The following is a 72,089-nucleotide window of genomic DNA, read 5'->3' as shown; positions in this document are numbered from 1 at the left end:
ACTACTGATACTCTATCTATACATTGTGAAGTGAGTTATGAAATGGGATGAGAAATATGGAAAATGAGCCCTCGATTTATAGCAAAATTTGGGCAAGCACTATCGTGTCAATATACAAAAAAACAATCATGCTATTAGATATGATCCATCTGAATTGTTTATGATCTGGTAAATTCTGTTGGCTTGGGCTTGAGATTCTAAAAGCACAGTCCTTTCAAGAGTCATGTCGGCCCACCCATGCTAATCTTCAAGAACGACAACGGCATCTTCAAATTGTGTGGACTCAACCATACAAGTGTAAAAACACGGTCATGTGACAGATAAAACATGTTAGCATATCCCTGCTTGTGTGAAGGCACGGTCTTGCTTTTTCATTGATCGTGTTGGTCCACTCATTCTTCTTGGTGTGCATGGTGGTGCACTAGTGCTTTCTTGAAATCTTGTCGGCCCAATCGTGCTTGTGGGTGGTCACGGATGTTCCACCTTGATTGATCCATGTTTGATGTAGCTGTTGGTGCATAATGTCAGTAGTTCATAGTCTAGTGTCTGTAATCGAGTCTGTAATGTTTAATTATGTTTTGTATGTTTAAGCGAAGTTACTGACAAGTTCGCTTAACAGGCGAACTTGTTAGTCAAGCGAAGTTATGGACAACTTCGCCTGAACATGCCAGGCGAAGTTGTCGTGTATTTATATACCTAGCTTACGGCTTGGTTAGGTTAATCGTGAAGTTGTTTGTTTCAGTAGTTCGAGTTCATTTGTAACGTGAGGACGAGAGTCTGTAACAGTGATATTACATCACGTGTTTGAGTTATAATATATAACGTGTGTTTGTTTCGTGTGTTCGTGTGATTCGTGTTCTATACTCGTAACGATCTACGCAGGGATTCTGCACCTGAGTTGATCGAGATATCTCGTGCGATCCGTTCAGGGAACCTACAATTGGAAAACCTTGGATGGTCAAGAAGTATAAACCCAATGGTGGAGAGAAAGATAAGACGAAAAAAAGAGTACTCCACTAAACCCGTACGTCCCACCATATGTGAGACGAACGGGCGGTAATAAAGCCTCGACATCTAAAACACCGGTTGATAAAAAGGTTGAGCATAGGTGTTGTTTTAGGTGTAATCAATTAGGGCACCTAGTTGCAGATTGCCCTCTGAAGCAGCGATTCAGAGGTGTAAGGCCTACTAAAACTAAGAATAAGCCTAATAGTAATTATCATGCTGCTAAAAATGAAAACCATTTAAAATTCAAAAATGTGACTAATTCAGGTTTTCATATAAACAAATCTCAGTTTTACACTGCTAATAACCAAACCACAAGCTATAATTCTTTCAATTCACAAAGGTTTGGAAGGCCTCACAATCAATCTTCAAGGAGGTATCCTAATAGGACTTACAGGAATTATCGAGATACTAACTTTGGAAAGCCAAAGTTTGGGATGTATAGATCCAAGACCAATTGGTCTTGGGTCCCTAAATTCTAATCTTTTGCTTTATTGTGCAGGAACAGTTGAACAGGGCTGCCAACAATCTTTGGGTTGTAGATAGCGGCTGTTCCCGGCACATGACGGGTAACAAATACTTGTTACACGATTTGAAACCTGTTCAAGGAGGGAGAGTGAGCTTTGCCGGTGAAAGTGGAGGCAAGATTACAGGAATGGGAACGGTGTCGAACGGAAAGATGACATTGGAGAAAGTTAACTTTGTAGAAGAATTAAAGCACAATCTGCTGAGTGTGTCGCAGATCTGTGATAAGGAGTACACCGTTCATTTTACAAAGAATGAGGCGATTGTGTTGCAACCTGGTTTTCAGATACCAGAGGAGTGGATTGTGATGAAGGCTCCACGTGAAAGGAATACATATATTATGGATATGAGGTCGACTGAAATGGCCACGGAAGAATCATGCCTTATGACAAAAGCGAGCGAATCGGAGTCCGAATTGTGGCATAGGAGAATGGGGCACATTCATCTTCGGAAGATGAACAACATTGTCAAGAATGGACTTGTGCTAGGCGTTCCCTTGAAGAATTTCAATTTTGAAGATAAATGTATAGCGTGCAAGAAGGGAAAGCAGCACAAGAAATCCCATCACACCAAGAAGGTCAATTCTATTGTCAGTACTCTAGAGTTGCTTCACATGGATCTCTTTGGTCCCGTGAATGCAAAAAGTCTAGGAGGTACTTCTTATTGCTTGGTGATCACTGATGACTACTCACGATATTCGTGGGTATATTTCCTGAAATCAAAAGACGAAACGGCTCAGATGGTGAAGAATTTGATTACCAAAGTTGAGAACGTTATGGATAAAAGGGTTAAGTTCATCAGGAGTGACAATGGAACGGAGTTCAAGAATTTTGAGATGGAGATCTTCTGTCTTCAGAAAGGGATTGAACACCAATACAGCGCTCCGTATACACCGCAACAGAATGGAGTGGCTGAAAGGAAGAACAGAACATTAATTGAAGGAGCCAGAACAATGCTGGCTGATTCGAAGCTTCCTGTGGTGTTTTGGGCTGAAGCTGTTGCTACAGCCTGTTATGTTCTGAATAGAGTCTTAACTGTTAAAAGACTTGGTAAAACGTGTTATGAGCTTATGCATGGGAGAAAGCCCAACTTGAGTGGTCTTGAATTATTCGGGTCCCCTTGTTCGATTTTAAAGACAAATTCTAAATTTGGTGAAGTAGCCGATGAAGGAATCTTAGTCGGTTATGTTGTTGGGACTCCCAACAGACGTGTCTTTAATACATCGACCAGCAAGGTTGAGGTGGTGTGTAACACCGATATCACAAGTTACCAACCGCCAAAACCAAGCAACGGACCTGCTGAGTTTTTCGACTATGTTAAACTTTTTAAGTCTTTTAACATACCGTATTTGGATATTGCTGAAGAAGAAGAGAGAGTTGCTACGAAGATGATCCTTGATGAGGAAGAAAACCTATTGCAAAGACAGTTGATCGATAAATGTCAACCTTCCTCATCAAATGCTGTCGATACCCCTGCTGCCTCGACTGAAGAAGAATTTTTCAATCCATTTCACTCTCAGCATGAAACAACCATTGACGAGCTCTCTTCTAACTTGGAAGACAATTTGCATGTTGGTTCTGTTCCGACCACGAGAATTCATAAAGATCACCCTTTGGAGAATGTGATTGGTGATGTGTCCTCCGGTGTACAAACAAGACGTAGCTTGAATGAGCACACCTGTGTTTACACAAGCATCAAGGAGACAGGGATAATCAACGAATGCTTGTACACCTGTTTTATCAGCCAGATTGAACCGAAGAATTATCAAATGGCTCTCAAGGACAGCTCGTGGGTCGAAGCTATGCAAGAAGAGTTGGCTCAATTCAAGAAAATGGAAGTTTGGACTTTGGTTGAAAAATCGAAGCATGTGCATGCGATAGGCACAAAATAGGTGTTTAAGTGCATGAGAGATGAGAAAGGGATTATCATAAGAAACAAGGCGAGGCTAGTCGTTAAAGGTTTTAATCAACAAGAGGGGATTGATTATAATGAAGTGTTCGCTCCTGTCGCAAGGTTGGAAGCCATTAGATTGTTTTTGGCGTTCGCTGCTTATAAGAAGATGAAGGTATTTCAGTTGGATGTGAAGAGTGCGTTTCAGAATGGGTAAGTTGATGAGGTAGTGTATGTTGAGCAACCTCCGGGTTTTCCTGACCCAGATTTTCCTGATCACGTGTACAAGTTAAGCAAGGCATTGTATGGACTACATCAGGCACCTCGTGCCTGGTATTCAACTTTATCAGATTACTTGCTTGAAAATGGGTTTGAAAGAGGGAAGATTGATAGCACGTTGTTCGTTAAGAGAGAAGGAAGCGAATTCCTGCTGGTGCAAGTCTACGTGGATGACATTATTTTTGCTGCATCAAAAGTCTCCATGTGTCAGGAGTTTGAGTATGTCATGAAGAAAAGATTTGAAATGAGTGCTATGGGTGAACTAACTTTCTTTTTAGGATTGCAGGTTGATCAGAAGAAGGATGGGATGTTCATTCATCAGACCAAGTATGTCCATGATGTGCTCAAACGCTTCAAGATGGAGGACAGCACTCCATTCGACACTCCAATCTGCGTCAATCACAAATTGGGTGCTGAGTCAGACGGTGATGCAGATGTGGACCCAACTCAATATCGGGCTATTATAGGTTCTTTAATGTACTTAACTGCTTCTAGGCCTGATATAATGTTTGCTGTTTGTCTTTGTGCACGCTTTCAGGCAAACCCAAAAGAATCTCATCTGAAGGGTGTGAAGAGGATACTGAGGTACCTCAAGGGAAAACCGAAGCTGGGGTTGTGGTACCTGAAAGGAGGAGACTTGGAGCTAGTCGCTTACACAGATTCTGATTATGGAGGGTGCAATCAGAGTCGGAAGTCAACAACTGGAGGATGTCAGTTTCTTGGTGGCAGATTGGTGTCGTGGCAATGCAAGAAACAGACTTCGGTCGCAATTTCAACCTGTGAAGCAGAATACATGGCAGCATCCAACTGCTGCTCCCAGGTTCTTTGGATTCAACAACAGTTGCGCGACTATGGTCTGAATTTCTTACTTACTCCTATTTGCATTGATAACACGGCTGCTATCTCAGTAACTAACAATCCCGTGAAGCACAGTAAAACTAAACATATTGACATACGTCATCATTTTATACGGGATTGTGCTGAGAAGAAACTGATTGTGCTTGAAAAGGTGGATACGCTTGATAATTTCGCTGATCTTTATACTAAAGCGTTTGACAAAACAAGATTTCAAAACCTTATCGAGCTGAATGGGATGATCAATCCAGAGTAACCATGCTTTTCATGTTATATTTAAAAAAAAAAAAAAACGTCACTATCGCTTAAAAATATGCCGGTTGCCTCAGTTTGAAGGACTTGTCTTCGGATATGTTTTGGTCCTCATTTTCTACTTGTAGAATTTGAGGATAGCCATTAACCAAAGGACTGAAAGTGACCGGGGCGGTTTATGATGAGTTTTCATTCTTTCGCTTAAAATTAGTTGATCATACTTAGTTAGGAGGACACATACTTGTATGTGGTCGGTCCAGCTGATCCATTGGATCTTCGGGATAGCCGTTTACCTGAAGACTTTGTTTTGGTCGGGGCGATTAATGTTAAAATTTTTTTTGGGAAATGAAATTATTTTTCAAGTCTGCTACTTCGTAAGAAGTTCGTTTGCTATGTTTAACAGAAAATTGATCCAACCTTGGAAAATGATAAATATACTGATTCTGTGTGCTTAACTAGTGAAGTTATTAGGCTTAAAAGGCTTTAGGACAGTTATTGTATGTCATGGTAGCTTTTTATGGTGCGTAAAAGTAGATGTGATACAAACTAAATCTACTTGATTTTACGTGGAAACTCCTTACGAGTTTTACATGTCTCCATATATATCTTTCCGAATGATAGGCAGAAAAGCGATTACCCAGTCATACACGAGCCCGTACGTGTTCTGATTCCCGTAAAGATAGTGTGTGAAGAAACTGCAGTGATCCAGATTCGGGACTTGCAGTTGTTTACTACTCTGAAGTCTATGTAAATGTTTATCATAAAAAAAAAAAAATTAAATTAGGAGTTATTGAAACATTCTATAGCTGAAAATGTCAAGACTTCTCAATAATGGAGTAAGAAAAAGAACGGGAACCAGATGAAGAGTACTTACAAACTTAATCAGACACTATGAGTCGAGGTCAATTTGGGGTGACTTGGGGAAAGCCAAATACGCTTTGAGAATAGATAGGAGGCATCATAATCTCTGAGTTGTTGCCCACTTAAATTTTGAGGCATAATTGAACCTAACTCGTATCACGGAAACGATGAAAACCATCTTAAGTTATTTACCTGCTTACAACCTGTCTCTTTATGTCATAATACAGCTAAACACGGATCTATGTGACAGTCACGTAATTAGTATGATTCCTATTCGGATCTTTTCTAAAACGTAGTAGTCCCTATCGTGACTGAAATTTGATCCCTTATACTTTAATTTTTAAAAGTTTCTTGTACTTAGGTAGTTTTATAATTTTGTATCTGGTTACTTGGACTTGATCGTGTCATTTAATTCTTAAAGAGAAGTTTTAGAACTTAATTGCAAAATTTTCTAATTATAAGGTTTGATTTTGTAAAAATTGGCGAAGTTGTTAAACAGGCGAACTTGTGAATAACTTCGCCTAGGCGAAGTTAACCGTAACTTCGCTTGTATAATCTCTGACCCTATATAAGGATTTTCAAAGGTCATTCGTTCATTATTTTATATATCAGCGAACTTATTCTCGAATATCACAGCGAACTTAATTCGATTATCATCTGATTATCTTTTTTTCGATTTCAATCAGTATTCAAGGTGTGTTTGGGTTCTATATCTTATAATCGATGTTCAATGTTGTTAACCCTAGGTTGTTTCGACACCCAGTTAGCGACCTCGGACGTTCGAACCTTATACCCGATTTCAAAGCTTGTTTTTACGTGTTCATGAGCAAACTGATCGTCCGGATTGCCTTAATATCATGTGTTTTAGTCTCCTAAATCGTCAAAATTGACCGACACACCAGATTTTCGATGATTGAATCAACCTTACTGTCGCCGTTTCAGATTCAGGCGAACTTAAGGTTTAGGCGAAGTTATCCGTAACTTCGCCTAACTTCGCCTGACGCGATGTTGTGGTGAGGCGAAGTTATCATTAACTTCGCCTGGACCTTTTAATTTTTTAATTATTAGACGAACTTAAAGATGAAGCGAAGTTGTTCCCAACTTCGCCCCAACTTTAACTGATTGTGCTTGAAAAGGTGGATACGCTTGATAATTTCGCTGATTTATATACTAAAGCGTTTGACAAAACGAGATTTCAAAACCTTATTGAGCTGAATGGGATGATCAATCCCGAGTAACCTTGCTTTTCATGTTTACTAAAAAAAAAAAAAAAACGTCACTAACGCTTAAAATTATGTCGGTTACCTCAGTTTGAAGGACATGTCTTAGGATATGTTTGGTCCTCATTTTCTACTTGTAGATTTTGAGGATAGCCATTAACCAGATGACTGAAAGTGACCGGGGCGGTTTATGATGAGTTTTCATTCTTTCGCTTAAAATTAGTCGACCATACTTAGTTAGAATGACACATACTAGTATGTGGTCGGTCCAGCTGATCCATTGGATCTTCGGGATAGCCGTTTACCTGAAGACTTTGTTTTGGTCGGGGCGATTAATGTTAAAATTTTTTATATAGGGAAATGAAATTATTTTTCAAGTCTACTACTTCGTAAGAAGTTCGTTTGCTATGTTTAACAGAAAATTGATCCAACCTTGAAAAAGATAGATATACTGATTCTGTGTGCTTAACTAGTGAAGTTATTAGGCTTAAAAGGCTTTAGGACAGTTATTGTATGTCATGGTAGCTTTTTATGGTGCGTAAAAGTAGATGTGATACAAACTAAATTTACTCGATTTTACGTGGAAACTCCTTACGAGTTTTGCATGTCTTCATATATATCTTTCCGAATGATAGGCAGAAAAGCGATTACCCAGTCATACACGAACCCAGTCATATATATCATTCCGAGTTGTTTACTACTCTGAAGTCTATGTAAATGTTTATCATAAAAAAAAAAATTAAATTAGGAGTTATTGAAACATTCTATAGCTGAAAATGTCAAGACTTCTCAATCATGGAGTAAGAAAGAGAACGGGAAGCAGATGAAGAGTACTTACAAACTTAATCAGACACTATGGGTCGAGGTCAATTTGGGGTGACTTGGGGGAAGCCAAATACGCTTTGAGAATAGATAGGAGGCATCATAATTTCTGAGTTGTTGCCCACTTAAACTTTGAGGCATAATTGAACCTAACTCGTATCACGGAAACGATGAAAACCATCTTAAGTTATTTACCTGCTTACAACCTGTCTCTTTATGTCATAATACAGCTAAACACGGATCTATGTGACAGTCACGTAATTAGTATGATTCCTGTTCGGATCTTTTCTAAAACGTAGTAGTCCCTATCGAGACTGAAATTTGATCCCTTATACTTTAATTTTTAAAAGTTTCTTGTACTTAGGTAGTTTTATAATTTTGTATCTGGTTACTTGGACTTGATCGTGTCATTTAATTCTTAAAGGGAAATTTTTAAAAGTTAATTGAAAAATGTTCAAATTATAAGGTTTGATTTTGTAAATATAGGCGAGGTTGTTAAACAGGCGAACTTGTGAATAACTTCGCCTAGGCGAAGTTAACCGTAACTTCGCCTGTGTAACTCCGCCCCTATATAAAGAATTCTTAAGGTCATTCGTTCTGTATTTTCAATTTCAGCGAACTTATACTCTCCGTTTATTCAGCGAACTTATCGATCTTATCTTTCGATCTTCTTTGTTATCTTTCTTCGATTTCAATCAGTATTCAAGGTGTGTTTGGGTTCTTAAATATGATAATCGATTTTCATTGATGTTAATCTGAGGTCGTTTCGACCTGTTTCGTGACCTCGGTCGATCGACCTTTATTACCGATTTTCATAACTTGTTTTTACGTGTTCATAAACATTCTGATCGTCTACATATCCTTAAAATCTTGTGTTTTAGAGTCCTCAATCGTCAATCTAACCAAAACATCAGATTTTCCGGATTTTAATCGACCTTACTGTCGCCGATTCAGATTCAGGCGAACTTAAGGTTTGGGCGAAGTTATCCGTAACTTCGCCTGAGGCTTAACTTCGCCTGAGGCGATGTTGTGGTGAGGCGAAGTTAACATTAACTTCGCCTGGACCTTTTAACTTATTAGTTATCAGACGAACTTAAAGATGAAGCGAAGTTGTTCCCAACTTCGCCCCAACTTTAACTTCGCCTATACAGATTTTATCACAACTTCGCTCATGGTAACAAGCGAAGTTGTGTTATGCTTTAACGTTTATCTAACTTGATTCGTTTGTTGCAGATATGGCTGCAGTAGCAGGTGCTGGAGGTGCTGGAGGAGATGACGGAGATAATCAGAGGCAATTCTTCCCGGGTCACAATATGTTTATCACCTTAGACCCGGAAGCGAACGGAGTTGAAGATTACCGCGAGATAATCACTTTCCTCCTTCGCTCGAGGATATTCCATGCAATCACTACGACTCTGCCGATTTCCTTACCCAATATCGAGGATTTTTGGCAGACAGTGGAATACGATTGCCGCGTTGAGCCCCCGGTTATACGAGCAACCGTCAACAATCAAGAAGTTCAGTTCTCTTCTGAACAAATACGGGTGGCTTTACGTTTTGGAGAGGAGACTAGGGATGACCCTACAGAATTTGTTGCTCCGTTCCGCGATGGAGCATTTCTACGAATGGGCTATTCTGGTCCATTGGGCGATACACAACGGAGGAAGGGTTTCCTACTTGATCAGTGGCGCTTCCTCATGCACGTAATGATTGTCTGCATGTCTGGGAAGAAGGCGGGCACTGATGGTATGGGTGCGACCATGCAGTCAGCAATGACTGCTCTGACTTATAACAAACGTTATAGCTTTAGTCAGATGGTCTTTTACGAGATCGATAGACAGAGAAGAGCGATGGCTCGTGAAAGGTTCATCATGTATCCAAGATTCATTCAGATGATCTTGAATCATGTTGCTCCCACGTTGCCTCAACGACGTCCAATAAGATACGTGGAGAGTGTGAGCAAACGTATCTTCGCTCAATGCCGAACATCCAGCGCGAGGAGCAAGCCTGAACTGCGTCCAAGGCATACTCCACTCTTTGGGTACTTAATAAACCCGGGGTATGTGCCAGCTAGTGGGGATGAGTTCAGAGACCCGGCACCACAACAGGCAGGAGCATCTCAAGCTATACCTGCTGCTCCTGTTGTGTCACCGGAGGAGGAAATGGACCTTGATGCAGAATTCGGAGGTCAAGGATTCTTCGATATGGATCGGGTGGATCCAGAGGAGAACGTTCAGATCCCAGTTGAACGTGTCTCGACTGTGCGTATTACTAGAGCAGCTACGACGGTGGCTGACTCAGATCTTGATGATGTTATGGATGAGGGGAGAAGGATGTTGGTGACTCAAGAGAGAACATTTGGGAAGAGAAAGAGGACAGTTGATGATAGCGAGTCAGAAGAAGAAGAGGATATTCACAAGTTGATTAGACGTTCAAGACGGGAAAGGACAGGTGCAGGTATGGGAGCTGGAGAGACTTCAAGAGTTGTACGTTTCGCTCCGCCCGCACTGTCAGGTATGTCGATTGTTCCTACATCACTACAGGTCACAGGTTTAAGCGCCACGGATGTTCCCGTGGTGGCTACATCATCAGCTTTTGGCATCCCAATCACTACTATCCAGCTGACGACTCCGGAGATTGTGTCTTTACCACCTCCAACGCTTACTCCTTCAGAGGTGGTTGCACAATTTGTAGAGTCCACAGTCGTTGCAACTGCAGGGTTGTCAGTCACGATACCACCTGTGGTTACGTCCACAGCTGCTTCTGATGTCCCGGTTTCATTCGAAATCCCTGCTGAGTATACTCAAGACACATCTCACATGAGGTTTGATTTCGATGCAACCCTCTCAGACTCGGAGAGAATAGCTGCACTTGAGCGGGTCGTGGCAGAACAGTCAAGGGTGAATCTAGTCCAGACCCAGGCTATTCAACGCCTTGTAGCAGAAAATCAACTACAGTCGTCCCTCCTGGTTGAACATGGGAGAATTATAGATGCTATGAAGGAGTTCTTGGCATCTCAGGGGGAGACAAGCTGTAAAGGCGACGAGTTAAGGACAAAGAAGAGGAATGACAGAGACGATGATCCCAATGCATCGAAAGGTGCAGGTGGTGAGTTGCCAAGAACTACTCAAGCTCTTGGGACTTCCACAGCTCAGGGGGAGTCTGCAGGTGCGGCTGGCAGTTCTGGTGGTGATGAGGTGGTGATGGTTGATGATGAAGGAATGGGAGATGATGTGATTGATGCTTTGAAAGAATTAGATGATGATATGTTTAGTGATGATGTGTTGCTTGATGATGATGTGCTGCCAATTGAGGAGATTGAGAAGATTGGAGCTCAGATTGTGATTGAAGAAGATGTTGAAGAAGGTGAAATAGTTGAAGAGAATGTGGAGCATGACATTCCAGGTGTCGAGAAAGCAGATATGGGTAATGAGACAGTAATCGATGAGACTGAATGGGAAGAGCAGCCTAGGTGGAAGGAAGGCTATGCTCAGTGGTTCGTCAAAACGAAGAAACCAGCGGTCCCTACAATGTTTAAGAAGAGTTACAATATTAAAGGCTATGCTGAAGCGAAGAAAGGGATTATTTGCTGGATCTATGATGAGCAGTTGAAGCTCTTTGTGATTAAACGGTATGACGGCGTTCAGTATTTTAAAAGAATGTTAAGGTCGTTGAATACACTGCCGGAATGTGAAGTGAAAGACTTAGCCAGATTGGGGTTAATCAATCGAAATGACGATAATATGGCTAGAGTCATTGAGAAAATTGTATGGAGAGAGAGTATAAAAGAGAAGAAGTTTGAGCTGTTGAAACCGCAGAAGGGAAAACTTGTTGAAGACAAGGATAGAGGTTTGAGAGCTGATGGAAAACCTTGGATGGTCATGAAGTATAAACCGATCCGGTGTTTGAAAGAAGTACCGATGAAGCTTATGCCCAAGGATGTGCTTAAAGACCTAAAGTGGTGGTATGTGGATTGTGAGACAGCAGAGGCAGTGATGGAAGACGAGGATGAACAAGAGCTCCTAAGAGTTTACGATCCGATGCATTTGGTAAACTTATCGCAAGCTGATCTGCAGGTGCTCAATGAGAAGAAAATCTTTTATATTCCTGCTTGGAAGGACGAAGCGAGGAAGTATCAAAGAGTTGTGTCAGTTTGTGTTAGAGAAGGAGTGCATGTGTGAAGATACAAGATTGAAGATTACAAGACAAGTGCTTAAAGATCAAGATATGAAACTACTGCCAAGGGGGAGTCTGTTGGTGCATAATGTCAGTAGTTCATAATCTAGTGTCTGTAATCGAGTCTGTAATGTTTAATTATATTTGTATGTTTAAGCGAAGTTACTGACAAGTTCGCTTAACAGGCGAACTTGTTAGTCAAGCGAAGTTATGGACAACTTCGCCTGAACATGCCAGGCAAAGTTGTCATGTATTTATATACCTAGCTTACGGCTTGGTTAGGTTAATCGTGAAGTTGTTTGTTTCAGTAGTTCGAGTTCATTTGTAACGTGAGGACGAGAGTCTGTAACAGTGATATTACATCACGTGTTTGAGTTATAATATATAACGTGTGTTCGTTTCGTGTGTTCGTGTGATTCGTGTTCTATACTCGTAACGATCTACGCAGGGATTCCGCACCTGAGTTGATCGAGATATCTCGTGCGATCCGTTCAGGGAACCTACAGTGGCACGACCCATGCTTTAGTCTTCGGCCCAATATGGAGTGACACATCCGTCCCTAAGAGTGTGCACTGTCGTGCATGGCCATACTTGGTGGATTTCCTTATTTGTCTTCTAGTTATTGCTTTTTTTTTTCCTACCAAACGTCATTTTACTCATGCAAGTTTACAAAGAAATATCTTAAGCATCTAAATGTGTGAAACTTCGTTTTCCATCCAGTTTTTCTTCTTTTTCACACCAAATGTCATTTTACTCTTACAGATCCGTGAAGAATGGTATTAAGCATCTAATCGTGCGGAAATGCCATAAAATGGTAAAGAATGGAGAATATTATATGCTAAAAACATGCATAATTTGTATCATCTCAATTCGTTATGATATATTTTTATTAAAATTAATCATTATTAGTAATTCATTTATGAATCGTTATTAATTATTATTATCATTTTATAAATACTATTTTTAAGTTTTTAAATGATTTAACCAAATTGTTAAACCTAAGGGATTAAACTTATTAAATGAGTAAAGTTCTAAAAAGACTTAAAAAAGGAGGATCAAACCGGGCTAGGGGAAATACGAACCTAGGCCTTAGCCTTACCAAGCACTAACTAAATCACACCCGTGCTTTAGTCTATGACTCAGAAAATATGGAATGACACAATCGTCCCCAAAAGTGTGCATGTTGGCCATACTTGGTGGATTTCTTCATTTTTCTTCCAGGTTTTGCTTACCAAAGATCATTTTACTCTTGGTAATCATTAGGAAAAATTTTAAGCAAGTAATTCTACAAAGTTTCGTTTTTCGTCAAGTATTTGCTTCTTTTTAACCAAATGTGATTTTACTCCTACAAATTCGCAAAGAATGATATTAAGCATCTAATTGTGCCAAAATGCCATAAAATAGTAAATAATGGAGAATAATACATGTTAAGAATATGTATAATTTGGTGCGTTTCAATTAGTTATGTTAATTCTTCTTCTTCTTCTTCTTCTTCTCCTCCTCCTCCTCCTCCTCCTCCTCCTCATTATTATTATTATTATTATTATTATTATTATTATTATTATTATTATTATTATTATTATTATTATTATTAAATACTCTTTTAAAGTTTGAGAAGGATTTAAGCAAACTCTTAAAACCCACGGTACTAAGGTTACTAAATGTGCAAAGTTGTAAAAATACTAAAAAACGTGGGACTAACTAATTATACCAAACTAGTCCATCAACTTATTTATTTAACAAAATTTATTTTTCATATGTACATATGTAAACACCGTTGATAACAATGACACAAACATTCAAATTGCAATAGTAATAGGTAATATAATGTTGAGCAATTTGCGCTTTTCATCTATGTGGTTTGTTAAAAATTATTTATTTACTTCAATGGTTTAAAAATTTTGATTTGACGTCTGTGTGGTTTATGTACTCTATTCAACCTACTGGCTCAGTTTTGCTTGTGAAATAGGGAAGCTAGTCTATAACGAATCTAACAAAACTCTTATATGGTCATTTTCTATCCTCTCCGTAAATATAATCCCATATTAAAGATGTGCTAGTCTTCGGACAAATCACACTCACAGAAGCAGATTTATGAAACACGTAATAGCGGAGGGTTGGAAGTCCTCACCTCAATCATTGGACACAAATTGAAGAGTACCCATCAAGCAAGACTCATAAAACATAAATAACGTAACAAATAAATAAGAAAATGTAAATATAAGATACCTATTAAGCCTTAGAGATTATTGTTGAACCCTAAGTTGGACAATGGGCAAGAGGCAATCTCTTAAGAGTATATTTAACTGTCGATTCTTGTAGCGATTAATTAGTCAGGTAGTGTGGTCGCCAGACTGATAGAGGTCAGCATCGTATGGTGGTCAGACCGATACCAACGATTAAAATGAAGTAAAATGAAGAGGAGAGTGCGGTGGGGTGATGGCAATGTGAGACGGGGGGTGTGGTCCGCTTTTGAGAATTTTGTAAATTATATTTTTTATTAAAACTTTTAATATACCAATTATGATCGCTTTACCAACAAAAAAAAACGAACAAGTACATGAAGTTTAATGACTTGGAGCTAGTTACAATGAAAATAAAAGATCAAGAACTTAAATCGCAATTTTTAAACTGTTACACCGAAATAACAATTTTTAAGTAACCACGTAAAAAATGACAAATTACTATACAATGTAAATTTTATAAATGATGAATAGCCATGTAAGTACATTTTAAAGAGGGGCATTTTACCCACAAAGGCAATTTCATAACCCAATTATATATCTTACATCATTATTATAAGTTTATAATACCTACCACAACTATTAATATGCTTATTGTTTTTATCTCTAATTATTTCATTTCTAGGCTATGATGTTTCCCCTGTTTGGGGAATTGATTTTGTTCCCCACAAAGATAAATCGGTTAAGAGTCTTTCATTATTTTGTTTTACTTTATTGTTTCAAAATGATAATAGCATGCTTGTGAGTTTTTCATCATTAGTTGTTTGAATATTATGACATTTTTTTATATACTTTTGTCTCACCAACCTTTTCTTTTTACAATTATTTTAATTAACTTCAGATTTTTAATCATCATAGTTTCAGTACATAGTTCAAATATTTTTATAGTTCATACAATATTATAATTGATTTGAAGAGGTATATATGTTAAAATTTTTGGATATAAGAGTTTTATAAATTTTATTTTAGATAGTAAGTAGTACACTTGATGCATTCATTTAAAGTAATAAAAACTTTTCCAAGAAGTAAATATGTCTTTGTAACACTTAATAACTAGTATACATTATTCATTAATGCATATATAACTAACTACATTAAGTACATCAAATAATGCACATTTAATAATAATAAATTATTATATACATAATAATAACTCCTAAATATAATAAGGGCTTAAGTCAAGTCGGGTTAGAAGCTCTTACAACTCATAGCGAAGCGTAAACCATCCACTAGTAATTAATGAATGTATGAAAATGTCTTATTGCCGAGTTCGGAACTAATTGTATTGTGAGTAAAATATTGTGTGTTATCTTCTCAAAGAACAAATAAATAAGATTCGACCCAGTGTTTCAAAGTTTTTACAAGGAAGCATTTTTAGTAGATATTTATAAGAATATTAACCTTTTTAAAACGGAAAAAATACATCATAAAATAACATAGTTAGCAACCGGCAACACAGTTAATGAGCTTCAATTAATGACCTAAACCAGTGCTAAAGAAAAAATATTTTAAACACTTAAAGCTTCTGGGTTCGAGTGTCGAAAAGTAAAAGAAAATTTGCCTTTTAACAAAAAATTAATAACTTGAACAAAATATGAAGGAAATTAATTCTCAACACTAACAAAACTCAAATTCTCAAATTTCATATTAACTTCTCGGTAAAAATTTCCATCATTATAATTAACTTTAAAAGAAAATCCAATTATCTTGAATTAATAATTGTCTCCATATATTGAATTATTTTTATGATTGATACAAAGTTAAGTAAATTTACGAATCAACATCAAATCATTAATAAATATGAAAAGGGTAAGAGTCAAATGTGGGATCTTCCACATGCAAATAAATCAAATCATATCAAATCCAACCACATATGGAATTTCATGTGCAAACAATGGTAACTTATTTTTGCTTCTTTTTGAACAATTTTACACTTGATTTGATTTAGCAAAATTGTGAAATTTAATAAAGTTTTGATTTTGTTTCTATCATCACCACAAAATTGATCATTGTATGGCTAAATGCCTTAAATATGGTTTGTAAATTCAAGACATTTTATTACCAAAAACGCTTTGAGAAAAATAATAAAATAAAAAATATGACAAACACATTTCAGACTGGTCGTCCAAAGTCGATGGCATCAATAAGATATATATATATATATATTAAGGAGAGAAATGAAATTACCGTGAGAAATGAATATGAGCCGCTAGTTTTGTTTTAGGTTTTAAATACTTAAACATAAATAAAGAAAATATAAATGCATTATCTTTCTTCAATTAATATAACTACTAAACCATAATAGTTATTTATTTAATTAATACTAGACAAGTGCCCGCGCGATGCAGCGGGAAACATAGACTTTGTAATCACGCATCAAGTGTATGGGTATTCATTGTTTGGTTTGAAACCATTAAACCATTCAAACCGATCATTGGTTTGATTTCACGGTTGATTTTTTACTTTAGCTTTTGGCTAGTCGCTTTCTATTTTTGATGGTTTGGTTTCGGTTTTCGACGACAAAAAAACGTTACTAATAGTTTAGTTCATGGTTTAACTTGAAACCCATCAAAACCATACTGTAAACACCCCTACACAAAAAAAAATATCTTTTTTTAATTAAAAAAATTATAACAATATGATACTCAAATTAAAGAGAGAAATATGCTCGTTTTTATGGTAGAATTTTAAAAAAAATATATTAACGTATGAAAAAGTTATTAACGTTTAAAAATCATGGGAGGAAGTTTGGTTAAATTGAAAATATAATTAATGAGTAAAGATAAATGGTAATAATTGTAACTATACATCAAATTTACAAAAGTTTATTATAATTGAGGGAGAAAAAGTGTAATTATTTTAAAACAAATTAAGAAACACATGAACTTTCATTTTATAATGACATTTTTGTCCTTGTTTAAAGTTGTGCTTTGTGCCTTAAAACTTTTAAATCCCTTAATCCAAACGTCTTAGGGTGTGTTTGGGATTCTTTATTTAAATTCAAAAGGACTTTATGTGAAAAGCAATTATAAACTTATGACTTTTTGTAAAGGAGTTTATATAAAAGTGTTTGGATTAACTTATGTTAATAAGTTGTTTTTTAAGGAGTGTTTGGGAATAGTATACCCTTTAAGTTAATAAGTTAGAGAATCATAACTTTTCAAAACCCTCTTAGTTTGCCTTAGCCATAAGTTAAAAACCATAAGTCCTTATGGTTTGCCAAACACATTTTACACATTATTAACTTTTCAAAAAGTTTATAAGTTATAAGTTGGTGAAAATAAGGAATCCCAAACACCCCCTTAATTTACCCTTCATTGGTAGTATAGATAACAATATAAATTATTATAATTAAAAAATATTAAAAACTCATTTATTTTTATAACTTAGTTTTATCTCTTGAAATTATATCCTACACAAGTACAATTTATTCATACATTAAAATTTTTTTCTATCCAAAACCAATTTCTTCCAACTCAATATATTAATATCCGTCAACACGTACTTACATTGTGATGAATAATACAAAAAACTATTTTACATGTGTTTGCATTAAATATCAACAAAAAAGATACAACATACACAAAAACATATAACCTACACGTGTATATGACATACACACGAAAAACATATAACCTAAACCCAAAGTTGTAACATTCGTTACTTTTCAAACCCAAAAACCCGGACCCATTTTAAATTTTTGGTTTTGTTCTACTTAAATTTATATATTTTTATAATATTATTAATTAATCTCAATTTTCGTTTCTTGTATTTTATGTGATCATTTCTATGCAAATATATTTTTTACCACCCTTGTAGTATTGCATACTCATTTAATGCATTTATAATCAAGATAATTTATTCATGAACTTTTCCCATGCAAATCATTATAATAAATCTTGGATTATTATTATTACCATCTTTTTCATATTATGTTTTTTTTAATTAACTAATAAAAATAAAGCAATGAATGTTTTAATTAAATAAAATTTATTAAAAGAGTTAAACACTTTGAAAACCTTTTAAACTATTTTTAATTTGTGTTTTAATTATATTAAACATGATTTAATTTATTAAATTCTATAATCCATAACCACTCTAAAAAATTCACTATAAAAGGAGGACTAATCCTCCTTTTTCACAACTCAATACATTCTTTTTTTAAGTTTAAGACCACCAAGTAAGTTTTTTACAATTTCATGCATTTTATAGCTTTTGTTTTGATATTACCTTGAATGGTCATACTTGTTCATAAGTTGTTCTTCATGATCATGTTACTTTTATCATAAAAATATTATATTTATTATATTTTGGTTTTAAGAATCATTATGGTCATGGATATCCAAGATAAACACTTTGATTTTTCTAAATCTTGGATCAAACCTAGTTATTTTGCAAGAACAAGCATGAATATATATTTATCTAAATATTATGATCCGTTGATCAACATAACTTATAAACTTTCTTTTAAATAAGATGATTTATAAAAATTTCTTTTATTTAAAATATTTTTCAATAGATATAACATACTTCATATCTTTAAATTAATCACTGAGTAAATTAAATATTATTTATTTTATTTCAACATAACTAATATTTTTTATTTCTTTAAAAGAATTCATGCAAAACATTTAAGTTAATTAATTAGTAAATTAATTAATTATGTTACTAGAATAAAATAAAACATTTAATCATTAATTGTTATTAATATTGATATTTAATCTTATATTAACAAGTTAGAATTATTTATCTACAAATCATCTTCAACTAATAAACATCAAATGTATAAACTTTATTCATTTTTGTTAAACTCATTAAAAATCCCCAAGTCCCCATTTTCCATAAGTTAATGAAATAGATATTTCAATAATACATAATTTTTAAAACTAATATTATTTAACTTTTATAATCCCGATAGTTAGTCTTTAAATTTTGTATTTCCTTTTTATTTATAGTTTGTGAGGTTCGATCGTTTCAATTTCCTTAAACGCGCTTTTGGTTATTTTTTCAAGTTGTCTTCAATCTCAAAGGTGAGTTTCTCACACCCCATTTTTACCCTTTTTAACTATTTTGGGGGTAGCATTTATATCCTATCAATAATTCAATTTCGTTTATTCATTATTTACAAACTACAATTCGCTACATGGACTTGTGTGTTTATTTTCTTACTTGCTCAAAGATTAAGTGCTCATGGTTTCCTCATTAAGTATGATCATACGCCCCCCCTATGCACTCAGGACCTCGATGTTATGAGTGGAATAGGGACCCCCGATCCGAGTACGTTGGTTGTTACCAACGGAAAGGACACTTACTTGCGCTATTATCCGAGTACATTGGTGCACAATCCCAACTGGAAAGGACCTTACTTGCTCATTTACACTTGTTCATGGAATTGTAGATTTTTATGTACTTATATCAAAACTTGTGTGAACTCACCAACTATTCAATTAGTTGACTTTATTTTACATATATGCTACAGGTACTCTCATTAGAGGATGAAATGACGAAGATAATAGAAGTTAGGTTATTTAAATAATAAACAAGAAAATGTTTGTTTTGTTCAATTTCCATTGTGTTTGTTCATTTGAAATAACTTGTGTACTTGATGCTTTGGAATGAATTAATGATAATATTGTCACTTAATAGTGTCACATGTGTTTTGAGCAATCTGTACGTCACACTCAGGCGTTTCCGCTTTAGCCGGGGTGTTACAAAAGTTCATCATCAAAGATATACACACGCACACGAAAATATATAACCTACACACGAAATTGTATCTTACACAAATACAATTTATTCATACATTAAATTTCTTTTTATTCAAAACCAATTTCTTACTACTCAACATATCAATATCCATCAACACGTAATTACATTGTGATGAATAATACAAAAAAACTATCTTACACATGTTTGCATTTAATGTCAATAAAAAATATACAACCTACACAAAAAAAATATAACCTACACTTGTTCTAAGAGTAAAAAAACATATAACCTACATACGAAACACATATAACCTACGCACGTGTAGGATATGTGTATCTTTGTGTAGTTTATATAATTGTTGAAGTCGAATTACATATGTAACTTGTATGCTTTTTTGTATGTTGTACGTTTTTATTGCTTAAAACAAGTGTAGGTTACATTATTTGGTGTAAGTTGTATATTTATTATTAATATTTAATGGACACATTTGTATGATATTTTTTATTAATATTTATAACAATATTTTTATAGGCATATCAATTGAAAAAAAAAATATATGCTTTGATATTTATTGTTAAAAAACACGTTGATATATGCTAATAAATTGAGTGGAAATAAATTATGTAACATCCCGTTTTTCTCGTTTCGGTTAATAAAATAAAATATGAGTTATTATGAGTCAGGCTAGTGTGGGTTAAATAGATATGGGTAATGGACTTGGATTAAAAAGGAAGGAAGAAAAGACCATGGGCTTAAGCCCATGACCCATGATATATAAACCTTGATCAACCCATAATCCATTCATTCCACTCATTCCATACACCATCAAAAACACACACATAAGCTCTCTGTCATCTTTCTCTTCTCTCTAGCCGAAATAACCAAGAAAACCCGAGCATCGATCGGAGGAAATAACGTTATGATATTATATGGATCCAAATTCGCTAGATCTAGTCATGAAACGACGATCCAACACCCTAAACCATTAAAGTCACGAGATCCGGATGGAATCGGGTATAAACCGATCAAAAGATGAGCTTAGGGGTCACCCTAGCTCAGATCTGGATCGAACGTGACGAAAAAAACGGTGAAAACGGTGGAAAACGAGTGAGATCTCTCTTTTCCGGTGAGATCCCGGTTTTCCGGTGATGACGGCGCGTACGAGGTTAAAGGGAATGTCAGAGAATATTCTGACATTCTTTGAACTAACCCTAATTCGTTACAGAAGATTAACGAATGAGCCTTGATTCGTTATGCCCATTCGCTAAGGAAAAGTAACGAATAAGCCTTAATTCGTTATGCCCATTCGTTAAGGAAAAGTAACGAATAATCTTTAATTCGTTAAGGCCAGTTCGTTATATAGGCCAGTTCGTTATGAGGGTCAATTTGTTATAAAGATCCATTTGTTAAGAAGTAACGAATGAACCTCATTCATTAAGGAAATTGATAACGAATTAGACTTTGAAAGAACGACAGAAAGATCCATGGACTTAGGATAAAATGGATTGATTACAAAGAAGCCCTCGAACTTTACGAGTTAACAATAAAATAATAAATTAGAATTCTAAGGAAAAATGTGTTAAGACAATTAATGGACCCTGTGTTATGACAGTTAATGGACCCTAATGTGTTAAGACAGTTAATGGCTCTGCCCCTTGGACCCTGCTAGGGGCTGTCGCCCCTAGAACCCTGCTGCCAGGGGCGCTGCCCCCGGACCCCCATTCGTTGAGGGTAATAATTAAACTAGAAAGACGATATGTTTGGTGATAGTTATTGATACGTATAATTATTATACAGTTAGTGGTGCACAGCTAAAGAAGGGGATAACCATAAACGGTGAACGCAACCGCCTTGAGGTGAGTTTCTAGCCCCACTTCCTTGTTATGTTTTCGGGGCTGTGTGCATACTCGATGTGATAGTTAATACACTTACCTTAAGTGGTAAGTGTATGCCTGTGTATGATGATTGCTTGACGGTGCGTGAACGATCTTCGGATATTGCATGTACCATCAGGTGGTGGTTAAAGATATGATTGATAAGTATGATGTAAGATATGATGTATGTATGAATATATGATGTATGCATAATGTATGTATGTTATGTTGATGGTGCGTGAACGCTCTTCGGAGATTGCACGTATTGTCAAGGAAAGTATGTATGAACAGGTACGGTACAGTTGCATGAAACAAAGGGACCAGACCCTAATAATATATGTGAAGGTAGGGACCAGACCCTAATAATATCTGTGATGTTGGGGACCATACCCTTTATAATATCTGTGATGTTAGGGACCAGACCCTTATAATATCTGTGAGGTTACAGAGCGGAAGGCTCTTTAAATAGGACGGATAGTTATGTATGAAAAGTAAGTATGAATAATGTACACCCCTTCGGGCACGTGTGCAAGTATGTGAACAGATTGTATGTTGTATGATTAACTAGAACTCACTCAGCGTAGCTGACTTTTAGTATGCACGCAGGTGAGTAGATTGAGGCAGCTTGCATAAGAGGAAGCACATGGCATGAACTTGAAGAAGCTGGCATCTCAAGAAATGTTATGTTATTCTAAAGACAATGTTTTATGTTTTAAATAATTTGAATGCCCATTAAGACAACAAAGTATGGTTTTGTAATATGATGGTTTGAATGTTTTAATATTCCGCGAATGTTTTTATTAACTCTGATATTATGAACTGTGTTTATGAGTAAATCCAACGTCAAAAGTGAGGCACCGGTAACGAGGCCTTACAATTAAGTTGACAATCTGCATGTTACCAAAACTTATATGACAAAACTGCCCTTTACCAGTGAAGTTCCAGAGATACATTGCATAAAAGTAGGAGTTTCCTAGTTTATTAAGTTGACAATCTGCATGTTACCAAAACTTATATGACAAAACTGCCCTATAACACACCACTCTAAGCCTTAAAAATAAAACACTCATCTAATTACTCCATCTTTCCATCTTAATCATTGATTACCAAGATCCAACCATCAAGATTTCTTCCAACAATTTTTAGACACACTCAGCTTTTTACGATAACTCATCCCTACATATATATATATATATGTGTGTGTGTGTGTGTGAGGGCGGTTCATGCGAGAAGTCATCTTAGTGAGAGAAATCAATATGGAACATTATTTTCTTTTAAAATCATAAATGTTTATAACTAAATAAAAATGGTTTAAATGCAACAATTAATACATTATCTCTTCAATTGATACAACTAATAAAATCATTAATTTCTCTTTCCAATTAACATAACTAATCAAAATAAAATAATTAAAAAGATATAAACAATTAATCTAATATTGCAACTTATTTATGTTACCTCTTGATTTTTCATAATACACAAATACAATTTATTCAAACAATATAATTTCCTTTTCTCCAAAACAATTTATATTAACTTAATATATCAATATCCATTAACATGTAATTTTTTTTCATAGTGATCACTACATAACTTTTTCAATTAACATATATGATGCTAGATCGTCGCTATCTAGTCAAATAGAATTAAAATCATGTTCTATTCACATAAGCAAGATAGGGTAAGTATGGTTTCGAACAACGGGGAGTATGTGATCAGTGTAACATGAAACCAATTTCTAATATTATGAAGCAAATGTTTAAAGTGTTGATCACACTAGCAAATAATTTGGTTTTCAAGATTAAGCGAGCAATAAACAACTTTCAAACAACTAACGAACACAAATCACACCTGGGTTTCAAGTAAGAAAATAGACAGTAATCTCATGTTAACTTAACAGATAAATCATTAATGATCAATACATACTGATTAATTAAGTAAACTTTAGGCATCAACAATCGCTAACACACGTCATTGGTTATCAAACAATCTCTGCCAGTGTGACCCAACTAAGGGCAACTGTATGCTTCTTCATATTCAAACTAGTCAAACAACCCTATAAGCAATTATCATAGCAACTACAAACTAATCGTTCTGATCGACATAAACCTAAGCCAATTGAATGCACATAATACCAAACATCAATACTCATAGATTAATCAAAGATAATTACAAATAATATGTTCTTTAACACATGAGAAAACTGAATTTACAAACTCTACATCCTTGGTATAATTCTAGAAGACTAGCCGCGTCTCAATATCACACAATATTCGATTCGAATGATATGGAACATGTAAATGATCTCGGGATGAATCCGAATGATGGAACTACTCCTCTTTGCCTTAGAAACCGCTCTGGAATATGTTGGATCGTAATTGGGTCGTCAAAACATATTATAACGAAAAACCCTAACTTTCCTGTTTTTCCCACCCATTACAGTAGGCGAGGCGGTCTTCAAGGGTCCATCGCGTATCACAATGGACCAGAATCAACCATTATTTTAAATTTAATACTATCTCGGTACGCGATGGCCTTATGTTCACCCACGTCGTGTATCGCGACGGGTCTCCTCAGCAGCTGACTTATTTTCTTGTCTCGTAATGTGTGCTGGACATCAGAGGCTTCATTATGTGCTCGTACAGGTTCAAAATAGCTGCTTTAATCACATGTGACCTAAAATATAACAACCACATATAAAGTATCGAAGTTCGTGAAATTAAACAACTAAAAGCAAATAATTATCGAACTAATATATGTACAAACTAACCAACCATCAATACCTACATAAACTAACACATAGTTACGTTAAGAGAAATAATACAAAAAATATCATACACATGTTCGTATTATAGTATAACAAAATGTATACAATCTATAGTCCTACACATAAAATATAAAACATAAAACATATAACTTACAGTTGTTCATAATGTAAGAAAAACCTTCACATGTAATTCAATATCAATAAATACATATATAAGTTACACTGGAAAATACAAATATCCTACACATGTGTACGTTAAATATTAATTAAAATATACACCTTGCACAAAAACATAAACTTACACTTGTATTTCAGCATAATATACACCTTGCACAAAAACATAAACTTACACTTGTATTTCAGCATCAACAATTATATATAACCTACACGAAAATGCACATAACCTATACATGTGCATTTAATATTAACAAAAACATTTGGAGATTGTATTTTAAAATACACATGTGTAGGTTATATGCATTTCATGCAGCTTATATATATACATGTTGATGCTGAAATTCATGTGTTTGTTAATTAGATTCTTGTGTACATTATATGTTTTTTTATGCAAAAACACAAGTGTAAGCTTTATGTTTTTGTATAAGTTGTATATTTTTGTTAATATTTAATGTCCACATGTAGGATAAATATTTTTTTTGTTTTGTTTATGTAATGTTGATGCTAAATTTCATGTGTAAGTTGCATGTTTTTGTGTATGTTGTACGTTACTTGTGCTAAAACCTAGTATATGTTATATGATTTGTTGTATATTTAATATTGATATTTAATCGACACATGTGTATGATATATATTTTTTTTTTGTATTATTCATCATAATGATTTTTTTAGGTATGTCAATTGGGAAAAAAAAATGTATTGATGACTATTAAAAAGTTACAAATTAATGGATGATAATAAATTAAGTTGGAATAAATTGATCTTAGATAAAACAAAATTATAGTGTATGAATAAATTATATTTGTGACTTTACGTAGAATAATATAAAGAGGGATGATCAAAATATTATAAAAATAATTTAAACGTTTTTAGTTTTTTTAATTATTATAGTTTTAAAAAGAATGATAATGGTATTATCTTTATACTTTTTTAATTATTTTAGTTTTATTAGTTATGCTAATTGTAAAGAGAAATCAATGGTTTAATAATTGTATTAAATGGAGAGAGAAGGTAATTATTGTTTCATTTAAATCATTTTCATTTACTTTTAAACATTTATGATTTTAAAATAAACTAGTGGCCCTTATAAATTTCTCGTACTTCTCGTAGTTTTTAAATAATTTAAGAGTTCGGTAATGATACACATCATATATATATAGAGAAAGGTTAAAATAAAAACCCACTCCAGTTGAGAAAACCCTGAAAACTCTACCTAAGCCCTTGATCTTGTTAGATGGATGGTTGAGATTTAATCATGAATAGTTGTACAAAATTTATATTAAAAAACATGATATTAAGTACAAAAGGGCAAAATGGACAATTCTTGTATACTTGTTTTATGTCACACATCAGATACACATTTAACCACCTCTCTCTGTCTCTCTCTCTTTTGCTTTATTCAAAACAGGATTTCCTCTCTCTTCATCCATCTTTCATTCACATTCAACCAACTCTCTCTCTCTCTCTTTTGTTTTTATCAAATATGGTGTTGATGTTAATCAAATCCACGATCCAAATCATATTGAAGCCAAGATCCAAAACCCAAATCCAAATCCACAAAACGGATTCACGGCCACTGACGTTGCCGGATGTCGAAGGTCGCAAATCTGGATAAAACGGATTCACGGCCACCACTTGATCCAGTGATTTTCCTCTATAAAAGGTTCAGATCTGGACATTTTGTATTGGCAAAGTTCTTAACAAGAATTTATTGATGAAAGCTTCTAGGATCTCGTCGTTTTTAGTTTTTCTTTTTCTTTTTAAGGTACTAGGTTAACAAAGTTCAGATCTGGTCGTTTTAGTATTTTTGTTTTATAAGATATTCTTGGAAATTTTGTTTAGATTTGGATCTTGTTTTACATCTTTTGCAATTTGTTATTTTAGAGTAGAAAATGAGTTGCATTCTTCTTTTTATTGTTAGCCCTTAAAAATATTTAAATTTTTTGGGTTTTGTTGCGATTCTTGAAGATATCTTGAATTTTGTACTATCTTCAACTTATTTGTGCCGGAAAAAAAGATGGCGGGGTGGGTTGTCTTCAAAGTTTGTTTTTTTAAAAGTATGTTACTGTTGTCTAGAAACGTATGTTTTTAACATGCGAAAACGTATGTTACGCCTGTCTTCAGATTTTTAAATATGCAAAAACATATTTTTTTTTACCCAGAAATGTTATTATTCAATTTTTATTATCTATCTAATTCACCAATATTACTAATAAATTAAAATTTTAAATCCTATATTTCCAAATTAAAACATAATGTCAACTAGTTTACTAATGGTTATTATTAGATAAACTTTTAAAGAAATTTAATTCTTTTATCTCCAACTTAAAACAAAATGTCAAACAGTTTATCAATGATTATTATTACATAGATTATTTTAAAAGAACTTTTAAATGAATTAAAAAATGTGTATCATAATAATTTATAATTTACAATAATTTACTATATCTTCAGAGTTTGTTTTTTTAACATATGTTAATGTTGTCTAGAAACATATGTTTTTAACATGAAAAAACGTATGTTACACCTGTCTTCAGATTCTTAAATATGCAAAACTTATGTTACTTTTGTCTTCATATTTTTAAATATGCGAAAACATATTTTTTTTATTGTACTGGAATGTTATCATTCGATTTCTCTGTCTATCTAATTCACTAATACTACTAATAAATTAAAATTTAAATCATATATCTCCAACTTAAAATAAAATGTCAAACAATTTACTAATAATTATTACTCCTTATTACACAAACTTTTTCAAAAGAAACTTTTAAAGCAATTAAGAAATATGATATGACCCATAAACCCTAAGAAACTTTTTCAAATGAACTTGTTATTATTACTTTTAAACTTTCTTATTCATTAAGAAGATGCTATGAACATAAAAAACTATACAAAAATTAATAAAGATTTGAAATATTTAATATAGTCAGCATGAAAGATATCAAAAGTAAAAAATGTGATATGACCACAATAGCACTTTCCATCACCTTTAAAGGTGTATTTTTATTAAAAAAAAATAAAATCTATCACAATCACTATCATTACTTTATGTAACATCCCGTTTTTCTAGTTTCAGTTAATAAAATGAAAATTTATTATGAGTCGGGCTAGTGTTGGGTTAAATGGATACGGGTTATGAACTTGGGTTATGAAGGAAAGAGGAAAAGACCATGGGCTTAAGCCCATGATCCATAATTATGAAAACCATTAATCACTCATTTAATTCATTTTACACACATTCCATACACCTCCCAAAACACACATTTAAGCTCTCTCTAGTCTCTCTCTCTCTCTCTAGCCGAAATCACCAAGGGAAAACCGATCCCGATCCAAGGTAATGATAGTATGATATTGTATGAGCTTAAACCCGATAGATATGGTCAAAGTGCAGTCAGAAGTTCTGGTAGATGAAGGACTGGTGAAGAAAGAAAGTATTTTCGGTCAGCAAGATGAGCTGGTGGAAAACACTCATGGTGTTAAGACTAGGTTTGACCGTATGTGGATTCCACGCCATGGGGATCTCAGAGGTCAAATCTTTGATGAAGCTTATAAGATGTACCAAGATTTTAAAAGAGATTATTGGTGCCTGGGATTGAAGAATGATGTAGTAGATTATGTCAGTAAGTGTTTAACTTGTTTACAAGTCAAAGCCGAACATCAGAAGCCTTATGGAAAGATGTAACCCTTGGAGATACCTGAATGGAAATGGGAACACATCACCATGGATTTCATAACTAAGCTATCTCGTACAGCTAAGCATCATGATACCATCTGGGTGATTGTGGATCGTTTTACCAAGAGTGCTCACTTTCTGCCTATACGAGAGGCTATCTCGTCAGAGACATTAGCAAGGTTGTTCATTAAAGAGGTTGTATCTAAGCATGGAGTGCCGTTATCGATCGTGTCGGATAGAGATACTCGGTTTACTTAGAGGTTTTGGAAGAAGTTCCATGAAGCTATGGGAACAAGATTGAACATCAGTACGGCGTATCATCCTCAAACAGATGGACAGTCTGAAAGGACGATCCAAACCCTTGAAGATATTCTATGTGCTTGTGTTTTAGACTTTGGAGGGAGTTGGAATGATTATCTGCATCTGGCAGAGTTCTCTTATAACAACAACTACCATTCAAGTATTGGTATGTCACCATTCGAGATATTGTATGAAAGACGTTGTAGAACTCCGGTATGTTGGGGAGAGATTGGTAAAAAAGAGATGGGAAGTTTGGAAGTTGTTCTAGAAACTTTTTCAAAATTTGATCAAATTAAAGCAAGGATGAAGGCTGCTCAAGATCGACAGAAGTCGTATGCCGATAAGCGGCAACGACCGATTGAGTTTAACGTTGGTGAAAATGTGATGCTCAAGGTCTCGCCTTGGAAAGGAATTATTCGTTTTAGGAAGAGAGGGAAGTTGAGTCCGAGGTACATTGGACCGTTTAAGATTATGAATCACGTAGGTGAAGTGGCTTACAAGCTGGAATTGCCTAAATAGCTAAAAAGAATTCACTCAACCTTCCATGTTTCTCATCTGAGAAAATGTCTGGCTGATGACACGTCGCACGTGCCATTAATGGACATTGAGGTTGATGACAGTTGAACTACATTGAGCAACCAATCAAGTTAGTTGACCGCAAGGAAAAGCAGTTTCGTCATAAAGTTATCCCATTAGTGAAAGTGATATGGAAGCATCACAAGGGATCGGATGCTACATGGGAAGTTAAATAAGAGATGCGCAAATTTTATCCAAATTTGTTTATGTAATAGTTAGGTTTCGGGGACGAAACCTCTTTAAGGAGGGAAGACTTGTAACATCCAGTTTTTCTATTTTCAGATAATAAAATGAGAATTTATTATGAGTCGGGCTAGTGTTGTGTTAAATGGATACGGGTTATGGACTTGGGTTATGAATGAAAGAGGAAAAGATCATGGGCTTAAGCCAATGATCCATAATTATATAAACCATTAATCACCCATTTAATTCATTTTACACATATTCCAAACACCTCCCAAAACACACACTTAAGCTCTCTCTAGTCTCTCTCTCTCTCTCTCTAGCCAAAATCACCAAGGGAAAACCGATCCCGATCCAAGGTAATGATAGTATGATATTGTATGAGCTTAAACCCGATAGATATGGTCAAGGAAAGTATGTAAGAACAGGTATGGTACAGCTGCATGAAATAAAGGGACCAGACCCTTATAATATCTGTGAGGATAGGGACCAGACCCTAATAATATCTGTGAGGATGAGGACCAGACCCTTATAATATCTGTGAGGATAGGGACCAGACCCTTAAAAAATCTGTAATGGTAGGGACCAGACCCTAATAATATCTGTGATGTTGGGGACCAGACCCTTATAATATCTGTGAGGTTATAGGGCGGAAGGCTCTTTAAATAGTATGGATAGTTATGTATATAAAGTATAGCATGAATAATGTACACACCTTCGGGCACGTGTGCAAGTATGATAACAGATTGTATGCCGTATGATTAACTAGAACTCACTCAGCGTAGCTGACTTTTAGTATGTACGCAGGTGAGTAGATTGAGGCATCTTGCATAAGGGGAAGCACATGGCATGAACTTGAAGAAGCTGGCATCTCAAGAAATGTTATTTTAAAGACAATATTTTTATGTTTAAATGTTTTGAATGCTCGTTAAGACAAGAATGGATGGTTCTGTAATATAATGGTTTGAATGTTTTAATATTCCGCGAATGTTTTTATTAACTCTGATATTATGAACTGTGTTTATGAGTAAATCCAACGTCCAACGTAGGGCACCGATAACGGGGCTTTACACTTTATGTCACCATCACATCTATTACTTTATGTCATCCTTACATTCTCTCTCTTTATTTTTTAAATTTCATTTTAATAACAATAAATTTTCTATTAAAAAACTTAAATTATTGAGTCTCTTTATTTGTTCTTGATCTTGAAAAAAATGAATAAAATTGAAAGGATTTATGAATACATGAGATTGGATCTTGAAAAAAAAAATGTGATGGTTGCATATGAAAATGTGCAGGGAGAGAGACCTTTTAAATGAATTAAAAAAAAGTGTATCAAACTAATTTAAAATTGATTATTTTATGTCACAATTGTTTACTTTATGTCACAGTCACTTTCTCTCTCTTACACATATCCTCACACACACACACAAAATATTTCTCTTTCCTACTTTTTCTTTTTTCTCTTATTCCATTTTGTTTACTTTATGTCACATCACTTTCTCTCTCTTGCAAATTGTTTACTTTATGTCACAATCTTTCTCTCTCTCTCTCTCTTCACAAGCTTCAGTAAGCTTTTAAACAAGTCTGCATTTTTCTGTCACTCTTTAGAAATCCATCGCATCACAAGTTGATTTCTTAGAAGGTTTCCGATCTGAAAGTAATATAAACATATGTTAATTGTATTAAAAAAACATATGTTAGTTGTTTAAAACATATGTTAAATTTTATAAAAAACATGTTTTAAACCAATAAAGACTTTTAATTATAAAAAAAATTAATAATAATAAAAAGTGAAAGTAACACCGGCAGGTTGGAATCCCGGGCAGGTTGCAAGAAAAATGTCAGCCACCGGAGTTGCGATTGCGAGAAAACGTCCACACCACCTACCATCACCAACCATCACGGTGCCATTGTCCATCGTCCACCGTCACCAACACCCTCGCATTATGAACATTTTACATAAAAAGAAAAAGTAATAATAAAAAACAAAAATTCAATTATTTAGATCTTGAAAAGGAAAAGAAGAAAAAACATCTTATAAACAAATCAACACCAATATACACACTCATATGGATTCTTATTGATAAAAAGAAAAAAATAATAAAGAAAAAACAAAAATACAATTCTTTAGATCTTGAAAAGAAAAAGAAGAAGAAAAAAACTTATAAACAAATAAATACCAATATACACACTCATATGGATTTTTATTGGTAAAAAGAAAAAAATAATAAAAGAAAAACATCAAATATCTACCAACTATATTCAAAAGAAAAAAAAAGTAAAGATCTATCCAAAAATAAATTAAAGATCTACCATTACTTAGAGCTGAAAAAGAATGAAAAAAGAAAAGGTAAAAAAAGAAACAAACAAACCTTCAGATCTTGAAAAAAATCAAAAATCTACCAAATTCCGAGTTAATCGGATCCGGCTTGCTTTCTTCGACCTGCCGTCGCCGACCTGCCGCTGTTTCTTCTCCACTGCAAAAGTGGAATCACCGCAAACATTATTGGCCGGAGCGATACATACTCTATTTTGTTTTGGAAGATGGATAAATTTATGTTCTTGAAGTTGGTAATAATAGACAATGATAAGAGAAAATGAGAGAAAGATGGGAGAGAAGAGAGAGAGAGAAACTTCTAGGATGGTGAGAGAAAAGTGAGAAAAAAGAGATGAGAGAATGGTAAAAGGTGGAAAAGGACAATATTTATGAAATTACCTTACTAACCTTCTTATTTAAAAACAATAAATTTAAACAGTGCATACGTGGCACAACATGAGCCTCACATTTGGGTTTCCGGGGTATTCTCAACTGGATGAGGTTTTCTTCTTATACTTCCCATATATATATATATATACACAATTACAATTATGAAAATTAGTTTGTATACATATTTAATTTTCATGTATGTAATAAATTTTACACATGTAAGCTTTTAATTTATATATGTAATCAAAAATTTATATATAAAATATGATAAAAGTAGTCTCAAACAATGTTAATATATGAAAAATATTTAAACAAATGTTTAGTTGTTATGAGTTCCTAAAAGTTCTTAAGTTTTTTGGAGCTCTAAAAGGATACTAACCCTATATCTATTAAAAAAGTTTCGGGCCTACAGCGGTGATCGGCCGGGAGAGCCACCTCACCCAAAAAAAAGGCCAACCATGAAAATAGGATGACAATATTATATCATTGATAGATGTGTATACAAATGAGATACAAAAATGTACTTATAAAAGTAAGAAACCTAAATTTTTCATAACTCCAACAACCTATATATTTGTTGATTGGGGCCGCGCGATGCGACATGGAACAAAATTTATAATAATCATGTAACAATTATAGACAATAAAATGCTCATTTTTATTGTGCAATTTTTTTTATATATAATTAACATGTGAAAAAGTTACGGTCGTTGAAAAATCAGTGGCAGAAAGCTGGTTACAATTAAATTTAAAAGGAAAATATGGGTAAAGATGAAGATCCAAAGTTGTAACAATTTTTACATTTACAAAAGTTGAGAAAAATTGAGGGGATAATGTTGTAACTATTAATAGGCATATTTTCTAAATGAACAAGTTTGCCCATATCTTACATGTTATATAAGGTGTACCTTATGCATTATAAGTTGTAAATTACTTAAAAAGTATCTTAATTTCCCCATAACTCATGTATTATATATAGTACTAGCTTTTAGCCCGCGTGTTACGCGGGTTACTTTTAGTTTTTTTTAATAATTGTTTTTTTAATTATTGTTTATGTATATTTTTCATATAGGATGTGTTTAGGTATTAAACTTTAAAAGTTACATAAACTTATAAAATATGTTATATTTATTAGTTGTAGTTAAAATATAGTCTGTTTTGCTTTTTATTTATATCTCAAATGAGTCTCATTGGTCTAATAGTTAACGTGACCCAACATTTTGTTATTTAAGATGCTAATTTTCATCTTAATATTCATGAATGCATAAAGAAATTTATATGGTTTGTGTTATTTTTGTTTGTATTGACTTGTTACGGTCCGTTGGTGATGTAGAACGTATATGTTGTTTAATGGATTATAAAAAATGGGCTATCATGTGTTTGTCAATTAATGTAGCATAACATTTTGTTTTCTGTTGTTTAAAATATGTATTTTGTGCTTGATAATGAATTAACCTTTTTAATAAATTGATGTATTTGAATTTTTATAGGCCAATTCTAGTTCCACGTCTATCTAAAATGGGTACGTCATGTGTTATCATTTCATTTTTGGGTGAATTATTAATTTATTATATTTTTACTAGTATGATGTTTAGTGTGTGATTTTATTATTATTTTTATGTATTTATTATATTTATAGATTTTGTAGTTTAGTTATTATTGTGTATTAAATGAACATTTAATTTGTTAATTAATTTATATTCTTATCAAATATAATAGAAGTTATATTAGTTTATGAATTATATTAATGAAAATTTAATGATCATATGTAAAAAACTAAATTTTTAAAAATTTATTTTTTATTAATAATGTACACATTTTTAATATTTTGTACACAAATTTTTGCATTATGAAGTTTTGTAGATTTAATTCTTTTTTATATTTTAAAATGGGTAATAATTGGAAGCCGTCATTTGAAAGTGACGCTATAATGATAATAAACCGTCTTGAGAAACTCTTTCTCGCCTTCTTTATCAAATCATTTGTTTCATCTAACAATTAGAAACCCTAAGTTAAATTCCCCTTAATTAAGACGAATTTTGTTGTTAGGTGGAAGTTTTGTAGGATATTGAAGGGATTTGTGTTTGTTTTAGTTTATTTAATCAAAAATTGTATCAATAACAATTTACAACCACTTTTATAATAATATATTAGTTTTAAATAATCTCAACTATCACCTTTTGGCCGCTGTCGATCATAACTAACGAAATGACTAATGACAGTCCCACATTTTATCATTTTTTTCTACCAATGAACCCTGACTAATGGAATCTTAACGTCGTTAGTTTTCATGATGTGACATACTTATTTGGCATATATGTGGCAAGCTTATGTGAGATATTGCACTGCCACCACCACCACCATGGCAGTCACCACAACCACGACCGCCACCACCAGCAGTTCCCTAAAAATATTAAAATATTTTATATATGTTTTATGGTGTGAATTTTGACTTATGAAGTCAAGCCAACAAGTTTAAAAATAAGATAAATTATTAATATGAATCTTGTCATTTAACTTCTAGAGTTCACATGGTACTTCAATGAAGCAAATTTATGGATCCTCTTGCCAAATATGAAGTTGATATTATGACTCATTTATAAACAACCCATTACAAAGCATAACAAAGAAATTGTGTATACCTTTTGTATCTTCTTTATCAGAATAATTATATTTTGAGGATACAATTAAGCTAAAATAGCATTCATCTTCTGTCAAGGTATTCATAAAATTCTGCCAAGGTTAGGTTGGACTGCGTGGGCCCGCTAGCATGATTATAAAAACACAATGCAATAAATTTCAGACGACATTTAACCCATGTGACCCATATGACCCTTTTAGGATTATGTTTTATTATTTCTTATAGTATTGTTAATTAAAGCTTGTAAATGTAGAAAGTTTTCTATAAGTGTTTATATAAATATATCTATAGTTACTACTCTAAAAATATACGCTATTTATTATAACTTCTAGATGTGTTTCCAATCAGCTTACATGCTAATTTAAGCCTATAGAAGAACCGAACATTAACGAACTGTTCTACTGGAAGTTCATCTTCATTTATTTAAAAAAGGAACAAACATGAACATGTATTTTGTTTGTTCATTTATCTTCGTGAGCATCCAGTTATGTTCGTTAATTTACGTTGATGTATTTTCATTCGTTTATGTTTTATAAACATCTAAGCAGTTATAATATATATATATAAAGGGCTCGTTAAAATGAAGGAGGTAAATTTAAGCCACTAATTTAGATGTGTTTTCTGGATAAATTGTGATGTATTAGACTTATTAATTTCCATTGCAAACTGTTCATTTAGATTTCAAATTAACGAACATGAATGCACACGGACATGCCCTTATTTTTTATGAATGAACATGAACAAAGTAATGATAAGGTACCTTGGAATACCAAGGATTCCATTATGCCAACGGCCTAGTGTTTCCCATTTTCTGAAATACGAAGCTAAATAATTTGGTCTAAATGTAAACAAAATATGTAACCTCCATTACGACCAAATCTAAATCAAATACGCTTCGTGTTACCATTGGACCGTTTGTGATTTATGACCCACATCAATTGAGAAAGAATCCAACACCTTCAACTTTAACTTTATGAACCTTTTGTATTGATGCATGAAGATATTTATTCTAGAATTGACCTTGTTTCAACATGCTTGATATTTGATGATAAAATATCAATAAGTTGCTACTCGCTACCCAAAATAACATCAACAATGTTCTTGAAATAAGATTTTTTAATCACGTCACTTCAACATTTGGGATTCTTTTGCAATAGAAAGTTGGTATTACATACCTGTGATTATTTTCTTTTTAGTTTTTTAATAAACAGATTATGGTAGTGATCATACTATTGTTGTAACAAGAATAATTATCAAAGGTAAAACAAAGTTGCATACCTTTTCTTTTTAATAATTACAGAAACATCATTCCCGTCTCATATAGCTTGTCTTGTCTCACAAAAATGTATACTTTGCTCATTTTTTATGAACTTCTCCAAAGATAAAACACACATTTTACACTGCAATTATTAAATATTTAAATGTAAAAAAAAAGTTTTAAACTACATATTACCAACATACAAAGGCACACACATACCCAAGAGCACATCATAAAAACATATTACATACAGAGTAGAAACAACTGACCTTAAGTGCAGTACCAAGACATTCTCATAAGATGGTTACTTCAAATAAATAGCACGCAACTCAAGTTGCAAGAACAATTCTCCGTTTGTAATATGCGAAATTATACTATTTCTTTATTTATGTGCAAAACTGCAGATAACACATTCGTTCAATTTAGATACTTAAACTTACAAATAAGTAAAACATGTAGTAATATTGAGTTGAAAGTGAAGTTTCAAACACCAACAATATCTTTATCTTAAAAATATATTATTAAACAAAACCATAAAAATCCAAAAGTCAAACAAACATATGTGAAAAAAACCAAAACCTTGCAAATTAAATAAGCATCCAAATTAAAGTGAGTTCTGCTCTGCAAATAAATCAGGAGATAAAACAATTTACAAATCCTTAAAATAAGTTATAAACAATCTGCATAAAAGAAATTATTTGACTACGAAACCCAAAGTTTACTGTAATACCCCACTGAAGTATTTAAGTAAATTAAAACCAATCAGCATGAAATTAAATTTCAAAAACAATTGTTTGATCATTAAAGTCAAACTCCATCAGATATAAGGCCCCGAACCCGGTGTCCTACTTTGGCATTGGATTTACTCATAATCACAGTTCCATTTATCAAAGTTAATTAAAACTTTCGCGGAATAAATAAAAGTCAACCATTCATTACAAACATTTAAAACTTGTTTTTAAAACATAACAAAAGTAACTTATTAAAACATCATGACAAATATTCATTGGATGCCAGTCTCTTTAAATCATGCCATGTGTCCGTGTAACATCCCGAAATTTCCAAGTAATATTAATTATATTACTTAATATTAGAGAGAAAGTTTACCCGGGTTATTAGGAAATAAATAATAGAATATGAGTTGGTATGGGTCGGGCTAGTGTTGGGTAATGGATGTGGGTTGTGGACTTGGATTAATTGAGATGGGTTAAATAAGAATGGGATTTCAGGGATATAAATACCCCCAAAATCCCAAAAATATCTTCATTTACATCTATTTCTTCACACACTCAAAACACACATTCTAACCGATCAAGATTCGAAGCCGAGACCCGAGATTTTGTTGATAGATCTGAGTTGGTGAGGTAAGAACAAATCCAACAAAGCTAATATTACTGAAAATGGTTAGGATTGGATGGGTTAACCGGACCCGAAACCCAAACTGCCCAAATCGGACCCCTAAAACGTCGATTTTAGGCCGATTTGATGGTTGGGATTTGTAGGCGCCGATCATACGATTCCGTGGGTACCAAAATCGAGTTATTTGGCTAAGAAACGAAGGACTTATGGGCAAACAGATCTGCAGCGCGATAACTTCGCCTGCAAGATTAAGTTCGCCTGATGAACTTCGCCTTCAAGCGTAACTTCGCCTTCAAGCGTAACTTCGCCTAAGGATAACTTCGCCTACGGCCAAGTTCGCCTAAGGATAACTTCGCCTACGGCCAAGTTCGCCTAATGATAACTTCGCCCGAAGCCAAGTTCGCCTAAGGATAACTTCGCCTGAAGCCAAGTTCGCCTAAGGTTTAAATTCGCCTGAAGCCAAGTTCGCCTAAGGTTTAACTTCGCCTGAAGTGAAGTTCGTTTAGAAAATAAATTAAAAACGATAAGTTAAAGTAAGCTAATACTAGGCCACCGATTAGGTCAGGCGAGTATTGATACGTGTAACTTGTACAGTTAGCCGAGCTCAGTTAAAGAAGAGATTTACAGCTACCAGAGGAAGAAGCAGAGTCCAGGTGAGTTTCTAGCCCCATTCCTTGTTATGTTTTCGGGGCTGTGTGCATACTCGATGTGAAGTGTGAATACACTTACCTTAAGTGGTAAGTGTATGCTATAGATGTTATACGAGGTATATATATTTTATAATGCTTGTCGGTACGTGAACGATCTTCGGATATTGCACGTATCGCCAAGGATAGTAAATTCCAAGTGGTTGATAGTGTGTATGAATGTTATGATGTAACTTGTTTATTACGTAAATACCGAACTGATATGAAGTGTGATATAGACAAGTAGAGGTAGAGCGTGTTAGAAGTGACAAGAGTCTAGTAAGGGTGTTAGTGGCATAACGTGAGCGCGTGATAGGGAAAGCCTGTACGTGCCATCGTTATTATGTGTGTATGATTGTTGATGTGACTTGCTTATTATGTAAATGATATGAAGCGTGTTGTAGACAAGTAGAGGTAGAGCGTGTTAAAAGTGGCAAGAGTCTAGTAAGAGTGTCAGTGGCATAACGATAGTACGTGGTAGGGTAAGCCTATACGTGCCTTCGTTATTAAAGTGGCAAAGTGGCATAACGTTTTACGTTATTAAAGTGGCAAAGTGGCATAACGTTTTACGTTATTAAAGTGGCAAAGTGGCATAACGTTTTACGTTATTAAAAGTGGCAAAGTGGCATAACGTTTTACGTTATTAAAGTGGCAAAGTGGCATAACGTTTTACGTTATTAAGTGGCAAAGTGGCATAACGTTATACGTTATTAAAGTGGCAAAGTGGCAAGGTGGTAGGTGTAAATAAGAGGCTAAGTGGTAAGTTAAGCAGGTTATGTGCGAAAGTGTGAATACACTTACCTTAAGTGGTAAGTGTATAAGATGTTATACAAGTAACTATTATGTAATGCTTGTCGGTACGTGAACGGTCTTCGGATATTGCACGTATCGTCAAGGAGAGTGATTGTCAAGTGGTTGTTAGTGTGTATGTAATCTATGATGCGACTTGCCTATTATGTAAATATTGTATTGGTATAAAGAGTGCTGTAGACAAGTAGTGGTAGAGTGTGATAGAAGTGGCAGAGTCTAGTAAGAGTGTTAGTGGCATGACGATAGTACGTGGTAGGGTAAGCCTATACGTGACTTCGTTATTAAGGTGGCATCAAGTGGCATATAGTGGCATAAGTGGCTAAGCTGTAGGGGTAATTAAGAGGCTAAGCTATAGGGGTAATTAAGTGGTTAAACAGTGGCATGTTAGACAGTGGACTATGTGTCTTCAGATACGTATATATATTGTATGAAGTGGTTGTATGATAAGTGGCTTGATTAACTAGAACTCACTCAGCGTAGCTGACTTATAGTATGCACGCAGGTGAGCTGATTATAGAGTTAGCATGAGGATGACACACGGCATGGATTGAACGGCTGGCATCTGAAGAAAGAAGTAAAGATGTTTTAAATATAAAGTTTTGTGTTATGGTATCAAAGAAAAGATTTAAAGTTTTGTAACAAATGATTGATGTTTTATATTCCGCGAAAAGTTTTAATAAACTCTGATTTGAAGAACTGTGTTTATGAGTAAATCCGACGCTAAAGTAGGGTCACCGGGTTCGGGGCCTTACAGTCCGTCTCTCAAGCCGGCTGCTTCAATCTATTTACCTACGTGCATACTAAAAGTCAGCTATGCTGAGTGAGTTCTAGTTAATCAAGTAACGTACAATACATTCACATACTTATACATACGCATCCAAAGATACCTATTATATACTTAACCTGCTTATCTTTCTTTCGTATATACATAAGTATATACCTTCTTTCTTCCTTCCTTCTTTCTTTCTTTCTTTCTTTCATACTTATATATATATATATATATATATATATATATATATATATATATATATTTAATCTTACTTTTCATACATATATGTTTTAAAGAGCCTTTCGCCCTATAACCTCTCAGATATTATAAGAGTCTGGTCCTTATCCTCTCAGATATTATAAGGGTCTAGTCCCTATCTTCTCAGATATCATGAGGGTCTGGTCCCTATCATCTCAGATATTATAAGTGTATGTCCCTCCTCATAACTTCGTATCTTCATATATATATATATATATATATATATATATATATATATATATATATATATATATATATATATATATTTCTTCATACTATCATTTATACAATTTCATACATACCCTGCTATACTTCTAAGTTATTGTGACCTCTAGCTACAGAGGTCCGGGGGCAGTACCCCTGGCAGCAGAGTTCTAGGGGCGGCATCCCCTAGCGGGGTCCAAGGGGCAGAGCCCCTGGCTGGGATTAAGCTCATCAGAAAACTGAGGTTCAATTATTTAAACAATCAAATCTTCATTTTAAACGTTACCTTTCATTATTAATTAATTACTTATTCTTATCTTAACCATCATATAAGTCTGTATCTATCGTTTACGTACGTATACGCTGTTTATCGTTCGTTTATTTCATAAAATCATTAACCAGCGTATTAGTATATTTTGGGCGTATAAGTTGCTTCAGGCGTATAAGTTGATCCAGCGTACAAGTCCCATTAAGCGCATAAGTTTCTTCCAGCGTGTAAGTGTATATGGCGTATAAGTCGTACATACCCGCTACATACATATGCGCTGCACACTCATACGTTTATACACATATGTGCCACTTATACTTATACGCCTATCATACTTATACTTTTATCCATCTTATACGCTGACAGGCATACACGCTACATATACATATACGGCTCTTACTTATACGTTGCTAAACATATACGGCGTATATACTTATACGCCGTATACGTTCTGTTCAGCTCTTGAACACGCGTTTTTGGGGTTTTTCTTTGATTTCGGCGTCGTCAGCCTCCGTTAACCACCATGGCTGATCGGGGTTTGATCGTTTATAGTCTAGGTAGCCCCGGAGTGTCCAGATCTGAGCTAAGGTGGTCCTTAAGCTCGTTTTTGGTTGATTAAACGCCCGAACAAAGCTAGATGTAGATCCAAACGGCTTGTTCGACATCATGGGGCTGCGGTGTCTGGTTCTACTATGTTTGTACAGCTGAGATAAATCATTTCTTACATTTGGTTGGTCTCGGATCTTTGAATATAATAGAGTAGAGAGTGTTTGGCTTAAGTGTGTGTTTTTGAAGGTGTAGGCTATGTTGTAGAGATGGATGAAAATGGAAAAGATTAGGGTTTAAGGGGTATTTATACACCCTTAAGTCCACGGACCTAAGACCCATCTTTCCTATTTGGTCCATATTTAATTTCATTTAATAGCCTATTTAACTTTTCACTTTTATTATTTTATTATATCTCTACTAAGTCAAGTAAACTTTTCCATCATAATTAAATAAAATATTAATCATCATTCTTAGAAAATTCAGGATGTTACACCAGAATAGCCTACTGAGGTGTTTAGCCCAAAACATTAAAACTACCATATTTAATAATATGATACTTTAACTTTGAAAGTAAACAAAACCTAATTCACTTCAGCTTGACGCTTCTGATTAAAATTAAACATAAATTTGCATATCACAATTTTGGAGTTTATCAGTAAACATCTAACATAAAATTAAGACGAATCTGAATGTGGTCAAACCTATAAAAAAAAGATTAATATTTGTAAAACATAGTACTTATAACAGTCAGATCTTTTAACATCGATGAATATCAACGATGGCTTTCTTCTATATCCATTAGAGTTCCATTGTAACAAACCGCTCCAATCATATAATAATAATAATAATAATAATAATAATAATAATAATAATAATAATAAATGTATATGATTTAGAAGGGTGTAAAGTTCCAGCAACTTATCCAGTCATGATTTTGTAACCGGGATAATAAACCTCAAATTATCTTCATTAACTAACAAAGGCATAACGAAAAAAAACCCTAATCAGAACACTAACGGAAATAACCTTTTGAAACTGAATACAATAATAATAATATATATCATAAAACCTTAACAAAACTAATGAAAAAACCTAATTAATAAAGAACTATGAATATTTAATAGTTAACAAAAGCCGATCTTAAATATAGAACAAAGGCCAATCATTTTTAGGTATACATATAGATAAGGAGTAGTGATACAACTTATTGAATTCGATTTGAGAGGATAAAAATGGGGTCTAGGGGCGGCAGCCCCTAGCAGGGTCTAAGGGGCAGAGCCCTTGGCTGGGGCCGAGCTGCCAGGTCAGTTTGGAAAAATTTTATTTTAATTAACATTCTTTAACACAAATTTCACTAGAATTCTTAAATTATTATTTTATTCGCTAACTCATTGTTATAACGAATGACATCTGGTTAAGCCTCATTCGTTATCACATTCGTGATGACGAATGGTTTGATCTTAAACGAATGATTGAGTAACGAGTGAATTAGGCCATTCGTGATTTCTTTGAGACGAATGAAAGGCTCATTCGTTACAGGAGCACACGAATGTATCTACAAAGAATGGTTCCATTCGCAGGGGTCGAGCTGCCAGGTCAGTTGGGAAAAATTTTATTTTTATTAACAGTCCTTAACACATATTTCATTAAAATTCTTAGATGATTATTTTCGTTAACTCATTCGTTATGACGAATGGGTTCTGGTAAAGAAATTTGCTATCCCATTCGTTTTAACGAGTGATTCCATTCGTTATAATGAATGACTCGATCTGAGTCTTATCGAGACGAATGAGAGAATAACGAATGAATTAAACCCTTCGTGACATCTGGAGACGAATGAGAGGACCATTCGTTATAAAGGTATGCAAGTGTATCTTATAGCGAATGGCTTGATTCGTTGTCTTAGTCATAACGAATGGGTGGGTAACGAACGACGAATACCATTCGTGAATTCCCTAAGACGAATGAGGGGTTCATTCGTTACAAGACACGCGAATGTGTCTTATTCGCTATGACTGCTTAACGAATGATCAATCATTCGCTATTCATAACGAATGAATATCAGGGATTATCCATTTGTTGACTCAATAGTCAAAGTCAAAATTGTCAATACCAGATCTGCAATAAACCTTCAAATCATGATGAAATAACACAAATTTGGTATCGTTCTGCTCGTAATAACCTCGCTGACAAACCCCAACCATCCAAACATCTATACACCGCGTTTAAATGGTGCGTTTGTTCAATATATATACATGGTTAAACACTTGATTAATTCACCCCTTAAACGTTAACGAATTTCAACAAGAATCGTTGTGTTTAATTCGTTTTTACCATTCATGTATAGATCTAGTTATACTAAGCGATCCGAGCATAAATGAACAAGTTTTCGTTATAAAACATACCTTAAGCGAATCGTTTTCAAGAACACGATCTAGTCTTGATGTATGTATTGCTCGTCACGATGCTCTAACACTAACAAGTTCGGGTTTTTGCCTTCGGATCTTGGTCCGAGATAAAGGAAAGTGTTTGTGTGTGCTTTTGAAGGTGTAGGCTATGATGCAGAGATGAATAAAAATGGAAAGGATTAGCGTTTAAGGGGTATTTATACTCCCTTAATCCCATGAACTTAAGGCCCATTCCATCCCTTATTCCATCTTTTAATGTCCAAGCTCACCATCTAAAAGTTTATTTATCTAAACTAGATAATAACGCATTATCAAATAAACGGAATTCCCTTTATCATTATCATAGAAAGTAGGATGTTACAACATGTTAAATACTAATAGTATAAACATTATTACAAAAGAGATTTCATCGTCGCATAGACTTTTGGTAACCATTGATACTTTGCTATTTAAAAGGGGGTTGCCCGTTTGTCTGCCACTTTATTGTAATCGTTTTATAGTAACTAATAATCCAAAGTTTACACAAAAAATAAATACCTGACGGGGAAACATGACGTGAGTGGTATATTTTTATTTTTTATTTTTTTTACCTTGTATATTTTACTTGCAATTTTTGCGTGAGTAATGTATTTACTAACTGATTTTACCAAGGGATTATTGATAGGCACTCTCACCAACCAAATTACAAAACGTAATGGAATGAACGAATGAATGGAATAGAGAATGGAATGGAATGAACAAATGAATGAAATGAATCATTACCATTCCATTATGTTGTTTGGTTACCACAAATGAATGAAATGAATAATCACTTTACTATTATTTTATTATTAAGTAGTAAACTATACACATATTTTTTTTTGTTAGTTAATGGGACGATAATAACATAATGCGATATAATAATAAAAAAATATAATAATTATTATAATTAAATAATAGTTATACTATAAGAAATTAATAATAATAATAATTGTTGATCATTTCATTCCATTTCTTGAAGGAATGAAAAAAAAGCACCTCTTACTAAGGAATGAAAAATGTTATTTATAGAAGGATTTTCATTCCTTAGTAAAAATTCATTCCATTGATGAATACAACAAAACATGCTTTATTTTATTCCTTTTGAATGATTCATTTCATTCCGCCTACCATTACTTAATACGAAACGCTACCTTAGTTTCAAGACCATCAGTTCTAATGTAATAGTTACCATAAAAAAAGCGGGTTAATAGTTTCGGGAGACGAAGGACACATTCTTTGTTCTCTTTTAGGTTTGAAAAAGGTTGACAATATTTTTAGTAAGTTATCATTCTTATATACATAATTTATTACTGACGGAATGGTGACGGGATAACCCTTCACAAATGGTATCACCGACAAACAATGAAAAGCCCAATAATCTAATATGGAACTTTATCCTTGGTATCACCAAATGATTACCAAGGATAGTCCATCGAAAAATAGCTCTCAAATTCAAAATTGGTTTGGATTTACTCACGCCAATTATCTGTCAGCCATTCGTTGGTAATAAATAACAATCTCAACTTTCTAGGTTATGTTACATCTATTATTGATTCTCCGGTAATCACCGAGAATTATTCTTAATGAGATTTTTCACTTACCGGATCTTATTTGTAAATGGAAAGTCACCGGTGATCCTCATATTTGCTTAGTTTTATTTGTAGTTTTTTTTAAATATTTTTTAATAAGCCATCAAAACCAATTATTTAATTAAATTATACATCACTTACTGTTTTTTAACTAACATCTAATAGACTGAAACCATCTTATGTTTAGTTCCAACAAAAATTGTATAGGAGGTACCCTAGTTGTAAAATCAAACTTATGCAACGTGACTGCTATAACCATAACACCAGCAAAAACCTTTCCACGAGTCTAAATATATAACGGGGATGATGGAATTGGTAATAACACATCCGTCAAGGAACAAGTTGAAACTAAGGTTAGTACGCATGACGATATTGTCTCTCACCATACCTTCACATGTGGGGGAACATGTTCATGTTAACATTCACATGGCTGTAACTATCCATTCCATTTTTTTTTAATAATGTTTTGTATCAAAGTAAAGACGGGACAAAATAGATGACCTTCAATATACCTTTTCTAGGAAATTAAAGAAACAGTTTTCCCATGGGTATAACCGTAATTAACACATACTATAAAAATACATATATATTATACATGGGTCTATATAATATTTGTAACTATAAAAGATTGTCCTTTTTGCATTCTCCTTATAATTAAATTTTTAAAATCATTTGGACAAATGTAGCCAATTTTACCATCTTTGGTACGATAAAGTCAAGAGAATTATCACATGGATTCAATGTCTACGTACTCTTGGATTTGTATCTCTACTGCCGCGATGAAACAATCAACACATAATAATTACGATAACATAAACTAGTCCATTATATTTGGTAATTGATGTCCATGTTAACCATTTCAATATCATGTTTTTATTTTTGAAAAACGAAGAGTGTTATTTAAAATGTTAACCAAATCCTTCAACTCTAAACATGTGAAAGTGTAATTTGGTTGATTTTACCATCAACTAACAAGAAAAACACATCATCAAGTTGATTATATGATAAACGTGTATTCTTTATAAATTAAATTCGAATCAACTAGTTAACAACTAACATTCTAGAATTAATTAATCCTAAAATAAATATTATAAACTAAACTATATTAATATACACTAAAGTAATAAGAAAAAAATGCTGGTCAACACAAAGCTTTATAAAATTAGACAACACTTGCAATATTAATATTGAAAAGTGAGAACCTTTATAAAACTAGACGAAACTATGTTGATATTGAAGATTAAAATTTAACATGTGTGTGCGTGACCCTGCAGTTTGAGTTATGGCTGCAACTTGAGCAATGGCATAGAATTGGTTTCATTCTAGTGTGGCTGCTCAATAGAGATGCGGTCTAATGGTACCAAAGTTGGTAAAAATGTATACTTGAAGCTTCAAGCCATTGATGAATAAAAATGTATATTTAAACAATTAAAAGTAGAACTGAAGGGTGTACGTGTATGTTTGTCTCATATAGTTGAAGCTTCAAGTGCAATTATTGTCAATTCTTGTAAGGCCTCGATCCTGGTGCCCTACTTGGACATTGGATTTACTCATAAACACAGTTCTAAGTATTAGATTTAATTAAAACTTTTGCGGATTATAAAAACTTTCAATAACATTTCATGTTATTTCAAAACTTGTCTTAAACAAACATATTTTGTCTTTCAAAATAAAACATCATTCATAAATGCATCATAATTCATCGGATGCCAGCTTCTTAATCTTCTGCCACGTGTCCTCCTCAAGCTAGCTGTCTCATTCTACTCACATGCGTGCATACTAAATGTCAGCTACGCTGAGTGAGTTCTAGTTAATCATACAATACGTTCACCACCTTACTTATATGTATCCGAAGACGCATATTACTTTCTTATACATCATTCATACATATATACATACTTTCGTTCATACATTATACTTTCATACCTTCATACTTTCATTCTATTATACTTACATACTTTCATACTTTCTTTCTTTCATATACATACTTATACGTTTTAAAGAGCATTACGCCCTACTTTCCTCGAGTATTATTAGGTCCCAGTTCCCTCTTGCCTCAGATATTATTATAAGGTCCGGTTCCCTCTTGCCTCGAATATCATTAGGGTTCGGTTCCCTCTTGCCTCGAATAGTGTTATGGTTCGGTTCTCTTTTCTTCCATATAAACATACCTTACCTTTCTGTGTCTTTATAATTATAACCTTCATACATACTTTCAACATTTGCATTAGCATACATACATTATTCATACATACTTTCCTTTACAATTACGGGGTTTATTGAGAGTTTGTTTGTGTAATATTAAGTTTGCAGTAGGTTTAGATGAAAATGACCCTAATCGTCATCTAAACCTACTGCAAGCTTAATATTACACAAACAAACTCTCAATAAACCCCATAATTGTTCATCAAAGACCCGATTCTGGCTACCTTCGTTCAACGTCAATCCGAAACCATACCAGGTAATTTTATATGGATTTGAATCACTTTTAGCCGATTAACAAAACCCCTGACATAATTTGATCGAACATGGAATGGATTAAAATTTTTGAAAAGCTAGGGTTTTGATAAAGATGATGAACTTTAAAGTTAATTTAAATATTTTTTGTTTCTGATCTATTAACAAATAAACAGTCTGGCCTACTGATTAGTTCATGTGAATGTGGGCAGAAGGACCCGGATTCGAATCCGGGTCAGCCCGTTTTTACTTTTTATTTTCTTTTAAATCATTTTTTTTCTATTATATATTAAACCAAATAAAAGTTATAAAAAAATTATATAAATTATAAAAAATTATTTGAAGTGAGTAAAATTTATTATAAATTATATTGATCACATTTCACCTAAAAACATGACTTTGTTTTCATTAAGTTTCGTTAGAAACCCGATTAATATTATATTAATAATTATTATTTCGTTAAACATTATAACACGCCAATGTAATTATTTTCAAACTAAAATTCTGTTAAAGATCCACAATTCATAAACATTATAAATCTCAAATCCGTCATGTTCGTTTAACATTAGTTTAACTTATATGTATACTAGGGTAGAATCCCGTGTGCAACACGGGTTAGAATAAATAAATTTCAATGACGACACAATATAAAACACAAATAATGTGTTAAATTGTTTATATAAATATGCAGTTTACAGTATAATAAATTACATATTAAACGACATGGTGTGTGTATATATACATACATACATACATGTATATATATAGCTTTATATTCCTAAATCTCTAAATATTTATGTGTATATAACATTTATAGTTTTATATGTAACTTAACTGTCTTTGTCTCTACATGTATTTCATGTCATCCGTTTTATCTTTGTGTTCTTAACAACGGATATAAAATATCAAACTGTACGACGTTTATAGTCCGGATAACATGAAATATTTTTAAAACTAAGCAACCATACACGATATATCATGAAAGGGCTAATGACAAGTTTAATGACAAATGCATTTTATAAGGTCATTGGGTATACTCTAACCCCAACATAAATTAAGATTACGTGGCACTTTAAAAATGGATTAAACCACTCCTCACTTGTGTTAAATTTTTTAAAAATGGGTCATGGATTATATGCTTTTAACGGGTTAAAAGACAAAGAACAATATATTAAATTAACAATTAATAGGAGTGATATGGAGTTAAATGGATTAAACCATTTACTTTGGGTGAGATGGAGTGAAAGAGAGAAAAATAAGTGACGTTGTGTTTATATAGAGTTAAGAGGGTTTAGAGAGTATACCCAATGGCCTAATAGTTGGTTTCCTTAATAATTTCTTCCTTAATATGGGATGGGATTAATATAGTTTTTTTTTACTTTAAAATGTGTCAAGTGGCATAAGATGGTCTAATTAGATGCTGACAGTCTGACACCACCACATTTTTATTTATTATGTTAAGGATTACTTAAAAAGAATACATAATTGTTGAAATGATAAAAACCGAGTATTTATTCTTTAAGCTAAAGTTCTTTTATTTTGTTATTTAAATAATAATAACAATGATAATAATAAGTAAACAGAGTATTTCATTTTCTTATACATGGAAGAATAATATGCACTCTCACATGTCTATGGAGATACTCTCATTCTTGAAGTTTTAAAATTTAAAAATTACAATTTATAACAACACACATTTATTATTGACATTTATTACTAATTACTAATTAATTAACTCATAATAATAGGAGAAGCATATTTAAAGAAAGGATCAATTACCATTTAACAATTTTAATTATTCTTTTTTTAAATAAAGAATAAAAGTTTTAATGATTGAGATAAAACTTGCCAAGTGGCACAAATAGGTTTTTGTTTATTATAATAGTAGATATATGTATGTATATACACACACACACACACATGTATACATATTTTCATCTATTAAACTTTAAAATTCATTAACGTATTCGTTGTTCAAAATAAAATATACTGTTAACACAAATCTCATTAGAAATCTTAAATTATTATTTTATTCTCTAACTCATTCGTTATAGCAAATGGTCTCTTGGTTAAGCCTAATTCGTTATCCCATTCGTTATGACGAATGGTTTGATCTGAGACGAATGAAAGGGTAACGAATGACTAAGGCCTCCGTGCTTTTTATAAGACGAATGAGGGCTCATTCGTTACAAGAGTACACGAATGTACCTATAACGAATGGTTGATTCGTTGCCTTCTTATGAAGAATGAATTCATAACGAATTAGTAAGATCATTCGTGACTTCTGCAGGAAGAATGGTGGGGGGAGGTTCATTCGTTATCAAGACACACGAATGTGTCCCATTCATTATGGCTGTCTAACGAATGTCCAATGATTCGTTCGGTCATGATAAATGTGCATCAGTCTTATCCAAAACTTTGACTCAGAGGTCAAAGTTAAAATCGTCAAGAACACAATTGGTCAACACGTATCAGATTTTCAATTATCCTTCAAATCACAACGAAACAACACGATTTTGGTACCAATATGCTCGTATACACGTCGCCTACAAACCCCAATCAACCCAAACATCCAAATATCGTGTTTAAATGGTGTATTTGATTCATATATATTACGGTTATTTAGGCTATCGATTAAACTATCAAATGCTAATGAATTTCTACAAGAATCATCACGTTTGATTCGTTTTTTACTATACTCATACAGATCTAAGATTACTAAACGATTCCGAACCTAAATGAACAAGTTTCCATTATAAACATACCTTAAACGAGTAGGTTTACGCACGCGATCTAGTTTTGATTTCTTGGCTCGTTACGATGCTCTAACACTATCAAGCTCGGGTTCTCACCTTCGGATCTTGGTTCGGGATAAAGGAAAGTATATGTGTGTGTTTTTGAAGGTGTAGGCTATGGTGTAGAGATTGATAAAAATGGAAAAGATTAGGGTTTAAGGGGTATTTATACTCCCTTAAGCCCATGGACCTAAGACCCATTACCATTTCTTATTCCATCTTTTAATGTCCAAGTCCACCCTCTAATAGTTTATTTATCTAAACGGATACACGACACGTTAATAACAAACAAAAATTCCTTTATTAATATCATCGAAAGTAAGATGTTACAATTCTATCCTTATTAATTGGGCCGGCCTCTTATTCTTTAAATGGGCTGAAATTTTAAATAAAAAACTTTTGAGGTAGTTGGACTTCTAAGAAAAACCAATGGGTAATGGCCCTCATTAAGTTTTTTGTTTTGGGGGTTTTTGGCCAAGAAACTTGCATTGTAATATAATTGTTTGTAGTTGTTATACTTGGAAATTATATATGGTGGCATTCAAGTTTCGGATACAAATGCTACATATAGTTTTTTTACCAGTGTCACATGATATAAATCTCAAAACTTAGATCCACTAGTGTTTGTAATCCTTTTGCCTAGTGTCGAGTTTTACGTTTATATTTACTCATTTATGAAACTTTAACTTACATTTCCTTAGTTTTTCGCAAGGTTCATTTGTTGCATATATATGTTGGTCATACATATGTGTGATCGTGTATTTATATAACCAATATAGATATGTGTGACCGTGTACTATGAACCAATTTTGAGCATAGACATATTGTTTTTGTTTTTTTCCCTTTTAATCTACCTCTTTCGCGTTTTATAACGACGTACAACCCTTTCTACACGACCGATGATTCGTAACTTTCAAGCCATTACGTACAGTGGCGAAGCTTGAATAAAGACACCGGGGGGGCGAACTCAAAATGTATAAAGAATTTCAAAAAACGAAGGGGGCCGGGCTCAAACTTTTGGCCGAAAATGGCTAAATTTACACTGCGTATAAAAAATTTCGGACAAAAACAAGTAACTTTACACTATTACGCAAAAAACGTGGCCCCGGCCCTCACTAACCTTCGCCCATGATTACGTAACCATCTCATACAAGTCCTCACTGATAATCTTCTTGTCTACTACTATCAATAGAGTCTTCTTCTCCAACAATTGTCTCAAAGGTAGAAAACCAATTATTTGATGACAAATGTGTTTGATCCATACGTCCATGATACAAATAGAATGTGGCTATTTATATATGATACTAAAAGATCAAGACAAAGCAATTTCATCAAGTACGTGTTAGAACTTCATATTTACATGTAATACAGATGGCATATAATTAACTATGACGTATATTCAGGCTTTCACATTTCATATGTAAAATTGATTAATTAGTTTCTTTATCTCATTTCTGTATCTTTATCTTTTAGTAATTATTACTTATTAGCTTGTTATTATCCTTTTGGGTTTGAACAATTATAAGTACTTTGATTACGGAACTTTAGAAAGGGTATTAGTTTTATGAAGTGAATTATGATCGAAATTTGGGTTCTTTGAATCATTCCTGTACTTAAGCTTTTGACTTTAATCATTGAGTCATTCGACTGCTTCCGTTTCGTATAAGTAACATGTGAAGAGGTCTAAACTCAAGTTTAAGAGTTTTAATTTACCTCAAGTTCAAAAAAACCCCTTCAACTAAAGGCAACACACCTCTCAAATACTCTAAAACCATTTTTTAAGTTAATTTATAAAAGGTGATTGATGAAATCGGCTATGATAGATTAAGAGTGCACAAACATATAGAATTTTGAACTCCAACACCTACATTTCAACAGACACCCCAATTTGTGGTTAAATTACTGGTAGCAATATTCTCTCTTTGGGGTATCATACCCGCAATAGGGTACCCACATGCACCCCTCATGGTTAGTGTCTGAAGAGGTAGGTTCCCGCAAAGCCCAGTTGGACCCACAAGACTCACCTTGAAGAGGTACGTCTACGCAAAGACCAACTGGATCTGCAGGACCCACCAGGCTCAGAGAGATGAAGACCATACACGCAGTAAGCCAGCTGTCCCCGCAGGAAAGCCTCCCTTGGTACAGTACCCTGCCTGTCCCCGCAGCTGTGGGTACAAGCCAAGAAGGAAGGCTACCCGCACTAACAGTAAGGCTACACGTATAAGGCACTAACTCTTATACTTCAGTAATGTCACCTGAAGAAGGAATGAGCAGGGCGGGAATATTTCTGCCCAAAAGAGCCAGTCCGTACACTTCTAGAAGATCTTTTGTACTATACCTACCAAGGTATGGACAAAAAGACAAGATCTGGCAAAAGCAACCCATGAACCAATCACAGGGTGACAGCTCACTGACAATAGTACGAGGAGGAGCACGCTCCAGTACAAAATGTCACTATCAGCCGCTGCCTACCCACCAACTCCCATCATGGCACGAACGTAGCCCATAGTTGGTGGAAAAGGAATATTATATACAGCTGGCCGTACCTGCTTGGAAACCTACCTTCGGCTATAAATACTCCAACACCTTGGAACGGTATCATTATCTTCTCTCTAGCTACTTCTCTCTATATACACTTATATTCAGAGCAACCTAGTCTGATTCTCACGCCGGAGGGTGGTCACAAGGAGGAACCCCCTCCCTTCTCAGTGACGAGCTTACGGTGTCTGTTTTGCAGATTGAGAAGAATAGCCATCTTTGCCGGACCTAACCCTCGTGGGAAACATCTACTTAACCCTAAGATTATCCTTAATCTGTCGGGGTCACTTAGTGTTTCTTCATTGGCGCCATCCGTGCATTAAGCTAGAACTTACTCTTTTTCTCAGTTTTTTCAAACTTCTGGAAAGATGGTTAAGGTTACTCCTATGCCAAAGCCACCGGGTAACCAAGAAACTCCGGTAACCACAACCCCTGCTACTGGGGGGAACACCGGTTAATACACGATTGTTACAAACACTACCCCGGTTACCCAAGCCGGGGCAAGTGCAATAAACAATCCTCTCCTGGGATTCATTGATACCCAGTTGGGGAAACAACAGACGAGACTTCCCCGACAAACACCAGAACAAGTTAAAGCTTGGGCGGAAGTACGTCAGAAAGAATTCCAAGCCGAGTTGGACGAACGTTTACGTTCACTCCAACAGGCCAATGACAAATTCGGAAGCACTCGACAACAGCTCAACATGAGCAATGATTGCGAGTATGTGGATGATGAAGATTGGGAAGAATCTGACAATGACGCAAACCCACGTCATAAGGCGAAAGGGAAGCGTAAAGAAACAGACTTCCACTCGAGAAGAAATTTTGAAGAAACTTTCAAACCAAAGAACACGGGGGGAAACCCACGTGACTTCTCCAAAACTTTCAGACCAACTGTTGCGAATGCGGGAACGTCCAAATTTGCAAGGGACATTGCGGAAGCAATCGCTCCAAAGAGTGCCAAACAGATGTCCAACATAGGCACTTACGATGGAATATCTGACCCGGACGATCACATGAACAGATTTATAGCGGGGGCAACCGTCAGTAATTGGACGGAACCAACATGGTGTTACATGTTCCAAATGACGCTCGTCGGGGCAGCCAGAGCGTGGTTTGATCGTCTACCGGTCCACCACATATACGATTGGGCAGACTTCCAGCACAAATTCAACCAGCACTTCAGTCAACAAAGAAAATATACTGAAGAACAATGGATATCCTCAACTGAATCCGAGAAGAAGACGAATCTTTGCTAGACTTCATCACTCGCTTCAACTCAAAGAAGCTAAGTATGGGCACTATTAGCGAAGATCTTGTTCGCGGCTTTCATCCAGGGCGCTGAGTACCCAGAGCTCATCCGCACGTTGACAGGTAAAGACGGCATGCCACCCACGTGGGATGCCATCATGACGGCAGCTAAACGCTTTGCCGAAACGGAGAAGCAACTGGGTAGAAATCTTCCCCAGAGCACAAACCTCTACACCCAGAGAACAAGAGAAAATAACGTCCGTACTGCCCGACAAAACAAAAAGAGGAAGCTTGGTATTTGGCAGTCAAGGGTAAACTTTGACACCTCATCCAGCTCTCGCCCTCTCTTAGGCGGAAGGGACAACATGCAGTCGTCGAGCCGGAATCCCAGATGGACGCCACTCACCAAAAGCGTCACCGAGATATTTGCCACCGAGAAGCTCCCATGGCCAAAGGCTCCAATAATCAGACAGCGTCAAAACGCTGATCAAAGCAAATCCTGTGACTTCCACGGGACAAAAGTCCACACCACGATGTCGTCGAAACATTCGTCAAAGATGGGAAACTCACACACCTCGTGGCGTCAATCAAGAATGGAGGGAGGAAAGACAATCGGTACAAGGGCAATGGAAGGAAGCCCGTCGACATCAGCATTCACATGGTTCACGGCAACATCAGAGAAAGAAAACGACGAACAACAGAGCCAAGTGCGTGGAAGGAAGCAGAAGTGCGCTTCCCGCGTGTGCCAGGGGGGGCCCAACAAAGAAGGCCCCATAGTCATCAAAAGCCAGCTGGGGCATTACATCACCTCCCGCACCCTTGCTGATAATGGCGCTTCATCAACGGTCATGTATAGGCAGTTCTTCGACAAGCTAGACGACGAATACAAAGAACGCCTGAAAACATTTTACGCCTCGATGGAAGGGTTCGACGGCAGCACAAACACCCCCTTGGGAATCCTATTTTTCCCCGTCACTCTCACGGACGGGAAGTACTCCCGCACAGAAGACGTGGACTTCGTTGTAATGAGGAAGCCACACCACTCATACGACATTCTCTTCGGGAGAGATGGGATGGCAAGATTTAATGCCGTGGTGTCTTCGGTCCATGGTATGATGGGATGGCCAATAGCTGAGGGCGTCGCTATGATCACGGGCATTCCCCAGGTATGCATCGCATCTGTCTCATCTAAACCCAAACCAAAAATGGCTAAACCAACCACCCCTGAGCCAGAATAATGGGCCTTCAATGGAAAATACCCTGACCAGGCCGTTACCATTGGCCCAACGATCACTAATCCCACACGCACCTTACTCAAACGCTTGTTGCAAAAAAATGCCGACATCTTCGCGTGGACACCAGCTGACATGACTGGTGTACCTCGAAGTAAGGCTGAGCATAAGCTCAGGTGTGACCCGGCGTTTGCGCCGGTCATACAAAAGCGTCCGTGTAGAACCCAAGTCAAGGAACTCCTTGACGCAGGCATCGTACGCGTTAGTAAGTATTAAACATGGGTTGCAAATCCCGTCATGGTACCAAAATCCAACAAACAATAGCGCATGTGCATAGATTTTAAAGACCTAAACAAGGCATGCCCCAAGGATTGTTACCCGTTACCCGAAATTGACTTTAAGGTAGATTCATTAGCACCGTTTCGCCTTAAATGCTTCCTTGATACGTATAAAGGGTACCATCAAATCCACATGGCTGTTGACGATCAGGATAAAATCGCATTTCGGACGCCCGATGGCACATTTTGTTACCAAATGATGCCATTCGGATTAAAGAATGCCGGATCCACATACCAACGCCTGATGGACAAAGAGTTTCATGCCCAAATCGGGAGGAACTTGGAAGTTTACATGGATGAATTGGTCATCAAAAGCCTCGAGCCAGAGGCGATGTTGAAAGACATCGAAGAAACTTTCAACACGCTCAGAAAGATAAACATGAAGCTCAACCCGAGCAAGTGTTCCTTTGGGATGGAAGATGGGAAGTTCTTAGGAGTCACCAAAGATGGCTTCAGAGCGAACCCCGAAAAGGTTGAAGCCATTATGAAAATGGAATCACCTACTACCATCAAACAGGCTCAGACACAGAATGGACGACTAGTCGCACTTAACCGCTTTTTGGCAAACCATGCGGAAAGGTCGTTCCCATTCGTGTCAACATTGAGAAATTGTTTGAAAAAACCGCACTTCCGCTGGACACCAGAAGCGGAAGCAGCCTTTCAAGAGATTCGGTCACGCTTGATCAAACTCCCAACACTCACAGCACCAGAAGTGGGGGAGGAATTAATTCTCTACCTCTCCTCCACAGACAGAGCAACTGGGGCAGTCTTACTAGTAGAACGAAAGGGCATCCAGATGCCCATCTACTATGTAAGCCGCGTCTTAACAGACGTGGAAACCCGGTACTCCACCCTGGAAAAATTAGTCTTAGCGCTTGTACAGGCTTCACCAGGCTAAGACGATATTTCCAAGGCCACCCAATCACCATTCTCACCAACTTCAAACTTGCAAACGTTCTAGGCAAACCCGAGTTGTCAGGGCGCCTAGCCAAATGGGCAATTGAGTTGGGAGAATACGCGATAAAGTACAAGCCAAGACCAGCCATAAAAGGCCAGGTCTTGGCCGACTTTATTGCAGAAGTCCCCACTTCGCGGGAAAAAGAGTGTCAGGAAGAGGCTCAACCCTCTCCAGCACAAGACATTAACGATGTCTGGCGACTCTATACTGATGAAGCAGCCAACAATGAAGGTTCAGGCGCGGGGTTGAAACTAACTAACCCAGCTGGCCAAGAATACACTTACGTTATTCGGCTGGATTTCCCAAGTACGAATAACGAAGCGGAGTACGAAGCATTCTTGGCCGGATTAAGAATTGCGCGTAAGATGGGGGTAAAAAACTTGGAAGCCCACGTGGATTCCATGCTAGTAGCCAACCAGATAAATGGGACGTACACGGCCGTGAACGACACAATGGCCCTATACCTCGCACAAGCAAAAACCCTTATGCGCAATTCAACGATTGCAAAGTTGTGCACATCAAGCGAAGCGAAAACAAATCTGCGGATGCGCTAAGCAAGCTTGCATCGTTAGCCTTCACCCACTTGGGAAAAGACATCCGCGTTGAACTTCTTGGAGCACCATCAGTCCTGCACAAGGAAATTTGTGTCATCCAAACCGGCACGGAAACATGGATGACGCCAATCATAAATTACCTTGCGACGGGTGTACTACCAGAGTCAAAGACACAGGCAAGAAAGATACGCTGTAAATCACTGAACTATCAACTTGTTGATGACATACTTTACAGGCGTAATTTTCTTTGGCCCACTCCTCAGATGCGTTGACGACCAACATGCCGACTACCTCCTAAGGGAAGTACACGAAGGCATCTGTGGAGTACACGCAGGTACACGCGCAGTTGTAGCTAAGCTAAACAACGCGGGATACTTTTGGCCGGGGATGCACACGGATGCGCTGGCCTACATCAGAAAATGTAGGTCCTGCTAGCTCTACGCACCCAACACGCATCGCCCGAAGAACGAACTTGTTCCAGTCACCTCTTCATGGCCATTCCAGAAGTGGGCCATCGATGTTACAGGCCCATTTCCCACAGCAGCAGGGAACGTTCAGTTCCTAGTGGTAGCCATCGACTACTTCACCAAGTGGATAGAAGCAAAACCCCTAGCCCAAACAAATGCAAAACATATCAAAAAATTTATTTGGGAATTTATTATTTGTCGTTTTGGACTTCCACAGAATTTGGTGAGCGATAACGGCACCAACTTTGCTGACCAGAAGCTACAAAAGTGGCTGAAAGAGCTTCAAATCACCCACGCCTTTACCTCAGTGGCACGCCCACAGGGTAATGGTGAGGTGGAAAGAGCAAACAAGAGCATCGTCGACGGCATAAAGAAAAGACTCTTGGAGCATAAATCCGGCTGGGTGGACGAAGTTCCACATGTCCTTTGGGCAAACAGAACGCTGAAAAAAGCAAGCACGGGCGAAACCCCATTCAGCCTCACCTATGGCACTGAAGCCATGGTTCCAGTCAAGATCGGTCTACCCTCGCCAAGAGTCATAACTCAACCAGAAGACAATGATGCGGAAAGACGGTTAGACCTTATGCTAACCGAAGAGCGCAGAGACTTAGCCGCAGCGCGTGAAGAGAACTACAAGCGACAAATGCAAAAGCACTACAACACGCGTGTGAAACTCTGCAACTTCAATGTCGGAGACTACATACTGCGTAAAAATGAGGCTTCGAACCAGGAGCGCCCAGGAAAGCTGGCCCCGGTCTGGGAAGGGCCATACATTATTAAAGAAGTTCTGGGAAAGGGCGCATACCGGCTCGAAGGCTCGATGGCACCCCCATCCCAAGAACATGGAATGGAGCTCAATTACGCAGATGCTACATGTAGATCAATTCCAAACTTGTAACGAACAGGCCTAGAGCCACTTCTAATGGAAATGATTCTCCTTATCACATTGATGCTGATAGCCTTACCTTTATACTTATGATCTGAACACACTGATATGCCGGTATTCACCGCATAAATAAGTGAGGGAGGAAGTAAGTCGTTGCGTGTGGAAAGCGACACAACCCGCATAAACACAAATAAACAGTAAAAATTTCTAAGGAAAAGATGAGGAAAACCTTCACGCATGTCAGATATAGATGAAGTTTGGTCATCCTACTAAGTGAAAGTGACGGTCCTACCCGCACAATCATGATAGAGGAAACAGAACATTAACCTATTATCTGACACGCGTCGAAAGGTTAACTTATTCAAAACACTTAGAAAATTGCTAAGATAAACTAAAATATGCATGAGCAAATCATATAATGTTTATAAGGCAAGGCATTAACAAAACATTTATATTCACGATAAAAGCTGTTCAAACATTACAAAATGGCTAGGTATCTACCCGCCTACAAAAAGTGCAAATCTATCCTAACGGCTTGGAGGAATCTCAAGATTCAGGCTTCGGGACCACTCCCTCCAAACCCACTTGAACCCGCACCATCAGTTGGCTGCGGCTGTTCAAGGAAAGCTTTGAGAACAGCTAGCCCATCATCAGCAGCAGCAACTTCATTCACCTTTTCTACAACCGGATGAGAGAAAGCAGCATACTAGTTCACAGCTTGGTCATAGGCAGCCTCAGTATCAACATCGTGTAGAGGAAATCTGGAAGGCGAGATACCTTTCTCTACAAATCCTAGGCCAAGTAAGAAACCAACTTTCTCTCCATCCTCATGAGAAGCGTTGAGGGCTGTGCTCATGGCATCATCATAGGATGTGTTCGCGAAAATCCGATGCACAACCTACAAAAAAAAAAAACTTTTCTAAGTATAAAAAGCAAAAAGCAAAGAATAATTGAGCTATGCGTACCTGCGGAAACGCTTCTCGTAGAAGCCAATCCTTATTGGACAGAGCCTCTTGAAGGGTGGCTTGAGTTTGATCGCGTGCGCGTTCGGCCTCATTCTTATTTAGGTTGACAAGCAACACTTCTTTGGCAGTAGCCTCCTCAACGCCTTTAAGCTTGCGCTCAGTGCGATCAAGCACACCCCTCTGATCCAAGAGCTCCTGTAGCTTCTTGGCATCCTCCAAAGCCAAAGCCTCATGAGCCTGCTGAAGCTTCTCCAGTTTAGCTTTCAGTTCTTCATTCTCAGTGCGTAGAGGCTTAGCAACAGCTTCAGCTTTTGTGGCCCTTTCAATCGCATTACGCGCAGTTTCCTTAGCCAACCTAAGCTGTTCATTAACAACTTGAGAAGCCTTGGAACGGGCCTCATGCCTAGCTTGCATTTCCGCCTCAAGATCCTTGAAGGCCTTTTCTCTCTCAGTAGCGGTGGCGGCAAGCTTCTTGTTTTCTTCCCTCAGCGATCGCACCTGAGACCCCTCCAAGCTACGCGCAGTCCTTAACTTATCGTTTTCACGACAAAGTAATTCGACACGCGGCTGCATCCGGGCGAGTAGAATTCGGAGCTCGGTGGACAACCTGCCTTCCTGGTAAATAACCATTGCCTCCCCCAATGCACCACTTGGAGTGGCATGGCGTGTCCAATCGACGCAGTCAGCAGCCGTCCTGAGAGTTGTTCCTCGGCGGATATTCCACCTTGGGGCATAAACCTCATTGGAATCCGAAACCGCAACAACAAAAAACAGTCAAGAAAAAATGACTAAGGATGGATAACAGGCCAAAGTAACCCCACGCACCTGTAGGGTCGACAACAGGCCGATAGCCGCTAAACCCATCACCCGAACCTAAAGGATATCCATCCAAGAGGTCAAGGAGATGGGAATGAGGCAAAGATCGGACCCCCTCATCAACAGAGGTAAGTCTAGAGGTCCCAACTCTAAACATACCTAAAGAACTGGCCAAGGACGAAGTAGTCGTTGACGCCGAATGTGACACCGTAGAAGTCACAGAGGTAGAGACCATTGGAGATGAACTCATTTGAGATGAACTCATAACCGTTGCAGTCGCTGCAGATGCGATGAGCTCATGGAAAAAGTCACTGCCGGTCCGGTGAATGACGTGGTAAATATGGCACTGACGGCTGGCGAAGAAGTTGAACTGCTCAACGCAGCAACGAAAGTGGACGCCATCGTCGGCACAGCAGCCATGACAGACGACGTCATAACCGGAACAGTTGCTTCAACAGTAAAAGCAACAGAACCAGTACCAGAAACAGACGCAGTCGCCTGGGTCATCGCCTCGGGTAGGTTGACCAAACCTATCGTCGTGGGTCCTGAACCAACTCCTCCCGTACCACTCTCCTCAAAAACAGATAAGTCTACTTCTGCATAAAGAAAAACCTTAAGATATCAAAAACGAAGGCGGAAGGAGATGCGGAAAAGGTACACAAAAAGTACACTTACTGTTTTCTTGATCTTGAAAGCCCTGTTAGGCGGAGATGGAACCGGTGAAAATGGCCTCTTCACGCCAGTTACCTTCGCAATGCTTAGCGGCTCGGAAGTGACAGTCGTTGTCTCAACCTTTGAGACAATGGTCTCGTCACCACCACCAAGGTTCCTCGCCGCCTCCTCACTCTCAGTCTCGGAATCAGACTGATCCCCCAAGTCAACGAAGGTAGCAACCTTTGTTTTGCCCTTCACGCTAGCCGCCTTCTTTTTCCTTACAACAAAAGGCCCATCTGCGGATCCCTCATCAGAAGATGACAAGATCAGAAGAATTCCAGTAGAAGTGTGAGCATGAAGAGGACGAGGATTAAAGAACTCATTACCTGGCCGAGTGGCGCTTAAAATCTCATGGCCTGGCGGGTAGACCTCTACGAACCTATCCGCAGTTTTCTCCAAAACGGGCAACTCGTTCTCATCAAGATCACGAGTACCCAACCGCGTTGGACCACCAGTCTCCCGCGGGTGCAAAAGCGACTGTAAGTCGTTCCCTTCTGAAATAAAAATGATAACAATGTTATAAGGAAAACCCTAAACCAACACAAAAGACGGGGCGTACCATAAGGAATATAGTTCAAACCGTATTCAAGAACGATGGGTATTTGCGGCGTCCCAGACCCGGCGTCCTTCCACATGCGACTCATCCCAAGCATGACCATCCCAGATTCCGAGAAGCGATAAACAGGAGTCTGAATCTGGGAAATCTTGGTGAACCACTCCGTCTCCTGGTAATTGGAAGCCGGAAGATTAGGAAGTGCCCTCCCATTCTTGAACGTCATCGCAATGGGAACGACACGAGCGGAAATATAGAAAAATTCATGCTTCCAAGAACGAAGAATACGCTCAGTAGTACAGATCTTCAAACCCTTGATCCAAGTGACAAGGGTATACCAACCCTAGATGCACCTCCAAGTATAGAAGGTCATCAGGCGGTCGACTCGAGGCTCGATATCCAAAATACGGCACACCCATTCGAAATGGTGAACTTTAGCAATTGCCATTGGGTGAACCTCTGTCAAATGAACACCGTGTTTCTCCAAAACACGGTATACGAACTTCGTTAATGGGAATCTTAGATTCCCATATATGAAGAACGAAGCGTAAACCCCTATTTTGCCCTTAGGGGCGTCGTATACCGTCTGGTTGGTCTCCGGATACTCCGGCTCATAGGGCTCCAGCATGAATTTCTTGACGATGTAATTGTATACATCGAGAGAAAGAGTACACTGACACTCACCAGCAGTACTCTTATCGTCCTTATCGGACGTTGACGTCGAGTTCTCGGGGAAAACGTCGGACTCTTCGATGTTAAACTCTGGGTCATGAGAAGAAGAAGACGTTTTTTAATGTTAAGGATGAAAGAAAGCGGTTTCAGGAGAATGCTCGCCGGAAAAGATGAGAATTCGCCGGAAATCGCTTAAAAGAAAAAGAAGAGTGAAGTGAAGATAATGGACGAAATACACCCTCTCCACCTTATATACTCATCACAATGAATGCGATGAATTTAACGCGAATTAGAGAGAAAGCGTAGGAGCAATGACACGGCGACACGTGTGGATAAAGCAAGCTGGCAACAGATGTCAGAATGGCGCGTGCCATGAAACTCGCGCCCACGCGCCTGAAAAAGCGTTCAGATTGACCACATGCTGTCACGTCGTCACAACTTCCTGCACATTCTGAAACCGTCAGAAGACGCCAACGTCCTTTCAACCGATTGGACTGTCCTTATCCTTTCACCAACCCTCTGAATTTCAAAAAGATTCAAAAATAAGAGGAAATATACCCCCTTACCTTGGAAAGCAAGAAACCATAAGACACGTGCGGGTACAGTGTCAAGGCGAAACCCTTCACATACTTAGCACTTGCAGGGAATTGAAGCCAAGAAGATCGATCTTATGGGCCATGCTTGCGGAAAGAGAAATAACACCCCCGCATGGCGGGAACGTTGAGAACTAGATTGTTTGAAGCTTCAAGGTGGAATTGGTTGTTTAACATAACTGATCACTATGTCTAAAACTACCAAAACCTCGTGGAGAATCTACACAAGTGAAACTCAGCGCTCCCGACTTGCGAAGAGGTTACACACCTACCCGCATCATACCCAAAGATCAGGAAGAAAAGTCGGGAATTTTCTGCAAAGTGACATTAGGAAAACTGCGGGAAGAATCCCCACGGAGAACCTTAAAAAACGAAAACCCCTTTTTAAAGCCCCTTGCTTAAAGTCCAAAAGTTCCCCTCACTTATTAAAAATTCATGAGAAGAACAATGGACTGAGGGGACTTGAAGAGGTAGGTTCCGGCAAAGCCCAGTTGGACCCACAAGACTCACCTTGAAGAGGTACGTCTACGCAAAGACCAACTGGATCCGCAGGACCCACCATGCTTAGAGAGATGAAGACCTTACACGCAGTAAGCCAGCTGTCCTCGCAGGAAAGCCTCCCTTGGTACAGTACCCTGCCTGTCCCCGCAGCTGTGGGTACAAGCCAAGAAGGAAGGCTACCCGCACTAACAGTAAGGCTACCCGCACTAACAGTAAGGCTACACATATAAGGCACTAACTCTTATACTTCAGTAATGTCACCTGAAGAAGGAATGAGCAGGGCGGGAATAGCCAGTCCGTACGCTTCTAGAAGATCTTTTGTACTATACCTACCAAGGTATGGACAAATAGACAAGATCTGACAAAAGCAACCCATGAACCAATCACAGGGTGACAGCTCACTGACAATAGTACGAGGAGGAGCACGCTCCAGTACAAAATGTCATTATCAGCCGCTGCCTACCCACCAACTCCCATCATGGCACGAACGTAGCCCATAGTTGGTGGAAAAGGAATATTATATGCAGCTGGCCGTACCTGCTTGAAAACCTACCTTCGGCTATAAATACTCCAACACCTTGGAACGGTATCATTATCTTCTCTCTAGTTATTTCTCTCTATATACACTTATATTCAGAGCAACCTAGTCTGATTCTCACGCCGGAGGGTGGTCACAAGGAGGAACCCCCCCCCCCATTCTCAGTGACGAGCTTACGGTGTCTGTTTTGCAGATTGAGAAGAATAGCCATCTTTGCCGGATCTAACCCTCGTGGGAAACATCTACTTAACCCTAAGGTTATCCTTAACCTATCGGGGTCACTTAGTGTCTCTTCAGTGCCTAAGAATCAATAAATATTGAATGTATTAATTGCATGCCATACACCGACAACTCGGCAAGGATGTCTATATTCAAGTCACGGGTTGGGCTAAAGTCAAAACCTATGTGCTTAACAATTTATATGTAATGTTAGTTTTTTAACTTAATCATCCCGCTACAAGGTTTACACGACAATGTTATTTACTTTTATACAAAATAGTATTGTTTAAAAGTATGAAGGGGGTGGGTTGGTCTTTGCGGACAAATGCACTGACTCGGAGTGGTGGGCCCATCTTCATGTCGAAAGCTGTTTTAATTTAAAAAATAATACTAATAACAAAAACTATCCACCGTGTTTTAGAATATAAATAGTTAATACAAAGTTAATTGTTATTTTTAAAAAATAATATTAACTTAAATTTGTTATATAAGTTATTTGATTATATATAAAACTAATAGTAGGAGTAAGTGATGATATTGTGACTGTTTTGTTCGTTGGTTCGTGGAGGTTAATTTGGTGTTTTGAAAGAAACTGGGGATCTTGAGAAAAGTTTGACATTTGATTTGGCGGTTTGTGAATGTTTGGCATTGTGGATGTTCTAACACCCCGAATTCCCGTACAAAAGTTTAGTATAATCGTAAATAAAAGTGGCCATCAGTCAACCTTTGGCATCAAATTTAGCAAGCATCTGTGTAAAATATTCTTTTTAATTGGATCATAGTGTAAAACACATCACATACATGAATCGGACCTTTTGGATTCCTAGAAGTGCAAAACTTTATGTTCATGAGAATGCCATGTAGGTTTTAAACTCGTCCAAGAGTCGTGCTTCCTTCGGCCCTTTAGTTCCTCGACGTCGCAGGCATTCCACTAAACTGTGAATCGAAGGTAATTCTTTTTCCTAGTTTAAACATGTATTAGGTCATTTCTGTTCATTTAAGTTTTTTTTACATGTTCTTGAACTATTCATTTAGGTTTAATAGGACGAACACGAACATGACTTGTTACTTAATGAACGAACATGAATAAAAAATTGTTAAAGTATATGCTCATGATCGGTTAAAGTTAGATGAACGAACATGTCCCGTTCGAGTTTTGGTTGTTTACGATTAATGAAACTCAATTGACACCAAATAATGTGCATATGCATACATTATATCTTAATTTTTTTTTCTAATTATTATTGTCTATATAGTTTTCTCTGAGTTTAAGCAATGGACGAACAGTTTACCATTAATGTGATTGATGGCGGGGTACAAGGGGCAGAGCCCCTGGCTAGGGTTAAGCTGCCACGTCAGCTTGGAAAAATTTTATTTTCATTAACTGTCTTAACACATTTTCTATTAGGATTTCATGATAATATTTTATTGTTAACCTCTTAATCCTTTAAGGCATCTTCCATAAATTAATAAAGTCCAAGGGTTATTTTGTAATTAAATCATTCTTTTTCTAAGTCCAGGGACTGCTCTGTCATTCTATTAAACTTTCACTTCGTTAGTCAGTTCTTTAACGAATTGACTTATCATAACAAATTGGACCCTCTAACGAACTGGTCTTTATAACGAATTGGACCTTATAACGAACTGGTCCTTTAACGAATCAGTCTATATAACGAATCAGTCCATGTAACGAATTGGACATTCTAATTCGTTATCTCTTTCAACGAAGGGTCATAGCAAACTGGAGTTTGTTTGTTATCTTTTCCTTGACGAATTTGGACACGAACTAAGGCTAGTTCGTTAAGCTTCCCTTAACGAATCACTTGACGAATCACCCCTAGTTTGTTAACTCCCCGTTAACGAATTAGGGTTAGGTCAGAGAATGTCAGAAACATTCTCTAACATTCCCTTACCTCGTACCCACATTCCGGCGCCCCCTTCGCCGGAAAAGCGAGATCTCGCTTATTTCACCACCGTTTTCACCGTTTTTCGTCCCGTTCGATCCAGATCTGAGCTAGGGTGACCCCTAAGCTCATCTTAGGTTCGGTTTATACCCGATTACACCCGGATCTCGTGACTTTAACGGTTTAAAGGTGCCGGCTCATCGTTTTGCGACTAAATCTGTCGGGTTTGAGCTCATACAACATCATACTATCATTACCTTGGATCGGGATCGGTTTTTCTATGTTGGTTCGGCTAGAGAAAGGAGAGATATTAGAGAGAGATCTTAAGTATGTGTTTGGTGGTGTATGAAATATGTGTAAATGAATGATTAAATGGGTAATTAAGATTTATATAATTATGGATCATGGGCTTAAGCCCATGGTCTTTCCTTCTTTCCTTCATAACCCAAGTCCATAGCCCATATCCATTTAACCCAACACTAGCCCGACTCATAATAACTCATATTTATATTTTATTAACCGAAACGAGAAAACGGGATGTTACAAGTCTTCCCTCCTTAAAGAGGTTTCGTCCCCGAAACCAACTATTTCTAAAATAAATTTGGATAAAACTTGCGCATCTCTTCCTCGGCTTCCCATGTAGCGTCCCATCCTTTGCGATACTTCCATATCACTTTCACTAAGGGTATAACCTTGTGTCGGAGTTGCTTTTCCTTGCGATCAACTATCTCGATTGGTTGCTCAATGTGGTTCAACTGTTCATCAACTTCAATCTCCATTAACGGCACATGAGACGTGTCATCGGCTAGGCATTTTCTCAGATGAGAAACATGAAAAGTAGAATGAAATCCTTCCAACTCTTTGGGTAAATCTAGCTTGTAAGCTACTTCCCCCATACGATCCATAATCTTAAACGGTCCAATGTACCTCGGACTCAACTTTCCTCTCTTCCTGAAACGGATAATTCCTTTCCAAGGCGAGACCTTGAGCATCACATTGTCACCAACATTAAACTCAATCGGTCGTGCCGCTTATCAGCATACGACTTCTGTCTGTCTTGAGCAGCTTTCATCCTTGCCTTAATCTGATCAAACTTTGACGAGGTTTCTTGCACAACCTCTAGGCTTCCCATCTCTCTCTGACCAATTTTATAACAACCCACAAAATAAATTAAAGGAAAAAGTAAAGAAATGGAAGGAGAGAAAAATTTCATCCCACATTGGTAGAGGAAAGAAAATGAGAAGCTTCCAATATGGTATAAATAGGAGTGTAAGTCCTTGTCCCACATCTCTAGATTATAAAACTAGTGAGTTCTTTATAAGAAATAAAATTCATATGTTAATGTTCTTATAAGACAAATCACACCCAGTGGTCCTAGCGGAGAGTGCGAAGCACCCGAACGCGCACGCGCACGGGATCGGGCGAAGTGCGATGGGTGCAATGTGGCGCTTTGATGGTGCACTTTGCACTTCGCACGCTCGCATCGCCCCGACCCGTTTAAGGGCCGCCTTAGAATTTTTGTGGAAAATTAAGATTTTTAATAATCCTTCCATCGTGATACGCGACAGGTTTAGGTTAGTCTCATCGCGTAGCACGATGACGTGTAACGTTATCTAGAAACTTGGCGGCGTAGAGATACGTGATGAACAAACCAAGTAACCCATCGCGTATCACGACGTGGAAGTTATGCAGATGAGACACGTCTCATGCCACACGGCGTGCCACGTAGCATGCTAGGGCTGACTCGGCGAAGCTACAAGATTCTTCGCGATATGCGACGCCTTTTGTTTACGGTCATCGCGAAGTTTCTTGGGATTAGCAGGATATTATAGACGCTTCATTCAAAATTTTTTCCGAATAGCAGTTCCGTTAACCAAGTTGACGTGTAAGAATGTCAAGTTTGAATGGGGACCTAAGCAAGAAGAAGCTTTTGTAACTTTGAAGCAAAAGTTAGCAAATGCCCCGATACTCGCACCGCCCGAAGGAACTGAAGATTTCACAGTTTGTTGTGATGCTTCTAAATCAGGATTGGGATGTGGACTAATGCAACGTGAAAAAGTTATTGCTTACGCATCTAGACAGTTAAAGAAGCATGAAGAGAATTACACACACATGACTTAGAATTAGGAGCAATAAATTTTGCCCTAAAGATTTGGAGACAATATCTATATGGTAGTAAGTTTACTATATTTACAGATCATCAAAGTTTAAAATATATTTTTAGGCAAAAGGAGCTTAACATGAGGCAAAGACGCTGGATGGAAATTCTTAGCGACTATGATTGTGAAATCCAATATCGTGAAGGCAAGACTAATATAGTAGCCGATGCATTAAGCAGAATAGAGCATGAGAAACCTAAAGAGTACGAGCTTTAAGGTTAGAACTTCAAATCAATTTAATTGATGAAGTAAAGAATGCTCAGAAACAAGCAATAGAAGAAAATAGTATTGATGATGAGAAAAGAAATGGTACCATTGATCTACTTGTCAAAGGAAATGATGAAATTCTCCGAATGGGGAAATAGGATATGGATACCAATTATAGGAGGAATACGAGAAAAGATTCTCGAATAATCCCATAAATTCAAATACACAATGCATCCTGGAAGAGATAAAATATATCGAGATTTGAAGAAAATCTATTGATGGATAGGAATGAAAAAGGACATAACTAGTTATGTTTCAAAATGTTTAACTTGTTCACAAGTTAAAGCAGAACATCAAAAGCCATCATAATTACTTCAGCAATTAGAAATGCCAAAATGGAAATGGAAATTTCTAACAATGGATGTTGTTACCAAATTACCTACACTACAAAAAAAAATGTCATGTAGTGACACACATTTCTAATAACATTTAGCTTTTATGCCACTATTTCATGTTTTAATGACACTTTGTGTGTGCCACATTTGCTTAGCACACATTTTTAGTAACATATAGCATTTGTGTCCCTAAAAATAGTTTTTAATGGCACTTTGTGTATGTCATATTTGCTTGGCACACAATTTTAGTAACATTTAATATTTATGCCACTAAAATTTAGGTATTTGTTAACACTTTGTGTATGTCATATTTTCTTAGTAACATTTATATGGCCTTTAGCATTTGTGTCATGTAAATTTAGCTTTTTTTTATGTCTCTTTGTGTAGGTCATCGCTACTAGAAATTTCGTAAACCAGTGGATTATCGTTCCAGCCTTTAAAACTCTCCGATTGAGTGCCCGGTGTGAATCTTTACGAGTTCATTGATCAAGCAGTATTATAAAGTACACAAATAATATTTTGAAATAAATTGTATAAGTATGCACACAGCTTAGCGTAACTCATTCGATAATTGAAGTAGAATATTTTTTATTTATAATTGAAGCAGAGTATGTTTATATTTGGCCCTAACCTTCTTTGTGCCCAAAATTTTTTGTTTTTAAAGCACAACAAATAAGAAAGATATAAGTAATTAAGCACGTTTATTTAAGTAAATAAGAAAACTAAAATCTTTTAGAATTTTTTGGATTTCACATAATCACATGAACGAATCATCGACCATGTTCCATATATGAAATCATATACAGAACGTGTAACCCGTAAAAGAGCGCGTAACCCGTAAACATAACTATTCTTGTTTTGCTATCCACTCGTAATTACATCAAATGCTTGGCTTACCTAGTCCAAACAAACACCAAATACGTATTGTTGTAAGTCATGTGAATCGGTTTTGGTTTGAAAGTGGGAACCTTGGGATTTGTGAGTTTGAATTTGGAGCATAATACATATTTGAGAATGAAATTTTGGGATGGTGATTTAACGAGGGAATTTGGGAAAAATAGGGGGGAAATTTTGGGATTGGAGAGAAATTAATAACTAATTAAAATGAGTGATTAATATAAAACTTTGATTAATTTTTTTTTCTTTTTAATGGCAACAATATACGGAACGAGTGGTTGGTCATAGATAGTTGTGAGCAGAAAACCGAATTAACTGAACCGGAACCAAACTACCCGAAAAACTGAACTAAAAAAATGAACCGAAACATTAATCGACAGTTATTTTTTTAGTTTTTTGAAAAACCGTTTATACGGTTTAGGTTAGATTATCCATTTTAGAAAAACCGAAAAAACCGAACCGAACCGATTAATCAAAACCGATGTTTTCTATGTGTCTTTTTGTAGTTGTTATGACTAGAAACAAAACAACAAAAGAATATACCATTGACAATGATGAAGATTATAAAGATAATGAAGATTGGGTCTAAACTTTGAAGATGAATAAGATAATGAACGAAGATTCAGACCAATTTTTAGTATTTTTTTTACTAAGAACTTTGTTTAATTTTAAACTATACTAATGAAACAGGTTTGTATTTGTTAGGTTGCTATTTTTGTATTTTGAATTCAATATATATGTGGTACTCAATTTTTTTGAATTCTTTTTTTTTTGGTAATGTTTACTCGCAATTAAAAAAACCCGAAAATAACTAAAATCGAAACCAAAAATAACCGAAACCGAAAAAACCGAAAGCCGATCGGTTTGTATTCTAAAATAAACAATAGCTTCGATTTCGGTTTGGGTTTCATCCAATAACCGAATCGAACCGAACCGTGCTCACCCCTAGTCACAGATCAGCTTGTTGCTAACCCCAGTTTGGAACACTCGGAGAGTTTCTATCAAAGGGCATAGCCCCTTGGTTACTGGGTTCTCTCCACTTCCTTGAATGAACACTTTTCCCTTATGCCATTTGACACCAGTTGCGCCACCACAAGAGTTGAAACCCTTTAGCGTAACGCATGCAAGACAAAACACCCGTTTTGCTCGGATTCGAAATGGCAGCCTCTTAAAGGAAACCTAGTTTTTATCTTTGTTGTCATAACCAACTGGGCTAACCCGAAAAGTTTGGTTTTTAGTAGCTAAAATATGTTGAGACTATGTAATGTAAATTTAAAGTTATATAAAAATAAAACTTTTTGAATATATTAATTTATAAATAAAAAATGTTACATGTATTAAAAAACTAATATATTAAATGTAATTATACACATATTTTCGTTATACATGAAATTCATAATTATATACACCAAATCTAACTATGATTATGTTTCACCATAAATGCTTTTTTTACTTACCAATTACGACTAGATTTATAGTGTTTGACAGATATGCTATACGATGCAATGTATTAAAGTGGGTTGTAAGAAGTTATAACTAGTCACACAATTAATAGCCGTTGACTATGAGTTTTAACGTGTCATATACACTCAATTTTACTACAAAACACTATATTGACCTTAATGACTACAATTAGCCAGTATTCACGAACAATGACTACATTTTGACCATAAAATTGTTTGATATACGAAGTATGACGTGCATTTACCATGTTTGACATAACGTGTTACATTATGTAATGTTGAAATGGGGGTTGAAATGATAGATAAATGATAAAAGACTAATAAGCGTTTTAACGGGGCATTCACATCTAGTTTTACTACGACCTGCTATATTTGACCAAGAGCACTATGATTGAATATTATTTGACCAACATTGACTAAGAATCATTGTCATTTTTTCCCATTTTTTCACTCACATGAAAATCTATGACACAAACCATCAATTATCCTAATTGATCCTCAATGGTCCTAACAGACCAACATTGACCGTCAAGGGCGAAGGAATGGCCCTCCCAGCCCCTTGTTTTTTTCTTAGTAATGTAAATAAAACTATCCGTTTTCGTTCGCAAATTTTTGTATGTGTTGTAAATATACCTGATTTATTCTTTCGTTATCATATTGAGTTATATGACACACATCTGAAACCACTGATTCGTCATTGGACAAGTGTCACATCCATATTGATTCCTTTGTTGATACGTAGAAGACCGTTAAACTTTAGGTAGCGTTCCCCTACCACTTAATTTCCATAATATGAGTTTTTACTTTTGGTATTGGTGTATGGCATTGTATTTTCAAAAGAAAATATTTTAAAGGTGTAACAAATATAACATTAATAGTAGATAATGTCCTAAATTTTCATTATATTATTTTTTTATATATTTCTTTAATTGCCCATGCTATTCGAGGATCATTTTAATTTGAATTCATAAAACACATCCAATAGCTCTATTGATTTCTTTTTTTATTTGTTTTAAAAGATTGTTAGTTTTCATTTAACTAAAAAAAGGATCCAATTACAATAGAGAGGCAGGTAAGCGGACAACAATCTGCGAC

Source organism: Bidens hawaiensis, unplaced genomic scaffold (genome assembly GCF_021521415.1).
Source record: "Bidens hawaiensis isolate Kalapana, Puna unplaced genomic scaffold, B.hawaiensis_p1.1 tig00033825_1, whole genome shotgun sequence".
NCBI lineage: Eukaryota > Viridiplantae > Streptophyta > Magnoliopsida > Asterales > Asteraceae > Bidens > Bidens hawaiensis.
The sequence above is the reverse complement of the archived record's forward strand: the minus strand, read 5'-3'. Positions refer to the sequence as shown.